The sequence below is a fragment of the Miscanthus floridulus genome, chromosome 5, assembly GCF_019320115.1.
Source record: "Miscanthus floridulus cultivar M001 chromosome 5, ASM1932011v1, whole genome shotgun sequence".
In the NCBI taxonomy this organism is placed as follows: domain Eukaryota; kingdom Viridiplantae; phylum Streptophyta; class Magnoliopsida; order Poales; family Poaceae; genus Miscanthus; species Miscanthus floridulus.
This window is the reverse complement of record NC_089584.1, coordinates 104420480-104491832: the sequence shown is the minus strand read 5'-3', so window position 1 is coordinate 104491832 and position 71353 is coordinate 104420480. Positions and strand designations below refer to the sequence as shown.

Below are 71353 nucleotides of genomic sequence, written 5' to 3'. Positions count from 1 at the left end.
TTGGTTCTTGTGCCCAAGCCGGCTGTAAGCTTACAGCCCATTTCTTCTCTCTCTCCTCCCCTCTCCTCTGCCTCAGTATTTAGTCGACTTATAGCCTGCTATTATACTTGCTCTAATATGCTCCGGCGTTTCTTCTCCTAGGCCTTGTTTAGATTGTAAATTTTTGCAATCTGGACACTGTAGCACGTTTCGTTTGTATTTGACAAACTTTGTCTGATCATGGACTAACTAGGCTTAAAAGATTCGTTTCGTGATTTACAACCAAACTGTGTAATTAATTATTTTTTTACCTACATTTAATGCTCTATGTATACATCTAAAAATTGATGTAATGAAGAGAATGAAAAAACTTAAAATTTGAAGGTGATCTAAATAAAGCCCAAGCCACAAACTGCACAGGTTGCGCTGTCCACGACATGCTTTTAAGCAGATTTGACCGGCACTGAATTCTTCATTGAGTGAGAGGTGGTTGCATTCATACCACCACAGGTCCAGGGGTCCACAGCATTCTCTACATCAATCGATCTTCGATTCTCCAACAGACCACAACCATGGCTTTCTCCTGCATCGGCATGGCGCTCTTCGGGCGTTGGGTGGTCGCTCCTAATTTTAGTCGTCCAATTGAATATTGGGCAAATATATTAAGTATTAAATATAGACTAATTATGAAATTAATTACATAGTTTACGACTAATTTACGAGACGAATCTTTTGAGGCTAATTAGTCTATGATTTGATAATGTTTTGCTATATTAAACATGTGCTAATAACGAATTACTTAAGCTTAAAAAATTTATCTTATAGAGTACTGACGAATTATGTAATTTATTTTTTTATTGATATCAAACACCCCGTACGTCATCCTTCACGCCTGCTAAATTTGAGTAGCTGGATCAAACACGCCTGCTTGTGCCGCTGCACTCACCCCACCACCTTCCAACGCCACGGACCTCGCTGCGCTGCTCGCCTTCAGAGCGCAGGTCAAGGACCCCCACGGCGTCCTGGTCGGCAACTGGACTGCCGCTGCGTCCTTCTGCTCGTGGGTCGGCGTCTCGTGCGACCACCGCGGGCGGCGCGTCACCGACCTCGAGTTCACCGACGTGCCACTCCAGGGCAGCATCGCCCAGCAGCTCGGCAACCTCTCCTTCCTCTCCAGCCTTGTCCTCAGCAACAACAGCCTCGTGGGCCCTGTGCCAGACGAGCTTGGCGGTCTGCCCCGGCTCCGAATCCTTGTCCTTTCAGACAACAGCTTGTCAGGTACCATCCCGTCCACCCTTGGCAACCTCGCTAGGTTGGAGACGTTCGAGCTTGACAGTAACAACTTGTTCGGGGGGATTCCACATGAGCTGCAAAATTTGCGCAGCCTTCAGACGTTAAATTTGGGAGGCAATGACCTGAGCGGGGCGCTAATGTCAGGCCTGTTCAACAACACGCCAGATTTGAGCGTGATACACCTTGGTTCAAATAAGCTAACAGGAGGAATTCCTGCAAGCATTGCCTCTCTGTCAAAGCTGGAGACGCTTGTCATGGAAGACAATCTTCTCTCCGGACCCATGACGCCTGCTATCTTCAACATGTCCCAGCTGCAAGAAATATATGTCTCCAGGAACAATCTCTCAGGTACGATTCCTGGAAATGAGAGCTTTCACCTCCCTATGTTGCAAGCGATCTCTCTTGATGAAAACCAGTTCGAGGGACCTATTCCCTTGGGTCTCTCTGCCTGCAAGAACCTCGAAACGCTCTCCCTTGCAGTAAACAACTTCACTGGTACTGTGCCATCATGCCTAGCAACACTGCCCAACCTCACTATAATATACTTGTCAACGAATGACATCACCGGGAAGATCCTGATTGAGCTGTGCAATCATACCAAGCTTGCTGGTTTGGACCTCAGCGAGAACAAGCTAGAAGGGAGGATTCCGGCAGAACTGGGACAGCTGACAAACCTCGTGTATTTAAGTTTTGCAAGTAACCAAATAACTGGTGATATCCCTGAATCCATAGGCAATCTGTCTGAACTTACCCAAATAGACTTATTTGGAAATGGGTTGACTGGATCAGTGCCAGTGTCATTTAAAAACTTGCTGAATCTCAGTAGAATGTATCTCCTCAAGAACCAACTCAGTGGGACGATCGCCCATTTCCTGGCTGCATTATCCACATGCAGGAGGCTGAATACCATTGACATTTCATACAATACATTTACAGGGAGTTTACCACCCTACATGGGAAACCTTAGCACAGTGCTTCAATATTTCATAGCAGATCACAATAGGATCACTGGAAGCATTCCTAGTACGGTGGCTAATCCGAGCAACCTATTGGTACTGACTCTCAGTGGAAACAACCTGAGTGAGAAGATCCCCACACCAGTCATTGCGATGAATAGTCTCCAACAACTCGACCTCTCCTACAACAGCTTGTCTGGCACTATCCCAGAAGAAATCAATGGATCAACAAGTTTGGTTAATTTGAATCTTCAAGGCAATAAACTAGCCGGTTCCATTCCAAGCAGTTTCGGTAGCCTAATTCAGCTGCAATATGTGGCATTATCCCAAAACTCATTTTGCTCAGAAATACCAACAAGTCTGTGGAACCTTCAGAAGCTTATTGGGCTAGATCTCTCACAGAACTCTTTGAGTGGTTCCTTACCTGCAGATGTCAGGAAACTGACAACAATCAGCGAGATGGATTTATCAGACAACCAACTGTCAGGTGACCTCCCAGTTTCCTTGGGTGAACTTAACATGATGATTTATTTGAATCTGTCCAGAAATTTATTCCAAGGATCAATACCAGATTCACTTGGCAAGTTACTCAATATTGAGGAATTAGACCTCTCCTACAATGTTCTTTCCGGTGTCATTCCGAAGGCTCTGGCCAACCTCTCTTACCTTGCCAGCTTGAACCTTTCTTTCAACAGACTTGATGGACAGATACCAGAAGGAGGTGTGTTCTCAAATATCACCCTGGAATCATTGATGGGAAACAACGCGCTCTGTGGCCTTCCCACCCTAGGAATAGCACCATCCAGAACAAAACTAATCACTCAAGATCAAAACAACAGCTGTTAAAAGTCATATTACCTGCAGTCCTGGCATTTTTCATTTCAGCCTCTTGCTTGTGCATGTTGGTGAGAATAAAGATAAGCAGGAAAGGAAATACGCCGCTAGCCTCAGGCACAGACTTGCTGAGCTACCAGTTGATCTCATACCATGAACTTGTTCGCGCAACCAGCAATTTCAGTGATGATAACTTGCTAGGGGCCGGAAGCTTTGGCAAAGTCTTCAAAGGCCAGCTAGATGACGAATCTGTCATCGCAGTAAAGGTACTCAATATGCAAGATGAATCAGCTTCCAAGAGCTTTGACACGGAGTGTCGTGTGCTGCGAATGGTTCGGCACCGAAACTTGCTGAGCATAATTAGCACTTGCTCTAATCTGGACTTCAAAGCATTAATTCTTGAGTACATGCCCAATGGTAGTCTGAATGATTGGTTGTACTCAGATGATGATGGGCGGCAACTCAGTTTCCTACAAAGGGTTGGCATCATGCTGGATGTTGCAACAGCAATGGAGTATCTACACAACCAGCTCCTAGAAGCTGTACTGCATTGTGATCTAAAACCAAGCAATATTTTGCTCGATGAAGAGATGACTGCACGTGTTTCCGACTTTGGCATTTCCATGTTGCTAGTTGGAGATGACAGCTCCATTGTATTAACAAGCATGCCCAGCACTGTAGGATACATGGCTCCAGGTAATTATGATTATTTTCCGACGTATGAAGCAACAAGTATCCTTAGTTCCTACTGTATTTGATAAGCTGACCGGTTTTCTTTTGACATGGAATGGACAGAGTTTGGATCAACAGGAAAAGCATCACGAGCCAGTGACATCTACAGCTACGGAATTATTCTCCTTGAAGTCTTCACAAGGAAAAAGCCAACTGATCCAATGTTCATCGATGAGTTGAGTCTCAGGCAATGGGTGAGCCAAGCATTCCCGTGTGACTTATCTCATGTTGTTGACTCTAGCCTACTGCAATACAAACAGGAGTGTTGTATCGAAGATGCAAGTAGGCCTCCTGAGGACTCCATCTTGAATACCTGCCTAGCATCCATAATTGATTTGGCTTTGCTTTGTTCAAGAGCTGCACCGGACGAAAGGATCCCGATGAGTGATGTGGTTGTGAAGTTAAACAAGATCAAGTCATACTACAATACCAGAGAAGATCCGAATTTTTGGCTTGGAGCCGGACCTGCAATGGCCTGGCAACGATGAAAAATAGGAAAATAAGAAATCTGAGAACGGATAGTACATGTCGATTGCGCGGTAATGGGGAGGGGAGGACATATTGTCATATTCCATGCAATCATGTTGTGTAAAAAGTTGGGGTGCAAATGGTACGAATATTTTCCAACCATGTTCGAGTTCGAATCTGTTTAGAAGAGTTTATGTTTGTCTGTATCTGAGCCTAGATATTCAATATTCGATACCGTGTATTTGTATCTGAATACTTAAATCGCATATTTATGATATCGATATCTATTCTGTATCCAAATCCTAACAGAAACATAAAAATAAATGTAATATTAGCGATATCCATCCATATCCGATCGTTTGCGTCCGAAGTAAAAAAGCAAGAGGTCTACTTATGGAAATAAATAAAAAAACTCTTATTCCATATCTACACCTAGTTTGTTTGGTTGGAGATCAAGATAGAATAGAACGATTTCATCCCTAGTTCAAGGATGTAATATGATTCTATATTGTTGTAGTTGTAGAGATGGAACAACTCTATTTTTATGTTTGGTCGAAGGAAGAGAATGATTTCGTATTGTTGTTTAGGGTCCGTTTGGCACAACTCCTCCTAAAGTGCTCCTCCTGAGGAGTCGGAGCACTTGAGGATGAGCCACTTTTATGTGACTTTGGTTTCTCACCCAAAAAAGAGGAGCCACTTTTATGTGACTTTGGCTTCTCACCCAAAAACGGTTCCGGTCGATCCGCTGAAAATGACTTCTTATCCTAAAGTGTTTAGTTTGGCTTCTCCACAGAAGGTGCAACGAAGCTTGAGTCATGTCAAACAAGTCCTTAGTTGGTGTAGAGATGGAACTCCTCCGCTAAGGGCTAGTGAAACACCTTTTCCTCTTCCTTGTCTCTCGCCATGCTTCTTGCCACGTGCTGTGCCGCCACTGTTCCCACACTGCCGGTTGTCGTTCACGTGCAACTTAGCCCCGTTGTCGCCGCCACTGCTACTGCTTGCGCCCGGTTGCTGCCGCTCCTCGTCGTCCTCGCACTGCTGACCACCGTTCACGTGCAGCTCGAGCGTCATTGTCGCCGTCGCTCACGCGCAGCCATGCCCATTGCTACTTGTGCTGTTGCTGCTGTCGTCGCTGCTCTCGTCCGTTGCATTTGTATTGCAAAATCAAAGGGTGGTTTTGGTGTGCTTGATTTTAAGACTGCAGTCCTGCTCAGGAATCTACACATATTCTTTAATAGAACGATATTCATTTGGTGCATTTCATCTGGGAAACATGTTACAGAAATGGTAAGTTGCCCAATCATGTTAAGGGCTCATTTGGATTGAGGATTGGCAAATGAATTTTGTAGGATTCAACTTCCTAATGATTTTTTTCTGTACTTCCCAATGGTTTATAGGAAAAGACAAGTAAGTATTCCATAGGATTGCAATCCTATAGCTAAATTTCACATGAAAAAAAAGCAAGAGCTCAAACCTCATAGAAACTTTCCTGGCGTGAAAAGTAATGACTCGCATGCTTCACTCGCATACTGTTTTTTTTTTTTCATGTTTGGCGCTAAAATACAGCCTTAGCGTTTTTTCTAAAAATGGAAGCATACACGGGCTGTTTGGTTTGACGTCTGAGAACTTGCCTGGTCCAGGCAAGGGATCCCAGGCGTTCACTTTCGTGTGCCTGTGGATTGGCTGTTCAGCTGCCTGGAAGCATCCAAACAGTCCTACAATTCTTTTGTTTTACCTGAGCTCCTACCAAAGACCCTCTCCTCTATTAGGGAATCATGGCATCTCAGTTCCTATATTTTTCTATTTCTATATTTTTTCTATGCTATGTTCCAAAAAGGGATCCTAAGGACTCATTTTAGTGGCACGACATTTTGAAACTTTCGGATTCCTTCGAAAGTATGTCAATGGTTAACCCGAGGGATGGATCTTCCTCTATTCTCTATGGATTCTGCAAGGTATCCCAATCCATCTACCCCCGGGAAAGTTTCAGACCCGACCCAGCCCCGCACCGCAAGGAGGGAGAAATTTTAATATTTAACCCCGAGTTCGCAAGCCTCTCAGTATCTGACATCGAATTCGCAAGCCTTTCAGTATTTAACCCTGCGCACGCTAATTGTTTTAATCCGAGGGATTTATGTGATTTCCTCTCTTTTTCTATTTCGAAATACCTCTTCTCACTCATCAAGACACCGAAAATGACCACAGTACCCTTGCCTCCTTATCCTATACTGGATCGGGCGTTCCTTTCTGATTCGAGTTTCTTCGTCGGGTTGTCGTGACCGCACGGAGCAGCCCAACCCCGCCCGTTGCCGGTGGCCGCCCGCCGCCCGCCCGCTCAGGCCCCTTCCGCCAGCCGCCCTTCCCTGGCCCGTCGGCCTAGGGTTTGGGGCGGCGTGCTCGTCCGTCGCCGGTCTCCCTGCCGGCGTCACGCCAACAGGTTGTCGTCCCCCTCCGTCTTGGTGGCTCCTCCTGAGTAAGCCCCCAATTCCAAATCTCTCTTATGAGTTTTGCAGTACCTGTTGGTTTTGGGGAGGGGCACAAAATTGATTTTGTGTCTCATTTATTTATTGTTGGTACACACGGTAGAGTCGATCTGGATGGCGCATTTAGGTTGTGTGTTCAGTTTTCTCAGTTCACTGCTAAGTTCAATGATGGTCACTCTGTTGATGTGCCACGAAAATGTGATGAATGGGTTGTGGATTGTCGATCTTATAATTTGGAGATGCTAGAAAATGACTTGAAAGCTAGGCTCAATTGGGGAAGCAGGCAGCAGCCTGTAATACATGAGTTTGACATGAGTGGTGGTGGAGAAAGAAAATTGCTAAATGATACAGAATTGTTCCTTGCATTTTCTGAAAGGATGGGTGACAAGAAGTTGTTCTTGTTTGTTAATGTTGAGGACAAACCCAAGAAGTGTTTTGTAGCTCTGTAATAGAGGCAGCAACAAGCAATGTGTGGCATGATAATGTCACATGACCAATAGATTCAAGCAAGGAGGCATTTGTTTCTTATGCAATCGACTGGGACAGTCTAGAGATTATTCCTCTTGGACAAGATCAAATTGGTGTCACACTTCCTGTGATGGATGGAGATACAATGCATGAGTTTGTTGGCCTCAGGGCAGAGGATAAGAGGGTTGTGCAAGCTAGGATGGTGGCTGAAATTAATCTTGTTGATGTGGACCTACAAGATGTAGAGTTGTTGGTTGATGATCGTATACCTAGTGAGGATTCTGTGTTATAAGACAGAGAAGACCCTCCAATGAAAGCTTGAACCATATATGTTAGCATGAATGAATTCAGGGCTGCAGTGCGGCAACATGCTATAAAGGGACAATTTGAACTTGCAACAGAGAAATCTTGCAAAGATTTGTTCAGAGGGCACTGCAAAGCTGAGGGTTGTTCATGGTCTATTGTAGCAAGGTTGATGCCTGATCAAGTCCAAGTCAGGGTACTAACACTTTTCATATATGCAGTATGCTAACTTAATGTATTATGTAGTATTAGTCCTCATGCATGTATGTTGCATTACTAACATGTTTGTTTCCATTTGACATGTTACATTAAATAAAGAAAAGCATTTTTGTCCATCTACTGGAAGAGTGAGGACCAAGATGGCATCATACCATTGGGTAGCAGAGAAGGTAGTCCCCTTACTAATGAAGGATCCAAACATGGATGCAAAGAAAATACAAGAAGAGCTAGAGGACAAATATCAAGTCAAAATTGGGTATGGTACTATGCATAAGGGTTTTGTTCTGGCAGGAGAACAAATTTATGGGACATGGGAAGAAAGTTTGGGATATTTGTTCAACTTCAAGGTAGAGATTGAGCTCAGGATGCCTGGAAGTGTTGTAGAGATAGACGTCGTGAATAAGGAGGAAGGTGTATTTTTCACATATTCTTTTGTTGTTTAAAACCAAGCATTGATGGTTTCTTAAATGGTTGTCGGCCATTTTTTAGTATTGACTCCATAGCTCTCAATGGTAGATGGAGTGGCCACTTACCTTCAACTACAACACTAGATGGGCACAACTAAATGTTTCCAGTTGCATTTGGGTTTTTTTATGGTAAGACTACTGATAATTGGACTTGGTTTCCATGGTTGAAAGCCAATCACAAGTTGAAGTGGATGAGGAGCAAATTTTTAGAGGCAATAAAGTGTGATCATATCACTAATAATGTGGCAGAGGTTTGGAACAATTGGGTGAAGGACATTAAGGACCTTCCCATAGCTGACACTTTTAGGTCAAAGTTCATGGAGCTTTATGCAAGAAAGAGGAGAATAGGTCAAAAATTTGAAGGACATGTAATGCTACCAATAGTTGTTCACCAACTATATGCAATGAGTCGGCAGTTGGGTCACTTGAAAATAAAAGAAGGTGGACGAGATGAAGCAGAGGTCACAGATTCCCAAAAGATCATAAGACATGTGGTTAATATTCAGAATCATACATGTATCTGTAGGGAGGGAAACCATGTGCACATTGAAAGGATCAAGATGCCCAAGAGGGGGGGGTGTGAATTGGGCTAATTCTAAATTTTCTTGCAATAATCAAATCCTACGGTTAGCCCAATTAACCCCTTGTGCCTATAAAAGTGTTTCTATTAATCTAACGCACAAAGGACTTACAACCTATGTTCCAAACTTACTCTAGCATGGCAATTCTAGGAATGTAAAAACAAGTATTGAATTGCTCAAAGTAAATGCTCAATGTAAATGCTCAAAGTAAATAGAGAGAGGAACACGGCGATGTTTTGCCAAGGTATCGGAGAGTCACCACTCCCCACTAGTCCTCATTGGAGCACCCGCGTAAGGGTGTAGCTCCCTCTTTATCCGCGTAAGGATCAAGTGCTCTCTACGGGTTGATTCTTCGACACTCCGTCGTGGTGAATCACCCAAAACCGCTCACAACTTGAGTTGGGTCACCCACAAGCTCCGTCGAGTGATCACCAAGCTCCCAATCACCACCAAGCCATCTAGGTGATGGCGATCACCAAGAGTAACAAGCACGAACTCTCACTTAACCACGCGAAGCCTAATGAGAATGGTGGATGCACACTTTGCTACTCTTAATTCACTAATGAGGCTACTCTCTTGGATTCTCAAATCTCAATCACCTCACTAGGACCTTGCTCTTCTTGGCACTCACAAACGTATTTCTCAGCTGTTGGAATGAGCAAAAGTGACTCCACACATGAGTGGAGCTTCTATTTATAAGGCAGCCTAAAAAACGAACCGTTATGTGCCTCTGCAGGGTGACTGGACGCTTCGGTCAAGTTGACTAGACGCTCCGGTCAGTTCAACCCACACACTAGTATTTAAGTGTTGACCGGATGCTGGCATGGTCCGATCACCACTGACCGGACGCGTCCGATCGCATTAAACCCTCACTGGAACCTTGCTGTACTTGACCGGATGCTGAACCCCCAGGGTCCGGTCAGTACTGACCGGACGCGTCCGGTCGTAGATATTCTCTTCTAAAACCTTATTGGAGTCGACCGGACGCTGGACCTCAGCGTCCGGTCACTTGACCACTCAGCGTCCGATCACGCTAGATGCTATCTCCTTGATCAAATGAACTGACCGGACCCTATGGCCAGCGTCCGATCGCACTGAAGCCAGCGTCCGATCAGCATTTGACCCTCCATTCACTTCCAACTCTTGATCATATGTGAATGAAGTTTGCTCCATTGGATCTTAGGCATATGTAGGAGCTACCTAGTGCTAGTTTTAACAAGTGTGCACCACACCTAACTTACTAGACTCATCTAGGTCAAGCTACCCGTCCATACCCCCCTTAATAGTATGGCCAAAGGAAAAACAAAGTCCTAAACTACTCTAAGTGTCTCTTCAACTCCAATCGACACTTAGAACTAGTCATCCTTAATCTTGTCGTCCATCCTTTGAAAACCGAAATGATTTCCATCATAGGGGCATGACCACCTTGATTGCCTAATTGATCTCCATTACCATGACCTAACTTAATTGCCTCTGCAAAACACACGTTAGTCATAGTAATCTTATATTGTCATTAATCACCGAAACCCAACTAGAGGCCTAGATGCTTTCAATCTCCCCCTTTTTGGTGATTGATGACAATACCACCTCGAGTATGTGAAAGAGTGAGGTTTTTGACATGCTTGGTTCATATAAGCTTTTGTCAATAAGAACAAAAGTGTTAGGCAAGCTTATATGACCCAAGCCAACACGATGTACTCAAAAGATATGAAATAAGCATGAGTACAAGTAATAAAGCTCATTTGCATCGGAGTAAAGCGCAGAAGCAAAAGCAAATGAGCATAACACAAGTGATATGACATATCAATGAATACAAAGTAGAGAGCACACATGTCATATATCACAATCACGTAGATATCACTATCACATAGATATAATAATATGCATGAAAGTAAATACACGAATGCATAATAGTAATAGTGTATCACACAAATAAAGCTCCAAATGTATATAATAGACTAATAGCTAACTAGGCTTCCCCTAAAAGATGCTTCCCCTGAGTCTACATACTTGAACCCTCTCTCCCTTTGGCGTCAAACACCAAAACCTAAGGGTCGATCGGTAGGGCTACAGCGGACGAGCCGGGCGCTGAGGTACGCGGAGCAAGCTGAAACTAGACGCCATCATCATCTGACCCTAAGCTTTGGACTGACTAACCTTCTGTGGCTAGAAGCGTCGCTGAAGCGGTCTGGGTCTAAGCTAGGGCAGGTGCTGCCTATGATGCTGCTGGTATATCTGTCGAAGGATCTGAAGATGCGATAGAAGAAGGGAGCCTCTGAGTAGTCACGGCGATGAGAGCTGCTGTAGAAGGACCTAGGGCATACAGATGTGGTGGTGTAGGCATCCCTATCAACTCACTGAAAGATGCTCCAAGACTCCTAGAGACTGACGTGTCAGGCACAAATAGCGAGGGTGACTGGTCCGGTGTGAAGCTCGTCTGATATGGTGTGAACTGCGGGGCTACCACTGGCGAGGATAACCACTGGGACACCTGTACTATGGGAGAAGCAAACGGAGTTGGAGGCTGTCCCTGACTCTGAAGCCCACTGGCCTGTACTGCTAGAGTCGTCGTAGTGGTGGTAGGCTGAGCAAGCTAGGGGAAGGTTGTAACTATGGAGCCCCAAGTGCTGTTACTACATGCTGCATAAATCCCATAAGCTACTACTGCATGAGTAACTACTACTGCTGCTGGAGGACCTGCTGCTGTCACTGGAACTCATCCTGACGAGCCTAAAACTGTGTAAAGTTGGTAGCGGTCTCCTGAGCCTGTCGTGCCTGATCCTGCTACATCCACTCAAGAATAGCAATTAAAATGGGGTCTGTCTACGGGGCAGGTGGAGCTGAGCTAGAGCTACTGGCCTCTACAATATGTCTACGTGGAGGCATCTGAGGAATAGGCAGGTAGTCGTCATCAGAACTATCACTAGACTCGGTCCTCTCCTCCTGAGCCTCAAGCTGCTCCTCCTTAGTAGCGGTTATGCCTCTAATAATCTTGTTCTGCTGAGCTACGGACTCTGGTACATCTGGACGATGGCGAGGCTGAGTGGGTGCATGTGGTGTGCTATGCCTGATCCTCTGTGCCATGTTGTAAGCTAGAAACTCTATGGTGGCACCTCTATACTTTGCAACCATCTCTGGTGTCCTAACATGCACAGCCTTGAGCATAAGGAATGTGATTCAATGTGCATATGGAAGCTGCCTGTGACCCTTGAAGCCCTCAGCTATTGTGTCCTCCATCTCAGGTAGAAGAAGATCCCAAATATCAAACACTATCTGCTACATTAGAGCATTGAGAAGCCAAAGCTGGAGGCGAGTCAAGCCATCTTAGATAGAAGAAGATCCCAAATATCGAACACTATCAGGAGGACACTACTCACCAAAGGGCTCCTTGAAGCAATGACACACAAGATCTGTAGGGGGCACCAAACCACCATGAGGATGCTTGGGAGGCTCTTGCTGTCTATAACATACCTCATGTAACCTGACAGACTACTCCTGTAACCTCAGTATCTCCCAGGCCCTATAACTCATCATCCTGTAGTCTCTGCCTCTGAATGCAAAGTGTATAAAGTTATGATGTGGGTCAATGTAGAGCGATGCATAGAACTACCGAACCTAAGATAGTACATACAATCCTGTTCAGCTAATCAGATCTATCAGCCCCGGCAGATTGCAAGGTAGGGGTGAATATGCTCTTCGGCTGCTGCGACTATAGCCTCAATGCTACAAACCCACTGAGATCTAAAAACTACCCCACTATTTAGATATGTATTGTAGAAGTCTTCCTGGAGCGGTGTGTAGAATCCCTCAGATGCTCTCTCATCCCTCCTCAGAGGAAACCATACATCAAACTCTACAAATCTCAGCTGCTGAACCTGCTTGGCCGTGGCAGCCCTCAAGTCAAGGTGGGTCATTGGAGGTGGACCCTATGGTCTGGGTGATGGACGTGATCCCCTCCGTTGTGTCGGCGGCCTCGGTGACACTGGAACCCAGGTACGACTAGAGCGGCGTAGCATTGGCTGGGGTGCCTGCTCGGTCTCCTCGGCCTGCTGGCCCTCCTCACCCTCCTGAGGCTGCTGTGACTGCTGTCCCTCCTGTGTCTCCTAAGCTGGCTGAGGCTCTACTGGTGGGGGCTGCTGCTATGACTCCTGCTGTGACTCCCCCTAAGGCTAAGGATCCACAATGGGAAGATGTCGTCCTGCCATCATGATAGTCCTAGATGGACTACCATGAAGACGCTCAATCTCCTTAAGTCTGCCTTGCGCGTCTGGTGCCAGATGATATGCAATGACAACTCCACTATGGGCACCTCCTCTCTCGGCACGCTCTGCGGCCTCAGCAACTGTTGTTGCTCTCACTGTCTCTACATCAGGGTACTTGTGCTTCTTTGATACAACCTGCTTCGTCGCCTTGCCTTTAGGTCCTATAGGCTAGCGAGGCGGAGGCCTCTGATCGTCATCTCCTGGACCACCACCAACATTCTTGGTGCAAGCCATCTGATCTGATAAGAGAAACTACCGCTGACAAGATCGACTGTCCACTAACACTTTTGAGGCTTGGCCTCAATCCGTACTCGCGAGCTTGGCTCCGAGTTGACTGTCAACTGCCACTGACACCTCAATGGCACCGACTCGCTGCACGATGGAATAGATGTATATACAAGTAAATACGATATATCTAATAGATGCGAAACCCTATGAGAGCAAACAATTTAGATGTGAAATAGAAACGACTGGCTTGCTACCTGACAAACCGGCGATTCGATGAAAAGAAGAGACGTCACGCGGGGAACCATGGAACCGGCTAGGGTTAGGGTTAGCGAAGCACGGCATGAATCGGCGAAATCGACGGTGAGGATTGTAGTGCAAGGTCACGGTGGTGCTAGGCTACTGGAGTACGAGCAGAGCGCAAGGGCACGAGCAGTGGATGCGCTGGCGTAGGGCTAGCACGGTGGTGCGGCTAGGTTGGCACGGTGGCACGGGGACTAGGGCACACGTAGCGGTACGGGGAGCGCAGCACGGCGATTGCGCCGTGGGGAGCTACGGTGGTGGCGTGGAAGACGGCGATGCCACGGCGGCACATGACGAGGGAGGTGCGACGATTAGGGTAAACGCGCGACAGGATTGAATAAATAAGGATCCCCCAACATGATAGAGAAGGAAACAAAGAAACCTGATGTCGCACGATATCTACTGACCGGACGCTCCGGTGCTAGCGACCGGACACTACCACCCAACGTCTGGTCGATTCCAGAGAGGTCCAATTCCTCTAGAATCATGACCGAACGGGTCTGGTGGTCCATAACCGGACATAGCCAGAGTCCGGTTAGTTGCCTTTAACACCATGTAGATCGACTGGATGCTAGAACCCTTTCTGACCGGACGCTCAAACGTAGAGTCCGGTCACTCCTTCAGCTTCTGCTCACCTCCTATGAACTGACCGGATGCTGGACAGCAGAGTCCAGTGCAGCGTCCGATCACTCTTTTCCAGCAAATCTTCAACGTTCCTCTGCGCTACCTATTCTCAATCAAGTCCCAACTCAAATAAGATCCAAATAAACACCAATTGTGACTGATGTGAGTGACCTCTCTCAAACCCTCAAGTTTTTCAAAGTATTTTGCCTTAGGCTATAATTCTTTTTATGGAAATAGGCAATAAAAGGGCAACTGGAACAAAACGATAAAACAACATTCATGCACATGCAGTACTTGTAAGTAAATCTAGTTGCTTGTCAAGTTTGATCCAAGGTTAAGCTTCTTCACACGCTTTTCAGCGATTATCTTAACCATGTTAGACAAGCCCTATATGCATTACCAAAAATTAAACATGTTGTATATTATAATGAATGCAAGGGACAACACAAGCTCATTTTTTAGTGAAGTTACTAAAATCAAGTACATTGAGCTCATTCCATAATCTACAAAATGTAGCATCATCTAGCGGTTTAGTGAAGATATCTGCTAATTGATCTTCGGTTCTTACACCTTCTAGTGATATATCATTTTTAGCAACATGATCTCTTAGAAAGTGATGGCGGATATCTATGTGCTTGGTGCGAGAGTGTTGAACCAGATTATTTGCAAGTTTTACCGCACTTTCATTGTCGCACAAAAGAGGTACCTTTTCTAGAACTACACCATAGTCTAGCAAAGTTTGTTTCATGTATAATATTTGTGCACAACAAGCACCCGCGATAATGTATTCCGCTTTGGTGGTGGACAAAGCCACACTATTTTGCTTCTTGGAGAACCAAGACACAAGTGATCTACCAAGCAAATGGCACCCTCCGGATATGCTTTTTCTATCAACTTTGCAACTGGCATAATCCGAATCAGAATAGCCAACTAATTCAAATATAGCTCCTTTGGGATACCAAAGGCCAATGCTTGGTGTGTGCTTAAGATATCTAAGAATTCTTTTTATGGCAATTAAATATGTTTCATTAGGATTAGCTTGAAATCTAGCACACATACACACACTAAACATGATATCGGACCTAGATGCGGTTAAATATAACAAGCTACCAATCATGAAACGGTAGAGAGTTTGATCAACTGGGTTACCTCCCTTATCTAGGTCGAGATATCCATTGGTAGGCATTGGTGTCTTGATTGGCTTATATTCATCCATCTTGAATCTCTTGAGAAGATCTTTTGTGTATTTCTCTTGAGAGATGAAGATGCCTTCTTTTATTTGCTTGACTTAAAAACCAAGAAAGAATATAAGCTCACCAATCATTGACATCTCGAACTCCTTTGACATCAATTCACCAAATTCTTTGCATAAGTCTTCATTTGATGATCCAAAGATGATATCATCAACATATACTTGACAAATGAAGATATGCCCATCAAGCTTCTTGGTGAATAGTGTGGTGTCAACCTTCCCAATGGTAGAGCCCTTCTCAATGAGGAAGTCCCGAAGGCGCTCACACCAAGCTCTTGGGGCTTGCTTAAGCCCATATAGTGCCTTGGACAACCTATAAATATGATTAGGATATCTAGGGTCTTCAAACCTAGGAGGTTGATCAACATAGACTAGTTCATTAATAAAGCCATTTAAAAAGGCACTTTTCACATCCATTTGATATAATTTCATTTCATGATGTGATGCATATGAAAGTAGGATATGGATGACTTCTAATCTTGCAACCGGTGTAAAGGTCTCTCCAAAATCCAAACCTTCAACTTGGGAGAACCCCTTTGCAACTAGTTTTGCCTTGTTCCTCACAACAACACCTTGATCATCTTGCTTGTTGCGGAACACCCACTTTGTTCCAATGGCTCTTGCACCTTTTGGTCGCTCTTCATGAGTCTAAACCTTATTGCGAGTGAAGTTGTTCAACTCTTCATGTATGGCATTGATCCAATCCGGATCTTTAAGAGCTTCTTCTACCTTGGTAGGCTCATAGCAAGAGACAAAAGAGTGATGAGCAATAAATAAAGTAAGTTTTTGAGATCGAGTCATTACACCCTTTGATGGACTCCCTATGATGAGATCTTGTGAATGATCTTGTAGGAGAGGTGTATTTCTTCTATTGACCACTTGAGGAGGTGGTTGTGGAGCATCAACATCTTTGTCTTCATTTTCTACTCTCCCATCTTTTTCACCATCTTGTGGTATACTTGATGAAGAAGGTTGATCAATGACTTGTATATCATCTTTATCATCTTTTGGCTTGATGTCTCTCACCAGAATATTCTTCATAGCCTCCCTCAATGGTTTATCGCCTATATCATCAAGATTCTCATATGCTCCTTGGGAGCCATTAGATTCATCAAATTCCACATCATATGTTTCTTCAACCAAGCTGGTGGCATGATTAAATACTCTATATGCTTTGGACTTTGATGAGTAACCAACAAGAAAACCAATATCACAATGTCTTTGGAACTTCCCTAGGTGTTGTCGCTTCTTGTAGATGTAGCATTTGTAACCAAACACCATAAAGGAGACGTCCGGCTTTTTCCCATTGAGCAACTCATAAGGTGTCTTGTCAAGGAACTTTTGAAGGAATAGGCGGTTTGATGCATAGTATGCGGTGTTGATTGCTTTCGCCCATAGAGCTTCGGGGGTGTTGTACTCATCTAGCATTGTCCTTGCAAGAGTGATCAAAGTCCAGTTCTTCCTCTCAACTACACCATTTTGTTGAGGAGTATAAGTTGCGGAGACTTCATGCTTGATCCCAACTTCATCACAATAAGCTTCAATATTTGTGTTGTCAAATTCTTTTCCATTGTCATTTCTTATCTTCTTGAGCTTCACTTCAAATTCATTTTAAGCTTTCTTGGCAAACTTCTTGAAACAAGATGCAACTTTGGATTTATCATGAAGGAAGAATACACATGTATACCTTGAATAGTCATCAACAATCACAAGATAATAGAGATTCTCTCCCAAACTCTTGTATGTTGTTGGTCCAAATAAATCCATGTGTAGAAGTTCTAGCACTCTTGTGGTTGACATAAAAGCTTTTGTTGGATGGGTATTTGCAACTTACTTGTTGGTTTGATATGCACTACAAAGCTTGTCCTTCTCAAACTTCACATCCTTCAACCCTCTCACCAAATCATTCTTCATTAGCTTCTTGAGTGAACTCATACCAATATGAGCAAGTCTTCTATGCCATAGCCACCCAAGTGTTGTTTTGGTGAATAGGTAAGTCTTCAAATTTGTATCTTTGGAGGTAAAGTCCACTAGATATAAGTTATTGTATCTAAATCCATTGAATATCACTTGATTATCATCTACCTTGGATACAACAACCTCCTTCTCGTTGAACAAGCATTGGAAGCTAAGATCACATAATTGTCCAACGGATAGCAAGTTGAAGCTCAATGAAGCAACATATAGCACATTTGAGATAGAATGATCATTTGATATTGCCACTTTGCCCAATCCTTTAATCTTGCCCTTTGAGTTATCTCTAAATGTTATTTTTTCTTATCCATCTACCTCTTCATCTAGTGAGGTGAACATACGAGGATCACCGTTCATGTGTTGAGTGCAACCACTATCAATAACCCAATAACTTCCACCAGTCTTATAGTTCACCTACACACAAGAGATTCAAGCTTTAGGAATCCAAACTTGTTGAGGGTCCTTCACCTTCTCAACAAGTGACTTAGCCACCCAAATCTTCTTAGGCCTATTCTTGTTAGGGGGTCCTAAGAACATGACTTTCATCTTTCCACTAGAATCCTTTCTAAGCATGTAGTGAGCATTGAAGGCAAAGGGTCTAGCATGCTTGGGCAAGGGTTGTGGCGGTAGAGTTTGGCACTCATGAGTAAAGTGGCCTTCTTGTTGAAAGGTCCTAATGGCTAGAGGGGGGGGTGAATAGCCTAATAAAAATTTCTACAACAATACTTAACCAAATGGTTAGACAATTATGAGGCGAAGCGAGTGTTGCACTAGCCTACTTAAAATGCAAGCCACCTACCATAATTCTAGTTTAGATAGTGTCTATTCACACAATAGCAAAGACACTATCCTATGTTAGTGTGCTCTCAAAGACTAACTAAAGAGCCACACCAACCAAGCAAGCAAGCTCTCATAACTAGCTACACTAAAGAGCTTGTCAACTAGTTTGCGGTAAAGTAAAGAGAGTGGTTAGGATAGTTATACCGCCGTGTAGATGAAGAACCAATCAATCACAAAGATGAATAACAATGAAGACCAATCACCTCGGAATCAATGATGAAGACAATGATTTTTTACCGAGGTTCACTTGCTTGCCGGCAAGCTAGTCCTTGTTGTGGCGATTCACTCACTTGGAGGTTCACGCGCTAATTGGCTTCACACGCCAAACCCTCAATAGGGTGCCGCACAACCAACACAAGATGAGGATCACACAAGCCACGAGCAATCCACTAGAGTACCTTTTGGCGCTCCACCGGGGAAAAGGTCAAGAACCCCTCACAATCACCACGATCGGAGCCAGAGACAATCACCACCTCCGCTCGACGATCCTCGCTGCTCCAAGCCGTCTAGGTGGCGGCAACCACCAAGAGTAACAAGCAAAATCCGCAGTGAAACACGATCACTAAGTGCCTCTAGATGCAATCACTCAAGCAATGCACTTGGATCACTCCCAATCTCACTATGATGATGAATCAATAATGTAGATGAGTGGGAGGGCTTTGGCTAAGCTCACAAAGTTGCTATGTCAATGAAAATGTGCAAGAGACTACCCTTGAGCCGGCCATGGGGCTATAAATAGAGCCCCCATCAAATAGAGCCGTTATACCCCTTCACTGGGCAAAACGCGCTCTGACCGGACACTTCGGTCAAACTGACCGGACGCTGGCCCTCAGCGTCCGGTCGCCCGATGGACGCCATGTGTCATCTCCTTCAAACGCTGTTTGTCAGATCCCAATGGTTATGACACTGACCGGACGCTCCGGTCAAAACTGACCGGACGCTGAAGCCCCAGCGTCCGGTCGTTTCCAGTAAGCTCCCCGAGGCATGTTTTTTCGACCGGACGCGTCCGGTCTACCTTGACCGGACGCAGCCAGCGTCCGGTGCTCAACCCTAGCCTACTGTGCCGTCTGACAGCTCGACCGGATGCAGCCTTTCAGCGTCCGGTCGCTGAGTGACCCAGCGTCCGGTCAGTAGACCGACGCCAGCATCATTTCGACCAACTCCATTTCAACTCTAACTTCTTCACCCTTGCTCAAATGTGCCAACCACCAAGAATTTTGCATCCGGCGCAATAAAAAATAGATATTTCATTTTTCTAAAAGCGCCTTGTGCACATGTGTTAGCATATTTTCATAAATATTTTCAAGGGTGTTAGCACTCCACTAGATCCTAAATGCATATGCAATGAGTTAGAGCATCTAGTGGCACTTTGATAACCGCATTCCGATACGAGTTTCACCCCTCTTAATAGTATGACTATCAAACCTAAATGTGATCACACTCTCTAAGTGTCTTGATCACCAAAACAAAATAGCTCCTATAGTTTATACCTTTGCCTTGAGCTTTTTGTTTTTCTCTTTCTTCATTTCAAGTTTAAGCCCTTGATCATCGCCATGCCATCATCATTGTCATGCTATGATCTTCATTAGCTTCTCTACTTGAAGTGTGCTACCTATGTCATGATCACTTGATAAACTAGGTTAGCACTTAGGGTTTCATCAATTTACCAAAACCAAACTAGAGCTTTCACTTGTTCATACTCAAAACATCTCTTTGGCTTTGGCTTTGGCTTTGATTGTTGTTGTTGAACTTGAGCCTTCTTCTTCTTCTCTACACTTGCCACATATCCAATGTCACTTCTATCCATCTTCATGACGGTGTTCATGAGTAGCTCACTTTGGAGATGCTTGCCTCTTGCAAACTTGCTCAATCCTATCTTGAGATGCTCTTTCTCCATCTTGAGCTTCTTGTTCTCTTCCTTAAGAACATCATTGTTCTACTCTTCCTTGAGCTTCTTGTTCTCTTCTTTGAGCTTCTTATTCTTAAGGATCAACTATTTATCATGATCAAGAGTTTCTAGCACAATGGTGTTGTGGTTTTTTATTTCTTCAAGATCTTTCATGAGCTTTTCGTTTGCATTCTTGAGCTTGACATATTCATCATAGTCATTGCACTCAACCACTTTCTTGCCTTTGCCACTAGATCCTTGCTCAATGCTCTCATCAAATAAATCATCACATGATATAGCTATATCAATCTTAGCAATATGGTTAGTAGCATCATATGGCTCATTTGGTAAAAATTCTTGAGCAATAACAAGAGTATCATAATTGATCTTTAGAGTTGTATATTCATCTTTTAGCTTGTTGTGGCTAGTGATGAGCTCATTGTGCACCCACTCAAGTTTATTATATTTATCTTTAAGCTCTTTCTTAGAAGATTTGAGCTCCTTGAGTTTGGATGATATAGCATCATTCGTTTCTTTGAGCTCAACATTAGCCTTTTTCCAATGTATCGTATTTTGCTAAGAGTGAATCATTTTTAGCATCAAGCTTTTCATTTTAGCTCTACTCTTTTCTAATGATCTTAGTGTATTTTTTAGTATTTTGACAAGATCATCATATGAAGGTGAATCATCATCATCATCGCTATCGCTATCATCATCACTAGCTTGCTCATCATCACTACTATCATCATTATTGGTTATCTTGTGTTCACCCTTGGCCATAAGGCATAGGTGTGTAGAGGATGATGGCGATAGTGGCGGTGAAGATGAAAGATCAATAGCAATGGCGGCCACTTTCTCATCTTCACTATCATCATCGGATGATCCACTAGATGAATCAATATCCGTAAGCCAATCACCGACGATGTAGGCCTTTCCACTCTTTTTCTTCTTGTAGAAGTCCCTCTTTTTGTCATCTCTCTTCTTATATGGCTTGTTCTTTTTCTTCTTATCTTCATCTTCATTGCTTGAGTCATCTTTCTTGCCCTTGTTCTTGTTCTTGAACTTGTCTTTCTTAGGCTTTGTGCATTGATGAGCTAGATGACCAAGTTCTCCACAATTGTAGCAATACATCTCGGAGATTGGCTTTCTTCTTAAGCTTGTGAAGAACTTCTTCTTGCCATCGAACTTGATGCCACTCTTGTTAAGCTTCTTTAGCATCTTGACGGTCTTCTTCACCATGAGAGCAAGATTTTCATCATCATCTTCTTCATCACTTGAGCTCTCATACTCAAGTCTTGCTTTGCCCTTATCTTGGCTAGCTTTGAATGCTAAGTCCTTCTCTTTCTTCTTGGTAGAGGATGAGCCATCTTGTGGCGTGATGTGCATGTACATCTCATGAGCATTGATTTTTCCCAAGATTTGTGTCGGTGTAGCAGCGGAAAGATCACCTTGATGTAGCACGGTCACAATATGCCCATATTTGTCAATGGAGAGGACACTCAAGATCTTTCTTACAACGTCGGATGGTGACATTTGAGTAAGTCCAAGCCCATTGACTTCCTCTACAAGAATATTTAAGCGTGAATACATCTCATTAGCACTTTCTTTGGGAAGCATCTCAAATGAATTTAGCTTTTTAATTATAAGATGATAGCGTTCCTCATGCTCACTCTTGGTTCCCTCATGGAGCGCACAAACATTCGACCACAGTGCATGGGCATCTTTGTGGTTCCTTACTCGGTTGAACACATCTTTGCAAAGGCCTCTAAAGATGGTGTTTCGAGCCTTTGCATTCCACTTTTCATAATTAACCTCATCGCCTTGTAAGTTAGTAGCATCCCGAGGTTTTGGAAAGCCTTATGAGGTGGCTCTAAGTATACCAACGTCTAGAGCTTCTAAGTACGCCTCCATGCGGATTTTCCAATATGAAAAGTTATCTCCCTCAAAGATAGGAGGAGGTCTATCCCCGTGAGACATCTTGCTCAAAGCGATTAAGCTTAAAAATATGAGCACGAGGCTCCGATACCAATTAAAAGGATCAAGATGCCCAAGAGGGGAGGAGGTGAATTGGGCTAATTCTAAATTTTCTTGCAATAATCAAATCCTACGGTTGACCCAATTAACCCTTTGTGCCTAGAAAAGTATTTCTATTAATCTAACGCACAAAGGACTTGCAACCTATGTTCCAAACTTACTATAGCATGGTAATTCTATGAATGTAAAAACAAGTATTGAATTGCTCAATGTAAATGCTCAAAGTAAATAAAGAGAGAGGAACGCGGCGATATTTTGCCGAGGTATCGGAGAGTCACCACTTTCCACTAGTCCTTGTTGGAGCACCCACGTAAGGGTGTAGCTCTCCCTTGATCCGTGCAAGGATCAAGTGCTCTATACGGGTTGATTCTTCGACACTTCATCGCGGTGAATCACCCAAAACCGCTCACAACTTGAGTTGGGTCACCCACAAGCTCAGCCAGGTGATCACCAAGCTCCCAATCACCACCAAGCCATCTAGGTGATGGCGATCACCAAGAGTAACAAGTATGAACTCTCACTTAACCACGTGACTGGACTGGAACCTTACTGGAGTCGACCGGACGCTAGACCTCAGCGTCCGGTCACTTGACCACTCAGCGCCCGGACGCGCCAGACGCTATCTCCTTGATCAAATAAACTGACCGGACCCTACGGCCAGCGTCCGATCGCACCGGAGCCAGCGTCCGGTCAACATTTGACCCTCTATTCACTTCCAACTCTCGATCATATGTAAATGAAGTTTGCTCCATTGGATCTTAGGCATATGTAGGAGCTATCTAGTGCTAGTTTTAACAAGTGTGCACCACACCTAACTCACTAGACTCATCTAGGTCAAGCTATCCGTCCATACCTCCCTTAATAGTACGGCCAAAGGAAAAACAAAGTCCTAAACTACTCTAAGTGTCTCTTCAACTCCAATCGACACTTAGAACTACTCATCCTTAACCTTGTCGTCCATCCTTTGAAAACCGAAACGATTTCCATCGTAGGGGCATAACCACCTTGATTGCCCAATTGATCTCCATTACCATGACCTAACTTAATTACCTCTGCAAAAACACACGTTAGTCATAGTAATCTTGTATTGTCATTAATCACCGAAACCCAACTAGGAGCCTAGATGCTTTCACACATGCTTTGCTTCTAATCACCACACATAGAAATCCTAAGATGGAAGATTACCTTGATCTGTACTATTCAGTGTACCATTTTAGACTAGCCTATGGTGGTGTGATCAAACCAGGGCAAGTGTGGATCCTGGATTTAAATTTCTACCACCACTCGATAAGAGAGAGGTTGAAAGACAAAGGAAACTCTAAATACCTAGCTGCACTGAGAACAAGGAAAGCAAACCCAGGGGCAAAGGCATGTGGCAAGTGCAGTGCAAAAAATTGCTTAGGTCATGGCCATAGGACAACATTCCCAAAGTGTCCTCTTAATGGAACAAAGAAGAGGTAAATGTGTCTGCCTTTTTCGACCTAACTCATATTTTCTTCATATTTTGAACTTATCTCAATTTTATATTTATAGGAAAAGTCAGGTCAAGAAAGGAAAGGCAGGTAGGCCTGCTGGTTCTACCAAAGGTAATGCGGCTCCTAGTCCATCTAGAAGGGAGAATGTTTATGTGCAAGAAAATTCAGTGAATAATAGTCCTGGACCTGTGTAAGAACTAAAAGGCACAAGAGAAATTAGCACTAGTCCCGGCCCTGTTACAAGAAGGTGAATTTCTATAAACTGAACATTGACTTGAAACTTGGAACATTATCTATTTTTTAGACTAAACATTTGTCTCATTTTTAGCCAAATGCAATTAACAATGGTGGAATTTGGAGGCACTAATCAGGTTACTGTAAACCCTAGAGCAGTGACTAGAAGGTAAAATGATTCATCTTGTTTAACATGTTTGTGCTTATCTTACTTCATATAATGAACCAGTCTATTTTCCTATGGTATTTAGTCAAACTGGAGAAGGGGCGAGTAATACTATGGCCACTCCAAGAAAGAGTCTAGGTCTAAAGAAAAAACTCACTCCAAAGAAGAAAAAGTAGATCGATGTTTGAATATTCCTAGAACAACGTCTGGAGACTTTTTGTATTATTCTAGATTCCCAGCCATTAGTATGTTTCTTTTGTCTATGCGAACCTATAATTTTAAATTGGCGGGATGATTCTATTGTCTCTATGTGAACTTGTACTCTTTAAATTGCCTACATGATTGTATTGTCCGACTTAGAACCTATTTACTAAATTGTATGGCTGGTTCTACTGTGTGTGCTGAAATTTGATTATATTTTATGCATTGTTTACGTTGATTTGGACTAAAATGTTAGATATGTGTAAAATTTAAGTTCTGGGGACTGAAAACTGTTGGGTGAATCGGAGGGAAGATGTCGGGGAGAAAAGTGTGCTAACCGAGAGAAGCGAGGTGCTAGACGAGAGTAGTATCGTCATTTTCTGTGACCTAAACAGTGTAAAGAGGTAGCTAAAATAAGAAATAAGACAAATCCTTCGTGTGTAGATTAAATACCGAGTGGCTTGCGATTTGAATGTGAAATATTGAGAGCTCGCGAATTCAGGTTAAATATTGAAATTTATCGGAAGGAGGCCCCCGACCCTAACTAACTAGGAGCCCAACGACGACCGAAGCGCCGTCTCCGCCTAGTCGCTCGCCGTGCCACCTCCTCAGACACCGGCGGCGGTCATGCCGCCTCCGCGTCCGCCGCACCCCCCACCTCCCCCTCCTCCGCCGCCCGGGCCGCCTCCTCTACGCGCTCATCGCCTCCCTCTCCCGCCCACCTGCCCGGCCCCCGCGTCTCTTCTCCTCGCGCCGCCCTCCTCCCCAGCCCGTGCCCTCGCGCTTCTCTTCCCCGACTCCTCCGCCCACCTCTTCCCCTCCCTACCCTCCGTCGCCACCTCGTCTTCGCCCGCTCACACCCCCGTCCCGTCACCACTCGCCGCCGCCGCCTGCTTCGCGCTCCTCCTCCCGTCCTCACACCTCCTCTTCCTCTCCGCGCATCCGTCCCCTTGCTCCTCCTCTGTCCACCTCCGCGCCTATTCCCTCGCGTCCGCGCCCGCTTTCCCGCGCTTTGCGCCCGCCTCGCTCTCCTTCAAGCGACATGCCTCAGCCGCAGGCCTGCCGCTCCAGGGCCTACCCTTCGGCCTCGGCGTCCGCCTGGCCGGCGGGGTCAACGCCGTCGCGCTGCTCTCCCTGTCCGCCGGCCAGATCTGGGTGCTCGCTCCGAAGCTGGCCGCGGACGGCCGGACGGTGGAGCTGCACAAGTGCGCGGTCGTCGAGCTCGAGCCGGCGCGGCCCGTGTACGCGATGGAAGTCGCAATGGGAAGGCTGCTGCTCGGGGAGGCTGGTGGCTTGCGCGTCTTCCCGCTGCGAGGTTTGATGAAGGGTGGAAAGGAGAGGGAGGGGAAGAAGGAAGTTTCTGTGGCAGTAGGAAGGAAGGGCTACCACAAGAAGAACGGGATGCTGAATGGCTTAGTTGTGCCAGTTAAGCGTGTTAGCTATGGGGGCAGTGGTGAAGGCGACGTTGTTTCCACTTGTGAGTACTTCACACCTTCTTGTTTTGATCTATTCTGTGATCCTTGGTATTATAATGTGAAATAAATAGACACTGCAGCACGGCAGGATTGGATTTCTGTTTGTAATGCGGGTTTGAAGGATCTAAGCTAGGCATAGATGTGCAGGGGTGCAACTTTTGGTTAAGCTAGGCATAAATGTGCTAACCTCTTTTTGAGTGTAAACAAGGGGCGCTACCTTGGGGGCGTACCCAGTGCAGAGAGCTCCCGCTTTGTGCAGGGTCTGGGGAAGGGTGTCAGTGGCAAGCCTTACCCTCGCCTGTGCAATGTGAGGAGACCGCGACTCGAACCCGGGACCTTCCGGTCACAGGCGGTAAGACTCTACCGCTTGCACCAGGCCCGCCCTTCCCCAGACCCCACTCTGCGCGGGGTCTGGGGAAGGGCGCTACCTTGCTTAGGACTTTTATATCGGTGGCCTACTACCCTAGCTGTTCGTGCGTATCAAACAGCAAATTGACAATAACTGATAGGTTCATGAAAGATAAAATACAAACTATGCAATGGTATTTTAGTATTTTACTTCTACATTTCTTGTGTTTGTAGTTACCTGAACATGTCTGTCTCATGCCTACTTATTAGAGATTTGAGTGGTAAGCAACCAGTTTTGTTGAGTTCGATGATAATTAGCATAGTCGGTGTATCCTATTGCAATATATTGCTGTCCATGCAGAGAAAGTGATCATATGTGTTTTGTCGAAGTTAGTTATATATTGATATTGCTATCCTCATAATGATAAGAGGAAATAGAGCAAGGCAAAGTTGTGTCCAGACCTCTTGGTGCTGTGTATGAAAAATAGGAATAAAATTATTGCAATGGACGAAGCATATCCAGCTTTCAATCTTCATTAGTGATATAAATAGACTCTAGCCTCTCAAAGGACTACATTCTTCAGGGAATGCTTTGTGTGGGATTGATCGCTGTGATCCAACCATGTCAACCGTACATGATTCTTTGATAAATTGTACAGGTTATATTGATACTAAAGTAGAGGTATATTACTACTGGATATAGGTGTGTCATAGAATCTACTCAGAAGTCAGAATCAACTAATCTGTGGTCCAAAATTATGCTTTTCAGGTAAGCTCACAACTCTGAGGGTAAAACAAAGTTCAGGAAGCTATTGCTCTTTTTTGTTGTCATTTCAAAATGATGATCACAAGTCAGAAGGCAGCATGGAATTGCTGAAATCAGTGAAAGCTGTTTCGATCCATCCTCTTTCCAAGAACAAGTTTTTGGTACTGGATTCATCTGGAGTGTTGCATGTCTTCAGTCTTTCAACAACAGAAATGGGCTCAGGAGCTGCCAGCAAGCAATATTCTGAAAATATCCATACATATCGCTTGGATTATCCCATGAAAGTGCAATTTTCTGCTGTCTTTTCAGTTACCTCTATAAGTGAGTTCTTGTTCTGAATTTGCTGTCTTATTTCACATTATGGTTTACTTCATTAATAAATATGTTCAGAGTGTTTGTGCAGAGACACAATTTTTTTGGGTTTCAGATGGCGGACATACTGTACATGTAATGTCAGCGGTTGAGACTGAGTCCCCCAACGGTGACAATGGAGACGTTCCCGGAGAAAGAGAGTTAGCAACTATCAAGCTTTCAGGTTGTGGCATTCGCCTAGTTCTTCAATCATACATCTTATCTTTCAAATATCTTATTCTTAGCTTAATCTGACCACAAATTATAAATTTACGTGATGTATAAGTGAAATTTGCCTTTTATTTCAAAAAAATAAGTGAAATTTGCCTGGCTGTGCATTGTTTTACTTTTCGTTTGGCTCATGCTAACCTGTTAAATAAAATCAACTGTCAGTTCACCGATGTTTTCCATTTGCTGTTGCTCTCATTTTTCAGGTTAATTTTAATTTTATAACATGTCCACCATAATGACCTTGCCTCAGTTGAACCTAATTATGTCTTGTGCAGCTATTGAAGCAATCTTTACAAGCGAAAGAGTTCAGGACATTGTATCTATCTCCAAGGATTCAGTCCTTATCCTTGGTCAAGGTGAGAGGAGTTCGTGACATATTCTAGACTGCCAGACATGTCGTGGTCATCTAGATATGCTTTCTTAGCTTTGTTTTGAAATTTTCCTAACTTGATATTATGTCCCAGGCAACATGTTTCTGTATGGAACTTCTTGAATTTGGTTGTTTATTATGTGTGGTAAGTATAATCAAATCACAATTTTTGCATGTTACTATTCTTACAATAATTGCTTCAGCATACACCCTCAGGTTTCATTTGATATCAGGTGGATACATCACTGTTCTTTAGGGCATGGTTCAAGAATTTGCAGCTTTGGATGGGGTTTTGGCTAAAGACAGGATGGGTTAGTTCATTAATAATCAACTGATTTAAATTTCTCTACTTCTGTTACCATTGCATTGTAATTTGTTGCCTTCTAATGCTTCCTCCATTACCTGAACTGAAGTTTTGGTGATTTTGAAGATGAACTTATCCACCTGTCCTTGAAGTCGTGAGCTTTACTATATTTATTAATCACAGTAAGCAGATGAAAAGCTCATGTCTTCCACAGAGGACAGCAAGAATCGGAAGGTGCATGATTCTCTACCTTGTATACTGGTTTACTACTACATATTTCTGCAACTTTGCAAACTTGCAGTGCCATATTTCTGCTCACCTCATGGAAACTTTTGAGCAGGCGATGCCAGATTATGGACAGACCATGCCGTAATGGCCCAATTGCTCTGCATGCGTATTTTACATGCAAAGACTGGCACAATTCTTGTTGATATGACTTGGAGAAGAGCAATGCTGCAAAATCTATTCCCAGACTCAGTTGCTGAGGAAAGTGGATCATGAGGCCGTTCAGCTATGGAATTATACATCTGGTGCTAGTGTAATTCAGAGACTGGACTTGCGGTGTCGTGGAGTTGAGGATTGGGCATGCTACTGTAGGGGACCTCGGAAAAGGAATAATGTAGTACTCCTGTAAGAGCTAAGATCAGGCTTTCGCTAGATGGAATGCTGGAAGGCGCGACCTTGAGTCATTCGTCTTATCATTTGTTTTTTTTTATTGCTGCTTGTGTGATTCCACTATACCGACATACCCAAATCATTCATGGTTAGATTGTCTCCAACGATAGGAACGCAAACACGAGACCTATTCCAGTATTTGAGTCACGTACAGGGAAAAGAGTCAGGCACACAAAACCTTCTTCTCCAACAGCGAACCCAAAAAAGACTATCGGTTTCCTCCGTCCGGTGCCCCGCTTGCTCCTCCGTCTTCGTCTTCCCTGCGGCCGGCCACCGAGCTGTGAGCTCTAGCGTGAGATCCGGCGAGAAGTAGGGCGTTATACCTTGTGGTTAGGGAGGATGGAAGGCGTCGGGGAGGCCATGAGGACGCGACGGTGGGGCGCCCGAGATGCGTCGGCAGCGACTGTGCAAGGGACAGGGGCGAGCGGCTGGCGGGGTCTTGGCCGGCGTTGAACAGGGCGTCGGGGAGCCTCTCGGGCGGCGATGGACAGGGCGGCGGGCGGGATTCGCCGGGGGAGGACGGAGCGGCGGGATCTGGATCTAGCGGAGGAAAGCGGCAGCCGCGGCGGAGCAAGCCCAGCACCGGCGGAGGACCTCCCGATTCGGCAGATGGGAGGTCCGGCGACGGGCCTGGGGCGGCGGTGGTGGTGGGGACGGAGGCCGGCGACCACGGGATGGGGGCGGACTGGAGGAAGCCTGCGGGAGAAAAACGAAGGGAGAGAAATGGAGGGAAGGCAGAGAGATGTGAGGGAGGAACGGAGGCAGGAGCGAGGGGAGGGGCCGCCGGTGGTGCCGAATGGGCGCGCCGCGCGAGCCGCCGGTGGTCCAGACATTTGCGTCGTCTCCCTCTCGAGACGTTTATTTGCGTATCGGATCGGCTTGAACGCAAAATACGTGCTGTGTTTGGGTCATCCGTTGGAGCGTCTTTCTGGTACAAAAAACACTGTAGACGACATATTTTGGGTTTGGGTTGCATCGTTGGAGACAATCTTAGACTGTCTCCAACAGCGCAACCCAAACGTAAAATAGGTGGTTCACAGTATTTGCATATATAAAAACATGCTCTAACAGAAGACCCAGACAAAGGACCCATTTTGCATCCGAGGCCAGCCAGAACGTAGAAAAGCGTCTCGAGGAGAGACGACGCAAAAATCTTACGCCCGTAGTGGTGGGCCTACGGACGAGATGCCAGCGAGGACCGTGGCGGGGCGCTACCGGCTCGGCGAGGCAAGCCCACGGCGGGGAGTAGCCGGCCTCGTGCCCCCGTCCAGCAGCCCTCACTCCCCCTCCCCCGCCTTCGCCTCATGGGCTGCGGGGCCCACCGTCGCCGTGCAGCTCGGCGACATCCTCGACCGGGCGGGGACGAGCTCCGCCTCCTCTACCTCCTCCGTCGCCTCGCGCTCTCCGTCGAGGCCCACGGCAGCGCGTTCCTCCCCATCCTCGGCAACCGCGAGGTCCTGAATGTCTCCGGCGGCTTCCGCTTGGCCATGCCGCAGGGCCTCCAGGAGTTCTCCGCCTGGGCCGGGTGGTACCGCGCGGGGCTAGTCCGATGCCGGCGGATGAACGAGCCACCATGGGCGGCCGACGCGTGCTCCACCCCCGGCGCCGTCTAGCTGCGTCGTGCGGGTGGCCTCCGCCTCCGGCCTCGTCGTGCGCCGCCGTGTGGGCGGACCGGCCCCGGTGAGATCCACCTGCGGCCTTGCTCCACCCGCAGTGCGTGGCCGAGCTCGCTGGCGCGGGGCAGCATGCGGTGGAGGACGTACGGGGCAGCGCGCGGCCAGGCTCGTCGCCGCAAGAGGCGTGGGGCTAGGCTCGCCGGCGGAGGGAGGAAATTTTGGGTTCACTGTTGGAGAACCCAGTGACTATGCGTGACCTAATCCTTAGAATGGGTCTTATGTTTGGATTTGGACTGTTGGTGATAGTCTTGGTTGTGCAATCCGGTAGTATCATTCTTTAATTCTTGTTGAGCCTGCTGCTTGCCACCTCGGGGTTTAGAGCATCTCTGGAAGTACTGACAATACTTCGTATTTATTGAACTGTCTCTCCATCGGTTCCTCAATAGCCTATGGGCTGTTTAGTTCCCAAAATTTTCTGCGTAGTATCCATCATATCGAATCTTGCGGCACATGCATGGAGTACTAAATATAGACGAAAAAAACCTAATTGCACAGTTGGATGAGAAATCGCGAGACGAAACTTTCGAACCTAACTAGTCCATAATTAGACATTAATTGTCAAATACAAACGAAAGTGCTACGGTAGCCGAAACTTAAAATTTTTTTGATATAAACGCGGGCTATATATCCGCTTTATTTTGTGGCCACAAATTACTTCTATCTTTCCAAAAATCAAGGTGGGAGTTCTATCTTCCCCTGTACCCTTTTTCTTGGCGTGTACACCGTTCTTTTCGCCCAACGTCGTTGCCCTCTTGCGCACCTCGCCTGGTGATGGTGTGCAGTGTGCTGCCCTGTAGGGACTAGGGAGCGAAGGAGGGAAGAAGAGGGAGGTGTCGTTTTGTCGCTGTGGCGAGATCCTCTAACGGTGACCCTTCGCCGAGATCGAACGGTGACCGGCTCCACCAGGCTTCCATGCGCTGGGCCTTAGCCCATCTCAGCCCAAGGCGCCACGATAGCTCACCATGGCGATTTAGTCCTTTGCCTCCGCCGCCGTCTTCCTCATTGCCGTGCCATCTAGCGCTGGAGAAGGAACGCCATCGCCATGGAAGAGGAGAAGAAGGCCTTTAGCCATCTCCAGTGACTGCAGCTCGTCGTCGTAGCTAGTACTTCCGCCACACCTGCTCTTTGGTTCGCCGCGCCCGCGCTTCCACATTCTGCACCCGCTCGTCGGGCCCGCGGCCTCGGCCCTCGCACCATGGAGCTCTCGCCTGCGACGTCCGCCCGTGCAGCTGCGATGGCTACCGCTGCCCCTATGCGCCACACCGGTCGCCTCCTGTGCGCCTAACCGCGGCCCCACGACGGCCACTCGCACGTGTTGCCGCGGGCCCGCAACGGCCGCCACACTCGCCGCCTCCGGCTGGGGCCGGCTGCAACGAGAACGACGGCGGCGAAGCCGCGAAGGCGAAGGACCGAGCGTGGCATTTTGGGCTGAGGATTGAGATGGGCCGGCTACTATGCTCGTGCCGCTCGTGCGTCCTAGAGTTTGGCGAAGTCACGGTTGGATGAAAAACGGAGCTCAAGGACGTCTTTGACCATTAGATGCAATTATGCCCAGTAGATGTAGCTCGTGTAATGCTGATTATCTTACAAATAATGATCATTTGGGTCGTTACAAACTCCAACGAGAAACCTATTGAAATATGAAATCAAAGAAATAGACATATGATGCATTGACCCGATCTAAAACATTTTTCTTGATTAGGGGCTCATGGCGGGAAATTACTGACGGCAGAAATGATGACCAAACAAATGGAAGCAGATGTGTTCGCTAACACTAGCAGCAAAACTCAATTATTAACTAATGTACACAGACAAATTGTTACAACAATGGTTAGAGTAAATTAGTCTAATGCCTGCTCCCAATGAAAGGAATGCAGCAGCTGTAATCTGACTTCCTCGTTGGAAAACAATGAAGATGGGGTAATTCCGACTTTCCTGTAAACAACCTTCTCCGTCCTTTTTATCTGCAAGGGCCAGACTCCCAGAACCACGACGACTACATATTGCCACAATAGTAAAGCTACTATAAAAGTTGGATGACTTCCGTTCCACTGGAGCAAAATCTCCAATCTCCAGGACACAAACAGGACCTCACGCCATACAATCACCTCGGTGGCTCCTGTCAACATCTCCCATTCTCCATGCGGAGTTGCTTATAACCAGTCATTGCAAAATAGTACACATCAGAGGGGCAGCAATCTTCATTGATGATCCGTCTGTTCTGCGCACTATTGTCTACGAAGATCTGTATGTGCATTGACCTTTCTTGCGTCTGATAGCTTCCACAACATTATATTCACATCTGGGTTGCACCAGGAAGAGAGGTGGTTGCATCCGCTGTTTGTAATGTAGCAGGCACAAACGTCATTGGTGCCTGCTGTGGTTCACTAAGAAAACCCAGAATGTTCAAAATCTGTCTGCAATTATGAGAAACACCAGACAAGGCACATCAGAAATAAAAACACAAAGAATGCAACAAGCCAACAACTATGATACTATTGATCACTTCATTGATGGAATACTGAGATGACTAAAAAACCGAGTAAAAGTTACATATCTGAATGAACATGACACGGTTTGAAACCATTAGGGCACACGATATGAAGTTGGCACTCACAGTACAACATGTGTAAAACTCGATGTGATCTTTGCTACCACTTTGAATTGTTTCTTGCAATGAAAATTAGGAGTTGATTTTATATTTGTGTGCTTAAACCAAAGAATGATATTTGCATAAAAAATAGAAGGCCATCATAGATTCCAGACCTTAGAAAGGAGATGAATCCTTGGATGCTAGTCCAAGCACAAATACTCACATCAAAGGATCTCTTTAAGGGTCTTGATTTATCATAAGCAGCCCCTGCCCCACCCCACCCCGACCCCGAATTTGCATTTTCAGCAATTTTACACAGCAAACCAATAAAAATAAAGAAACCGACAATAGTGTTGATGACTCAGTTTATAGCAACTTAACTGGAGGCTTAAGTATCTCAAGCCATCAAAAGGGTGGGTGTATGAAAATTTGAGAAGCTTGTAACACTAATACAAATATTGCGAAGGTACCTGGGCAAGGTGTTATGCATATTCCGCTGATTAACAAAGGAAGAAAGAGGTGTCCGAAGATTGGGATATTTATTCAACATAAACTCAAGTTGTGGTGAAGGTAGCTACATGTAGCAGCATGAATGGATATCAGTAAAACTGAATAATGGATATACATGAATGTTTCAGTTGCATAACAAGGTATACCTGTAATAAGACATCAAAAGAACGTGGCTGAGTTTGGAATGACAATTTTAAAAACCCAACCCATAGCTTTGGCATTTTCCATATCTGCAGCAAGAAAAATAAATCCAAAGGCTCAGAACTCAATTAGTCAAAACAGAAAACCTACTTAATGGCCTTCCTCCTCAGTTTCTTTGCGATCTTAAGTTACAAGAATAGTTTGTTTTGTGTGTGTACCCAAAAAGAATTTCAAACTACACGCTATATCAGCACGCATCAATGATAACAAATCTGCTAAACAAGGCACAATGGCTATATTAGGTTTCTAACAAGTTGCATATATAAAAAAGTGAACTACACACGAAATGAGGTAGAACACTCCAATGGTAGCGTATATATCTGTTAACCTAGCTGCTTTCGCTAGGTAAAAATATAGTGACAGAAACAACTTTATGAGATTTTGGTTAAGCTTTGTTACACCACATGAGTTAGAACAGTTGAATGGTATCGTATATAAATGTCAACCTAGCTTCTTTCACTAGGTAAGAATATAGCAACACAAACAACTTAAAGAATATACCTACAGAAACAACTTTATGGGACTTTTGTTAAGCTTTGATATAGCATGGATTATTGTTTGCCCAATCAATAACAGCATAGGAAATTAAACAGGTCCTAAAATAAAGTATGACTGCATGATACACTAGAAATTTTTAGACCTGTTTATTGACGAGCCTGGAGAGTATTCCCATGACAAAATCAACCTGAATAAGTAACAATGGTCAGATGAGCGAAAATCTAAAAAAACAATGTTAGTTTCTGAAACAAAACTATTGTCTTTGTAAACAATATAGAGGAAAAGGTTTATTACAATTATATGCATCTGATTAGCAAGTGTATATGTACAAATAGGTTGGTTGGCAAGTTACCGTTTAGATATAATAGTATATTTAAGAGTGTACACACTGATTACAAAAGGAATAGATGATCAAGCTTTTTACCAACAAATATGAACAGATAAAATTCGTTGTGTATAACTCAAAATAAAATCAGCATACCAAAGCAGGGAAAGCATCAAGCGCTTGAATAACTGTTCTCATAAAAAGAAGAGGAATTGGTATTCTGTCAACCTGCAAGACAGTTCAAATTATTAGGCAAGATGAAAAAAAAGACGCACAAAACTCCATTTGCAGTGGTAATGTAAGTACCAATTGATTGAGTGACTTCTCCAAAACCTGCTGAGTAAATACCGTACGTTGCTCAAAGCAAGCCGTGCAAGCATCCGTGACCTGAAATGAGTCTCCATCAGCAGCTGAAGAAATTCATGCAATAAAAAAAACACATGGCACACATTTAAACAAATCCATGAGGATGCATTTGGGTACAAAATCTGGAATTCAAAAAATGTTCCAAAAATATATATGTTTCTCTTGAGAACTCAATTATTTTGGGAGGCTAGTGCAACATACAAGGTACTCAGGGGCTATGTTAATTGTGTATAGCATGTCAGAATATTATGAACATGATATTAAAGACAACTATAGTAAATGACATTACCTTCTTTAGGGCAACTTTATCTTTTTCAGGGTTAATATCATGAATTGCAATCAGAACTTCAGCAGGAGTCAATGCTGGACCAGTATGAGCAGTTCCCTGTCCAATGTAAAAATAGAAAAGATTAGAGAAAAAACTTATCACTTGCTTAAAAAAATAGATTGTGTGTGCATCCTTTTACAACAAAACACGGGCATCATTGTGTCGACCATAAAAATAAATAGTCATGCTGAAAACATAAATAAGGTGCATCAGATCAGCACTGAAACAGAGAGTCTGCTCATACTTCAACGATTCGCCCCCATAAAATCTAAAGCTCAGACAGGTCTTTGTTCTGAGCTAAACGGGGGGGGGGGGGGGGTGGCGGGGGGTCATAATGCCTATCAACGGAGTGCAATAAGCACAGTAAAATCACCTGCAATATCCGAGCAAGTGCGTCTTGGAATCTCTCAAGCGGGAGATCAACTAGCCTAGGAAATATAGGCAATACCTGAGAGCCAGTATAATAAGAGAAAATGTTAAGTGCAATATAAGGACTTGTCAATTATACCATTATGCAAAAAAGATTGAAATCTATAGTAATGAGAACCGAAGAAAAAATGCATGATAAACATAAAATAATTGCATTTGTTAAGAACCACAGTTTGAAATATTCAACAAAGAAATTGCAATAAGATTAAGATCAGTAATGATTTCTCAAAATGGCCTGGAACATACTTTTATTTTATCATGTGCAGGTTAATTTGCCACTCAATACTGCCGTCTAACTTCTAAATAAATTTACATTTATCACAATTTAAATAACCCAAAGTCACTATCAAACAGGGAAGTGATCAATGCTGGAGAAATACTATTTGAAGCATGTACCTCCTCCTTTGGAAATGAAGGCAGTAAGGGGATGAGAATAGATGCATCCTGCCAGATAAAGTCAAAAGATTCAGCAAACACATTAAATAACAAATAGTAAACATGTTACAAGTGCAAGCAGGTAAATACGAAGCAGTACACAGCACAAGCAGAATTTATGCATACCTTCAGCTTGGTATTATATAATTGTTTAACAGCAGCAACTAGGTCAGATGAAGGATTTGAATCTTCGGTCAATGTTTGCAGTGTCTTTAAAATGAGAAAACAAGCAATAAGTTTATGGAACCTATTTGTACTTCCTCCATCCCAAATTAAATCAACTTCTAGAGGTGCTCTAAGTCACTATTTTAAATTTGACCAAATGAAAATAGCACCAATATTTATGACATCAAATTAATATCACTAGATACATCATGAAATAGTTAAGACTTAGGGTGATTCTAGGAATTGATTTATTTTGGGATGGAGGAATTAATAAAGAGAAGCCAGAAACCAAATGGTACCAAGGTAATAAGATGTTCACTGCCTTCAGGTGGATTATGAATTATGTTCAGCATCTCAGGACATGAGGGCCCCAGATTTCTTATAAGATTGGGCATATGCCAATGGATACACTGCATAAATTTGCACCATGATGAGCAGTCAGTAACGTATTAACTAGTCAATATTTAGAAACCTACAGTGCAAAAATAAAGGCAGCACCTGCTTGACAACTTTTGGAGACCTTCCATAAACATCGAACAGATGTTGAAGAAGACTAGGTCTCTGGAAGAAGAAAAAAATGCTTTTACCACCACTCAAAAGGAAGACAGAAAAGAGCAAAGGTACTATTTTTCATATGGATACCCTGGTGCAAAGTGCAAAGAACAAAGAAGTACGGCGTTTTGCCTCAGATACAGATACTGCTGACTGTTTTGGTGAAACCGATGATGTCTTGAATGGGTCATTTTCAGAAAACTCAGTATCTGGGATCTGGGAGCCACTAACTGAAGTTCCCTGACTGCCTACCTCAATCTGCTTTCATGAAAGACCATTCATCAGTGAAGAAAACAAAATACAGCAACTATTGTGAATAATCTACACTCTTAAGACACCATAAAGAATATTAGAACATTCTCCCTACACCATAAAGTAAAAGTCATAACACAACTACAGAAATTAGAGGAGAGCTGCAAATAATTAAGTTCTAAGAAACCCAACCCCTATTCTACACTGCTAGATGGCAAAACAAGTCAGGTACTGCCATCTAATGCAATAGATGCTCAGTAAACAATCAAGAGACTAGAGGTTCCATAACCAAGTGACAAGCTCAATGTCCCATCAATTAGTACAAGACTACAAGTTTCTTCTTAACCAAAAGTCCAAAACAACTAAAGTAAGCTGAACTTTCAACGATCCCATACATCAGTTTTATATACTCCTTGGTTTTAACCAAAAACCATGCTACAGAAAACGTGTATGATAGTTTCTCAAATTAAAATTCAAATACAAATGCATAAGAAAAGCGCTTCAGGTAGATTCACATCCATATTTCACTTTAAAGTGAAATACAACGTCAAAGGGAACATAAACTACAATTTCAAGAAGAAATTACAATACATTTGCTGAATTCTAATAAGGTATTTGAATAGTTAGGAATCTCTTTTTCATCCCCTAGCAGAAACTGACAAAGAAATGAGATCAACAGCAAAGAGTATCAAAGTAATTTAGAGTTACCTCAGCTGTAGATTCTTTCAAGGATTTCAAATTAATATCTGCGTCCACAGTATGCTCATTAGCAACTCCCACAAGACTCTCTATGGCAAACTGCTCTATTTTTTCTGTTGCATATTTTAGATCATAGAGCCTTTTTGCAACCTACAAATAGAATGCATGTATCAGCATTACATAGCGTAGTATTATATCAGGTCAAAACAATGAAAAGATAAGGCAATGCTGCTCCCATACCAATCTAACTGCCTTTCCCCTGACTTCATCTTGAGAGTGGGCAGCACACTGCAAATTCACAACAGAAGGTAAGTGCAGCACAGACCAATGTACCAGCCACATAAAAAGAATTTGTACCATCAATCTGAACTATGGTTGATATTCTCATAAACTGGAAATTATAGTACAACAAAATGTGAGCCATGCATCCCACATGCCTGCACTTGAGGTTCATGGACATATTTACACAACAGAGAAATGAAGATAACATAAGTAAACTCAAACATTGACAAGCAACTTAGAAAATTCTCTGATTATATTACTACCAGTGGAAAAGGAAACAAGCTAACCTTCAGAGCAATATCCAAGCAAACATGGCGAAGCGGAGGCCGACCCAAGATAAGGCTCCATACAGTTCCCAGGCCTTGGTTAACACGGTCCCCATCCCCATCCTTTAATTGTTGGCTGTTGTCTTCTGACATGCAAAGATCCTCCAGTAATCTAAACGAAGACTCAGGTAGATATGGTGCATCGCACAAAAGTTTGCTAAAAGACTTGTCTGAAGCAGGCAGTGAATCAATCAAGGACCTCGCCTAGAGATGAGAACAAAGGAGATGAAAAGATGTTTTGACTCTCAGAAAGAACATTAATAAGATATAGGGTTCTTGCCCCTTATTTTGAAGTGCAATTGTGATTTTGCCCCTGGTCTTTGTGAATTTGCCCCTGTTTTGACCGTTGACTAGGGGCAAAATCGCATTGACTTGCTCGTAGTGAAGGGCAAAATCACAAAGTTAGAAAAACGAGGGCAAAATCACAATTGCACATCAAAGTAGGGGCAAGAACACAAGAGCCCCTAAGATATAATACTATTATGAGCATGCTTACAAGTGATATAAAGAACTTCTCGTAATGTTTAGAAGTGGAGGTGCTTTCTGGTGAATTAGCAACACTGATACTCTGCAGCTGATACAACACATGCATTGCCAGTTCATACCCCTACAAAAACACATGTACCTCAGAAATATCTTAGGAGGGGTAAAGTTACCAGTCAACCAATATGCTTATATGATCATGATGGGACCCATGCAGATCTGGGCATTGACAATTGCAATTCACGTGACAAACAGAGCAAGTTCGAACAGCACAAACATAGCTGACACTTTGTATCTCCATTTCCCCGAGAGTGCCACTACCCAACATATTTAGTGGCACCCTAAATCACCCTCTACCTCAAATTTGAGTCACTCCCTCGTCCACCCTACCTTAAAAAAATAGGAGGTTGAGATTTAGGGGAACTGCTATGGGAGAAAACAATTTAGGACGGGCTTATGTTTAGAATGGACCCTATATGAGAAAATAGGAGATGTAATTTAAGTGAAGTCTTGGATATGATGTACGGCCTGTTTGTTTGAGTTGTAGTTTTTAGAAAAGCTGCCTTTTGTGGCTGCTGGTAAAAGCCAGCTTTTTCAAAAGCTGGAGAAGCTGTCTCTTGGATAAGTTTTTGAATGAATGAAATGTATATAATGTAATGCTCCTCAGAAAAGCATCCAACAGAAGACTGCAAAAGCTCCTCCAAAGTCCAAGCCAGCATTTGGCTTTTAGTACACACATAGCCTGTCTTTTAGACCTTTGGTTGAAGCTGTCTGTCTGTTTCAGCTTCTGGATTTTGGCCTACAGAAGCCAGCGAGGAGTTGAAACAACTGTGCCTTAGGAGCATTAACTCAACTTAATGAACGCAGAACGCAGAAACTAGCTCAAGGTCAGCAGAAAAGGGCGCATGGATAAAAAACAAAAAAGATCACTTCGACAAGTGAACCCTAGTCATGACAATTGCACATATGTATACGAAAAATAATTACCAACCTGTCTATGATGTATTCAAGTCATGTTCACTCCAATAAAAAATAATAACCTGGTACCAATTTTAACGTCTGAACTTACATCTCATGAAATAATATAATTTGTATGTGCATTAAATCCTAATAAACAATAACGAATTCAGACCCTCAACTCAGCCAAATGCAAATTCCTAGTAATTTGATTGAAAAGTTGGATGTATCTGCTGTGGTTACAGCAATGCTGGTAACACCAAACAGTGGATATAATTCATTATTAGTGAAGTACCTTCTGATCACGAGAGTGAAAGATAATGTGCCCCTGAATCAAATCCATAATGTTATCATCATCAGCACTCTGCGAAGACAAATTATGAGAAAAAACAGTGTTAGACAAAACTACTCAAGCAACATATAAAATATTTATAGCAAGTAAATAAAAGAGATTTCAAAAAATGGAGCTACTAAGCATTTGACTATAGAATATGTATACTAGACTAAATATTACAATACCAAAATGATACCTGCGCAATCAAATGGGCAAGCAAAGAAAATCTGGCATTGAGACTATTTTTCTTGTAATCTTCGAGTATCCGCCCAATGGCTAGTTTGTTAATTGAGATTTTCCCTTTTTCACTTAATTCCAACTGAGACGTAATAACTGGCAAGTCATGATTGGTGTCCTCTGGTGTTGATGCCTCCGGAGCTGGTAAAAAGGGGTCAACCTCTAAATCCATACTATCAGATTCGTCAAGGGAAATAACTTCTGAAGACATGGGTTTCACCATATCTTCATCAACATCAGAAGAATGAATCCAGACATCCAGTGGTGCCTCGACTTCAGATGTTGGCTCCGGTTCAGTGACAACATCCAGAAGCTCCAACTTATCATTGCCAATTGTTTGATTAGGTTGAGAAGCTGAGTGCTGTTCATCTTCGTTTTTTTGTAAATCTCCTGAATAGTCTGAATAGTTTTCAGCCTTCCCAGAATTGGAGTAGAGTGTGTTCGACAGATTATTTGTTTGATGCACACTATTGGTTTCCATCTTCACCTGTATCGAATTTACAGCAGAAGGTGAAACTATCTGCCGTGGATCGAGGCGACGAGGGTCCTGCAAGACATCAGCATCCTCAGAATAGGCATTTTCTGTTGACTTCATAAAACACAACCTCAACATCACCAAAAGATAGATCATACCCTTCTTGGATCACGCTTAGCATCATGAACGCTAGTCATAACAAAGGCATCAGATGGTGATATGCTGACTCCATCTGCTGTAGGTGTCGATTTTGCAGCGAACAGTGCAGAGTCTGAATTGGCTGGTAGGTTTTGTGTTAGGAGACCAGAGGAATATTTAAAATTCAGTTGCTGGACACCGTTATTTGTTGCCAAATGAAATGAAGCTTCCGGTAGATGTTTCATTGTTTCTATCACAATGTCAGCCATGACATCTGCCTCTACTGTTGAGACAAGAATACCCAAGGATTCAGCTCCTCTTTCTCCTTCAGCAAGTAAAGCACCAATCATTTCAATCATCTTCTCGACAGGCGACACGTCATTATTCAATATGGCTGGATCAGACGAATGACCCACACTGGAACCATTGTCAGCCTGCATATCAGAATATTCAGAGGATCCCAGAACTGGCAGATTTGAAGTGGCAGACATGTCAAATCTTGCTCTCTTAGCTATGCCATCAGACGTAGTAAGAATATCACTTGATCGGGCAGCAGGTTTCTTCCGATTAATATCTCCATAAGGCATCTCCCATGATGTAGACTCATCCTGCAGCATAAGGAAAAAAAACTACAATTCTTCAGAAGAGAAAAAACAATATATACTTATTGAGGAAGCATATTTTTCAAATGTATACATGTGCAATCCAATGAGCAAAACTGTATAAGCATGCAAATATATACCTTGATAGCACGAGAAGCACGCTCTATATTTCTAGACATCTTCTCTGCCTGCCTAATATTTTGTTCCATTGCCTCACCAGGGCTGAGAACACGCAGCCGCCTTACTAATATGTCTTTAGACTGTCAAGAGAAAAAAGTCTGGTTAGCTTGACAAGTAATATACATCAAAAAACAAATATGGATATGTAAATCCTACACACAATTAGGAAAAGCAATGCAGAACTGATGTAGAGTTTCTCAAAAGAAAACAAAATGTCTCCAAAAAAATAGCTCATAAACATATTAGTCACTTTATTAAGTTACAACAACAAACACAAGCAAGCAACCTGATCGAGAAGAAAAGGAAGGGAGGGGAGTAGGGATTGTCTCCACGGAAGTGACTCCCTGAAAGGAAACTGGACAGCTCAGACCAGATACTGTTGCCACACACTCTTGGTTTGAGCTTGGTGGAACGAGTCTACAAAAAACCAATGCCATACATTCAGATCCTATAGTGCATGATCCCATCTTTCTTATCATAACTCCGACTTTGTTAGTATCACCTATTTTTGCCACACGAATCCAGATTAAGATTGAGGAGTATCATCCTTGGTTGTAAAGATCTGCTTACAAAATCATCTTTTAAAGTTTTGACAAAGTTCACATAGATTTATCAATGTTTTTTAGTAGTCGCCTAGGCGACAAGGCGTGGTCGAGGGCCTGGGCGTCGGGGTCGCCACGACCTCACCGTGTATGGCGTCCGCCTCATAGGATTAGGCGTCGCCTAGGCGCGAATGGCGTCGGGCGGACGCCTACAACCGCGCCGCGGACGCCGGATGTCGGTCGTAGGGGAAGGGCGCCAAAAGGAGCGCGGCCCCGCGAGAAATCGACCACGCGCCCGCGGGAAAGGTAAGAGGCGCGGGAAATCGACCGCGCGTGCGCCCAGGTAGCCGCGCGAGTCATTTACCGCGAGTGCGGGCGAGGGGAGAGGAAGAGAGAAGGCGACGGACGGACCTCGACTTCCGCTGGGCTGCTACTCTGCTCGTGTCCACCGGCCAACCGCCCCTGCCACGGAGCCGCCCCTGCATCTCCACTTGGCCGTCCGCGGGCGAGGGGAGAGGAAAAGAGAAGGCGGCGGACGGACCTCGACCTCCGCTGGGCTACTACTCTGCTCGTGTCCACCGGCCGGCCGCCCCTGCCGCGGAGCCGGCCCTGCATCTCCGCTTGGCCATCCACCCCTGCCGTGGAGCCGCTCCAGCATCATCACACGTCGCTGCTACGGTCACCACCTGCTCATGTGACTCTGCCTCGAGTCTTCCTCCGTCAGCTCGCCTGTTGACTGCGACTTTGCGGGTCCCCTTCTGCCTGGTATGCCCCCCGCCTCCACTCTGCTATTCCGCCTGGTATGCCCCACTCTTAATTGTTTTGAGGGCTGTTGATGGTGATGAGAAGCCTGCAATACCAGAGGTCACAGCTCTAATGAATCATGCAAAAGATAGGATAAAGCTCAGCTTCAATATATCAACCAAGCAGGGCCTGCTCAAGCGTATCATGGACTTATTGAGAAGCGTTGGGTGAACCAAATGGAGCATCCATTGTATGGGGCTGCACTATATTTGAACCCAGGAAAATTTTATCCTCTTGTAAAAGCTAATGATGATGCCACTGTTGGGCAGCTAAGAGGTTGTTTTATTGAAGTGCTTGGAAGAATGATACCAGATGTGGAAACACAAATGAAGATCAATAGGCAGGCCATTTGAGTATGAAGAGCAACGTGGAGATGCCTTCTCAAACAAAATGGCAAAGGAAAGCTATGACAAAATGAGTCCTCGTAAGTGTTGTTAATCTCAGCTTGCAAATTTCAGCAACTTAATTGCATTCCAAACTCCTAATATGTGCTGTACTTTTCATCCAGTTGATTGGTGGCGTTCTTATGGTGGCCGAGCCATTGAACTACAAAGACTTGCTAAGCGTATAGTTAGTCTTTGTGCTTCATCATCTGGTTGTGAGATGCTGGAGTACCTTCAATTTTGTGAGTATCCTTGTGATTAACAATTTCTATTTAGATGCATACAATCTGATTTTTTGTTTTGCTTCCCATCTGATTTTTTGTTTGTAGATGCATACAAAGAAAAGGAATAGGCTGCTGCACAAGAGATTGAATGATATTGTTTTTGTTTCATACAATCGGAAGATTAGAACAAGGTTTCAGCTTATGCGTGAGAAGGCACGCAAGAAATATGACCCTTTGGTCATTGAGGAGTTTGATTGGGACAATGAATGGGCTGATTCATTGCATGTGCCCATTCCGGGTGCTCGAGGGTCTGATGCTGTCAATGAGCTCACATGGCAGCATGTTGATGAAGCCACCGGTGCATCACAAGCGCTGCAGGGTCGTAATCTTCCTAGGAGAGCTACTCTTACTCAACATTATAGTCGTTCAAGAAATGTTCCTGTTCCTGCTACTGAAGATGGAGAAGAGGAAGATGAAGTTGAAGACCCACATGATGATGCGGAAGTGAGCGAGTGTGAAGAAGATGGCAATGTTCCTGCTACTGAAGAAGACAAGGCTGCTGATCCTGACGAGTTTGATGATGGATTTTGAGTGCTGAAACAGAGATTTGCACTCCTGCTGATGGATTCTTTTGTGTCCTGCACCCTTGCTGTACTTTTGTGTTGTCCTGCACTCCTGTTGTATGGCTTTGGTGTAATTGACTTAATTAGTATGCTTTAGAGTTCAGTACTTCATTCTAAGTTTGTGGACTATTTGAGACAGACTATGATGTCATTTGTCATGCTCATGCATGCACTAATGCTTGCTAATTTGTTATCTTGCCTCTTGTGTATTGTTTCCTATTTAATTCTCAGCAACTGATAACCTGTTTGATTGCTGAATTCTGTAATTGTCATGCAGTTTCCTTCAAGGGGGATGGATGCTACATGGGAGAAGAGCTTTTGGAAAGGAAAGAAAGGAACATAGGCTCAAGAATTGGCAACAAACGAGGTATGTATGTGCTGCACTAGTATATAAAATTCTAGCTTACAACGCCTTACAATGTGTGTATGGCGTCGCCTAGGCGTCCGCCACAAACGCCTAGGCGTTGTGAAGAGGGTCGGGCGCCGCGCCTCGCCGCGGCGCCTCAAAAACATTGAGATTTATAATCCAAATATACTGGGCTGAATCATGTCCTCAATTCACATATGAGCTTCATGCATCAAGGCATATTTACTATCAACCATCATATTTGTACTACCGTTAGTTAATTGACCATAATCTGGTGTAAGAGAATATTAATAAGCTAGCCAAGTTATACTTCCTCACAAACAAATATCAACTATAGCAACAGTTTAAGAATCTTTGAGCTGTATCAAGGCATGAGGTATGTAAATTAAATCAGATAATTTATTAATGACAACTGAACCATAATCTACAAGTGTAACCAGTAGATGAGCTAACCTCAATCATTGCCTGGTGAGGACTCCGTAGAAACCCCAAAAAAGCTGCTCTTACGGCATACCGCAGGCTTGCTGAATGTGCCCCCTTTGCAGTCTCCAAGCCAGGGTCAAAATCAAGCAACACTGGCAACACGCGGTCATAGTAAATTGGTTGGATCTTTACAACTGCTGCAACACTGACAAATGCCATATATTATATTTCAGAATAACAAATAAATACATCTCAGACAGCTATGCAGTCTTGTAAGATAAACAGCACAAATGGATGCACAGTCTCAAGCTTCAAAGATACACTCCATCTGCATGCATAGCTGGGCTCACAGCAAGCAAGCAAGGAGCCAAACACACAAGCACACACAAAGGTCAAAATAATATGTCAGTAGATCACAGAGAGCCCAGGTTGTGTAACAAAAAGAGTAGGATACCAGTCAATCAGCTAAAGTAATTCAATTGCTCCATAATGCTTACCTATTCAATATTCAAGATAAACATGTGGATAGCTAGTAACTGATGTCATGCATTAAATAAATTCAGGTTCATCTTCAAACACAGAGGAAGCTAGTTCAAAGAGACGATGAAATGGCGGAATAGTGGGAGTGTAACGAATCACTTCTGCTCAACATATGTGATAAAGCTGGTAGATATTCTTACGAATTAATGGTGCCAACTAGGAAGGACCCTCGATGGGCATAAGCTGTTCGAAGAATATCCAAGAGGAGGAGGAGAGCTCTATGTGCATCAGCTTCCAAAACAGCAGGATCAAGGCTAGGATGAAATTGAGATAATCGCGAAGTATCAAATCTCCAGTTTTTTCCTGTATGGAAGGTGTACTTGTCAATGTGAAAGCCATTTTCCCTCAAAACATATTGCCCATGTACTTGTTACCGTTAATCTGGAAAATGGTACCTTCAGTTGGCTGTGTTTGGTCACTGTTGGCTTGAGGTGCGCAACACAAAATCCATGTTTCAACGAACTTTAGAGCAAGTAGTTTAGTTGCAATAGGGCCTGGCTGTTACATGTCACAAGCAATAGTGTCAGCCAGTAACAGTTAACAAAGAATATAGACCTAGAAATGACAGCACCAACCATTGCATCTGGTCACATATGTCATTTTAAAAAAAATGGTTATACTCTCAGGTAGCACTGCAGTAAAGTACAATAGTATCATCGAGGGACTTGAGATATTGCACAAAACGAAGGGGAATATAACAATAAAGACCTCACACTTGAAAAGTTTTAAGTAATTCCATGATGTGTCAACTTCTCACAACAGAACAACAGCAATTGCACATATTGTATGTATACAGCATAAACTACAATTAAACAAACCTCATGCATCACACCACAGACTGCATCTTTGAACTGCTTCATCCAAGCCCACATGTCTTCAAGCCAAGTTTCAAGTTTTCCGCACTTGTTAACCTAGATTTACAATTACAGTAGAAGAGTGAGTACCAGGAATGATTATAGTGAATTACAAATATTTTAAAGTTACCTCATAGGTAACATCAAATCAAAGCAGGACAAATATGCCAAGAAAAGCAATTGTTCAGATTTATACAATCCAGATCCCAGACAGTGCATCATATTTTCTAAAGAGAAGGGGACAATGCCATGAGTTTCATCTGAACCAAAGCCCAGTTTAAGGCATTGTCACATTAAGTCTTAACTTGTACAGTTCATCACAAATCATCCTTGTAAATTAGCCAAAACAAATAGCAAACAATCTAAACTACTGGTACTGTGTGCCTCAATTTGTTGATAAAATTTCAATGGTTCGTGATAGTTGGAATTCTAGACATTGCAAGGTAAGAAATCAGTTCAGTTTCAATTGGTAGCATGTAGTTTAAACTCAACAGCACAAAATGTAAATTTAGAGCTTGATGTGTAACTCATAGTCCAATGGGAAACACTTATCTACACAAGCTCAGAATCTCATTTCACAAAAAGAATATGTTGCTCATATACCACTACCAAATTCTGACAATCCTGTTATTGCATGGATATGATCATGTATACCACTGGGAAGCACCACTTTATAGCTAACTTGACAATAAGTTGAACATATAAGAATTTATGATACTCCTTCAAATATTTAACTCGATGAAGATGGATGTATTTCTTTTTCATGGCAATATGAATAGTACAAGGAAACTACAGTACATTTATTATCACTTTAATGCCAGTATAATTGTTTGAGATAGTTGAGTTAAGGCAAGAAGGTCACTTTTTTAATTGATTGACTTTTCTCAGATACTGAAAAAAAACATCAAATTGTCATGCAAGTCTCTGTCCCTACTATTCCAGCATTTTCTTGGATTAGGTCTGCTCTTGCCCCCAGTGTTTTTCATAAGACAATGTAGCAAATATATAAACAACTGGGCATAACAATGAGTGCCAGAATGAATGAATGGTGGAAGCAGAGTTCACAAGGATTTGGAGGTTTTGGTCATTGGGCATAAAGTCATTGCAAACAACTGAAATGATTGATCTTTTAATGGTAGCAAAGTAAGTTCTTTGACGATCACAAAAGATGCATGCACTCGACATGCCGAAAGTCGAGAACAGACAAAAGTGCTTTCATCAGCAGCACTTTATGATAGTCAATGTATGTTACTTTGCTGCAAGAACAAAGTAGAAACAGGTAAAAACAACAAAGTGCTGGATTTTACGCTGTCTTCAATAATAAGTCAACTAGAACATGCATTGCAGCAAAATGCTTGTCAATTGGAGCTTAAAAACTCTTTGTATGAAAACTAGGTTTTATGTTAGCAAATAGGCATTTCTTGTAGCGTAGTTTTTCAATCGGATGGAGTTTGTGAGATGCTCCCGACACAATTAAGATAAGCAAGCAACTTCGTCAAATGACCATAGCAACATCACAACGGTAGGTAGTTACAACAACAGTGGATTTATTCATTAATTAATGAATATCTTCTGTTTTACAAAGAACAACCTGTAGTGTCATCTCTTCCAATACAGCAGCAAATAAATTTGTCCCCCTAGCTATAGATTTCTTAACAACCGCAGAATCATCATGCTTCAAAAATGAGAGCAAATTTGGCATCAGCACAACCAAATCTTCTGTAACATTTGTGTCAAGCTCTCTCAGCAATCTGTCAGAAAGAAGCAGATACATGAGAACCACCACAATAATTTTCCCAAGCAGAAAGCAAGGAATACACAAATAAACACAATTTCTTTTTGTTAATTCACACTAGGCTAAACATCGTGTCCATTTTTTCATTCCAATGAATTTCAGCAAGTTATCACTGCAGATCAGTGCCACTTTAAAGAATACAAACTCGAATCAGAAGCCATCAAAACCAACATACAGATTTAAAGATATCCTTGAAAAATGTTATCAAATTGTCTAATCAATCCTAGTCACCATGGCACCGATCAGCTCGACTAATCGCGACTAATCCTAACTAATCATAGGGCATAGCTGATCACCATGGCACCGATCAGCCCGACTAATCGCGATTGTCGGACGACTTGATAACATTGCTTGAAACAGACTTTGCTTTGACCAAATAACAATATATATAATACCGTGAACCATGAAAACTTCAAATGTCTAAATATCCCACAAGCATGATTTTTTCCTCTCCATCATTCCAAAGCTCCATGCTTCGACAAATTAATGAAAACCGTATCAAAACAAAACTTTGACACCATTGTGTTGCCCTCCAACCAGATGGTATCGGCAAAGTCAAGCTAAATTAACTGAGCATTCCTCTGGCATATTGGTAGTTCATGAAAAAAACAACTAATCTCTCCATGTCTTTGCTGATATTAAGTTCCAACTTAGACAACCAAGTACCTAGAGACCCCTCAGAAGGCCAGCTGTACTACTAACAAAAATCACAATTTCGCCAAGCCCAAGCTCATAGAAATCTCACAAGTAGGCACACAGATGCAGAACGGAGCATGTCAGATCTACGAAGGTTACTAATATAACAATTTCAGCAACTTCAATCACGTCTACTCAAATAAAAAACAGTCACAAGCCCCAAAATTCATGAAGACAGTGGACCTAACCATATAAAACAATTTTGCCAGAACGCCTACGAATGGCATCACTCCATACGGATACGAAAGTCCATAAGGAAGCCCTGGAGCTCACCTTAGGGCACGAGACGAATCGAAGCGGGGCGAAGCAATCTCCCCGCGGTCTCCCGGCGGCGGCGGCGCTTCGGCGGCATCGCCTCGCGGCTGCGGCCACCGGGCGCCGTCTGCTTCGAATTCCATGGGCTTGGGGCCTAAACCCTAGCTCAGGGGTGCAGGGCCTCGCGGGCACGCGGAGGGATATCTAGGGCACGAGACCACGGCTGTGAGGAGTAAGTAGCAGCGACTGGTTTGGGATAGGGTTTGTGTTTGGCGGTGGCCGCAGGCCGCGAGGCAGGCGACGCGGCGGCGGGAGGAGCAGGGCAGGGCGCGGCCAGGCGGCCGCTCAGGCGACGTGGGGCAGGAGGGGAGGAGGGCCAGGCCAACGAGAGGACTGGCCACTGATGTGCAAAGCCTGTTACCGTGTGCCATTAAAAAAAAATAGAATTACACATAAATCATTAAAAAAAATTACCGCACACATGTGCCACCGTTTTAAACTTTTTAACCTTACATGTCATTCCGTCCAAATACAGTGGTAACTGTGGCTAACGGATGGAAAAAAGACAAGTATACCCTCAGAAAGAAGCGGCTATCTAATGGTGCTTTAGCGCCAATCTAATGGGCCTGTGACGCTAAAAACTCTCCGTAGATGAAATGGGGGAGACAGTGGCTCCTACAACACCATTGTCTCCTGTTCCTCTTCAGGCAGTGCCAACACTAGCTACTTATCGGTGTTTCGAGTAAACAACAACGAGTAAATTTGTTTATTGCGCGTCTGGTCCGGATATTGTGCTAAAAAGACACAAGGTTTATACTGGTTCGGGCATAATGTCCCTACGTCCGGTTCATGACTGCTGCTCATGTTATTAGCACTAAAAAGTTCATAGTAGGGGTTACAAACGGGCGAAAGAGGGACATGTCCTAAGTCCCTGATGAAAAGGTCGAATGGATATTGAGAGTTTGGTTGCTGCTCAGCTATATGTGATGTGATGCGTGGTGCCTTGAATCGATCGGTCCTCTTAGTAGGGTGCACTGCCTTCTCTTTTATAGACCAAGAGGAAGCGAAGATTACATATAGGAGAAAGAAGAGAAACCAAAGACAAAGAAAGCCCTTCAAAGATGCCGGGTCTTCCTTTTTCTCTGAGCGGGCCCCGCTGACACGACAGACGGTGCCAGGGATAGCTTCATGCTGGGTGCATGTCCGCTGATCCTGATAAGGCCGCGTTGGGTGTCTATCCGCTGATGATGCCATGTTCTGGCTTTATCAGCAAGTGATCACGTCCCATCCCGTCCCGACGGGCGGCGTGACGGACCAGGGTGTTGATCCACGACCCTACGGAGAGAAGACGGCGTAGTGACCGCACGTTAGATGATACGAGTTTCCTCCTAGACCATAGTGGTTGTCGTAGGCTTCTATCAGGATCCGTGCCCAAGAGAAAATGGCAGTGCCCACAACGTTGTAAGACAAATATCGACGTCTACAACACTGTTAGGGCTCTGACATGTCTGGAAGAGCTTAAAACGCCAGTCTTGTCATATCTTGATGGTACTTTTCTATAGGAGTGCAGGGTATGGTCCTCGGTATTGCAGCTGACTTGAGTGCGCTGCCTTATCTGCGCGCGTAGTTATGAAGGAGCAGCGTGTAGACATTGGACGAGGCGGAGCCAGCCCACGGTCCTTGGGGGTCGAACGAGACAAAGTCTGCCCTTAGACGTCGGGCGAGGTGGAGCCAGTCCTCGGGTGTTAGCTTGAGGCGGGGCCCATGGTCTCGATGGACGGACGAGGAGCGACCCGGCAAGCTATGTAGTCGCGCTCTTGATCGCGTGGATGAATCAACGTTGACGGTCATTTGCTGCTCCTCTTCAGATATCCTAATATTGGTCCCCGATAGTAGCCTCGAGCCTCCGGGCGATTCGAGTAGAATTGTCTGGGAGATTTTTTGACTTGCCAGTGGGTGTGCACGAGCACACCCGGTGGGTATAGCCCCTGAGCCTACGGAGGAGTAGGATACTCCTTTGGAGGTTTTTTCGAAAGAGAGCATTTTGAGAGCCCTGGCCCTCTATTGTTGCCCACAGCATGCCCTGAAGATGGTGATTTCTTCTTTGCCGAAGTCAGACCCTTCGTGGATATGGTCGTGAGATTTGGTGGTTGTTTAGCCGGATAGCTCAATTAGGATCCTGGTATATCATTCGCAGGGATCCGGCCAGGGTCAGCCCGATTGAGACTCGATCGTGGGCCAAGACTCCCGTGAAGCTCATACGCCTGAGTTTTGGCCGCTCGTGGGCCCATCCTTTGTCGTAAGGGTGCTTTGGGATGGCCGTCGAAATAATTGATGGGCCAACCCTTGAACTCTTGGGCCTAGGTGGGGCGGAGGAATGCTTTTTGACCTGTATCCCTTTTGCTAGTAAAGAGTCCTGGTCTGCCTAGGGAGACAAAACGTCCGGCGCACCTTCAAAGGGAAAGGATAAAGATTACGGGCGCATATCCCGCGACGTGACGTGGTGGCGGATCATGGCAGGTGCGGAGATCCAGGTGGACGGTTGCCTTCCTTGCATCCGTCGCCCCTATAAATCTAAGGGTTCGCCCCTAGGGTTTCGTACTTTGCCTCCTTGCCTTTGTATCTACAACCTCCGTCGCTAATCGCCTAAGCCTCCTACATCCGCGTCTCAGCCGTCATCGAATTTGCATCCACCCACTCCAATCCTCCAATGGAGTCGTGGTGCCGCTCCGATGTCACCCTCCAGCGTTTGGAGGGCCTCATTCGCCGCGGTCTTCTTTGTGCGCGGACCGTCGCCGAGGAGTGGCGGCTGCCCAGCGATGAGGACACACCGTCGCTGCCTGATGGCTAGGTCATGTCCTTTACTCACTTCCATGAGCAAGGATTTGCCGCCCCCGACCACAAGTTTCTTCAAGGATTGCTGCACTACTACAAGGTAGAGCTACAGCACCTTAATCCCAACGGAATCCAGCACATTGTGATGTTCGTTGCCCTATGTGAGGGATTCCTAGGGATTAGTCCCCACTTCAACCTACGGCGGAACTTCTTCGCTGTCACCCTCCTAAAGAAGCGGTAGAAGAAGTAGGAGCTGAACGTGCCGATGGGATACGCCGGCATTCAGCTCCACAACAACTGGGTCAACAAGTACCCGCTGATGCGTCTGTCGACCTCCAACAAGGGGTGACATTCGCATTGGTTCTATGTCAAGAACGACGTAGTCGCCCCCTTGCCAGAGTTCACCGAGCGCCTCATCAAAGAGGTCTCAAACTCGTGGAGGAAGTGGGGAGTCCTAGAAAATGACAAGAAGAGAATTCAGGACCATCTCACTACCATCAGAATCCTGAAGGAGATGAGAGTAAAGGGATCAGGGATTATTGGCGCCTACCACATGTGGAGGGTGGCACCGCTGATGAGGTGCGCGCTTCCCCTGCACACGATGGCGCCTAAGGCATCACTCGATGGGACGGTGCTCGCCGAGGGAGCGCTCTCCTCCTCCAAAGTGGTGCAGCGCATTAAGGAGGCGATGGAGCCTCTGCAGGACGATGCCAGCGCTGTCCTCGAGTTTGTGTATCTGGTGCAGGGGCACCCCCTAATGCAGCCAGAACTGGGTACATCATCTTCATAAGTTTTCTTTTCCCATACCTCCTTTTTAATTGAACTTTCAACCTCTTAATGCTGATATTGAGATAGGGGGACTAGCCGAAGAAACTCATCCTTACGGATCACCAAGCTCCACTGCCGAAGGACCCATCCATGATGGTGGCCAACCGTGCTGAGGCCAAGTGGTAGAGGAAGGCGAAGGAGAACAAGAGGAGGAAGAAATAGTAGAAGCTATGGGCACCGAAGCGAGAGGAGGACACGTACAGTGATGATGATGATGATGATGAGGAAGATGACGAGGTAGTTGTCGACACTAAGTGGGATGGCCTAGAGGGCGAGGATACGCTGACAGATATCCACTTGTCCTTGCAGGGACCCTTCCCGTTTCATGCGAGGGGAAGTGTGTCTGTGAGGCCAGTAGAGACGGGCCAAACCGTTGGCCTGTCCTCAGAACCAGTAGGGGCGGGCGGATCTGCCATCACGCCCGAGGTGCCGACAGAGGGGGGTGGCTCCACCGCTGCACCTCAAGAGTCAACAGGGACGGGTGGATCAACCACTGCGCCCGAGGTGTCTATGGAGGGGGCGGATCCGCCGCCGTGCCCCAAGAAACAACAGTAGTGAGCAGGCCTACCACCATGTCTGAGGTGCTAATGGAGGGGGTGGCTCCACCGCCGTGCCCCAAGATGCAAGGGAGGCGAGCCCCTCTGCCCGGGAGCAGGGGGTGGGCTCAATAAGGCCCTGCCTTAACAAGGTGGAGCAAGGACCTAGGGGTTCGTCGCCCAAATGTATCCTTCGCCCAACAGCGCCGATGTAAGTCATAAACTCCTTTATTTTTCTCTGTTTTTCTCTATTTTTAGTGTGACTTACACCTTTTGTTTCTTACAGCGTCCTAAGATGGGGCAACTTGTTGGCGCTGACACCCAAGAAGAGCATCGCCATTCAGGTGAGGCGGCAGTCGGCGGTCGATGTTGCACCTGTTTTAGGTGGGAGCGGCACCAGTGTTACTGCCTCGTCAGTCGATCAGGCATCGCCCTTGGTGGCTCCCGTGCCCTCAGCGAGACAAGCGGATGCGGGGGCTCGAAGGATGCCCTCGGAGGTTGCTGAAGAACCGATGTGGGAGGCGGTGCCGCTGTCGACGACGAGTCAGTCGAAACTTTTGACCGCGCTCGTGGCCCCAACCCCAGCAGGTGCGATATGGCCGAATGAGGCCCTACCGATGCAGGCGGAGGTGGTGGCGGCCATGATAGGTGGCCCGCATCCTGATGCCACCGTGGCGGCGCCCGAGGCAGCGACGCGACCCGCACCTCCGGTGACCCAAATGATGGCTCCTGACATGGGCTGGACGGAGGGAGACACGGCCGAGGGGTCCTCAATCATCATGGCGGTGGTGGAGAGGACCAGTGGGGGTTGCCCTTGGCCCTAGCATCAAGAGGCAGCCACTCGCCTACGCAAGGTGAGCCTCTGCTCTAGTGGGTAGATACGCGAGACCCCACATCGACACTCTTCTCGCTCGATGATGCTACTGAGAGCATAGAGTGGGAGAGTCTTAATGAGGGGATCTCGGCAGTGCTGGAACCTCTGAACCAGGCCAGGGGCGCCCTACGTGATGTCATCGTTGCCACTAGCTAGGTATTCACTTAATCTTGCTTTTCATCCTCTTCTTTTTATACTTTTGTGTTTTGACCATCATCTTTTCTTCAGTCCCTTATCACTCACAGCCGGGAGAAATCTTGGTTCCTTCGTGAGCAAAAGGAAAGCTAGGATCGCCTCATCGAAGAGGCCTGGATGCACAGGGATGTATCCACCTAGCTTGTTGCCGCCCAACAAAGGGTGACTGAGCTGACTCCCCTGGCCGAGGAGGCAGCCAATCTCCACCTACGGGAGGCCAAGGCCTGTCGGGACACAGAGGAGGCCGAGAAGGTGTTTGAGGAACTGTCGATGAGGGTGCGGTAGGACAAGGAGGAGGCTGCCAGAGTCTAGAAGGAGTGGGACGAGCTACTCTAGAGGGACGTCGAGACTCGCCAGTGGATCCTCGACCTCCTGGCCGAGGCAAAGAAGGAGTGGGAGCTCAAGCTAGGAGTTGAGGAGAGGTTCATAGCCCTATAGTAGAGGGCAAACCTAGATGTTGTGGCGGTTGCTCGGCTGCGCAAGGAGCGAGACGAGCTATGCCAGACCATGCAGAGGCTCCACTCGGAGCGTGGCGTAGCCCATGGGGAGCGCAACGAGGCGCAGTAGAGGATTGGCTCCCTCCAAGCCAAGCTCGGAACCATGGCAACCTGAAGACTAGAGGCCAAGAGCATCTCCGTCGGGCTGGCCACAGAGCTCGCCGAGGCGTAGAGGAGCCTTTAGGCGGAGAGCGACGAGCATGATCTCATGCATGCTGCACTCGGAGTGGTCTACGATGACCTAGAGGTGGCACGACTGGAGGAGACCAGCTTGCTTGTGGCCTGTGACGTAGATATCATGGTGCGGGTGCGTCAGCTCGAGAGGGAAGCTCTTCGCTCTGAGATCACCCAAGCCTTCGCCATCGCCTGCTCTCATTACGCGAACAACATTGACTTAGAGACAATGAGCCTTGGCTTCGTGCCTGGCTATGAAGCCTTCGAGCTGGATGAGATAGAGACGGCGGTGGCTCCTATCACGTAGAACCTGGCGGACAAAGTTGAAGACATAGTTATCCCCCAGACGGGGTAGTTAGTCATATAGGCCGGATGAACACTTATTGTAGTCTGTGAACAAGCGCCGACCTTTATGTATCGTAAAAACAATTTTGTAACTTCATTTTATTTGGTTGAACTTATTTTCTTCCCTTTTTATATGCGAAAGAAGGGCTCACGTATTCTGACCCGTCCATTCATTAAGACCGTAGGTCCTGAGGTGTAAGAGGAAAAACTTCGATCATGCTGGTGAGCAAAGACATCATAGCCACCGAGGCATAGGTTTTTGTAGTTCAACTAGGCATGCTTAGTTATTTGTTTCCGCCAACTTTGTCGCTAGGCTTTACGTGAGGAAGATGTCTGATGTGGTGACTATTTTAGAAAAAGGTGTATTTATACCCTTATTAGCCCCCAAGTGAGATCCAACCCTTTGTCATTGCTGGGGTCGGATGTCACTGAATATCGGGGAGAGGATAGCGAAACTTTAGGAGAATGCGTCTCTTGTCTTTACATGTACCCCCTCCCTAGGATCTTAGCTATCATTGTGCGATCGTGCATTAGGTCTCCTTGCCAGTCCACCCTTCCTTGAGCCCCCGCATATGGCTAGGATTCGGTCAACGGTCGGCTCATTTTTGTAACTGTTGCCCCGTCCATGGTTTTCGCAACTGGAGGGGTTGAGTTAACGTTACTTGCCTCGGTGGCTTGAGTGACGTGCTCAATGAGTGGGCATGTTCGAACAGAATCTGGTTCTGTCACTTGCGACGGGCTCGTCAAAGCCCTCGTATGGCATTCTATTGCTCCTTAACCCGCCTTCCAACAAATTCCCCCTCAATGGGGATTCTATGGGCTCGGTTAGAGGCTAGGATCGAACGAGAAGGTTGAGATGACCTTGTCTGCTTCTAAGCGGGACAGGTGGAAGGTCCTAATATGGCTAGAGGGGGTGAATAGCCTATTTAAAAATCTACAAATCAACTAGAGCAATTTGATTAGTATGACAAATAGCGAAATGTAAACTTGCTCTAGCTCTACAAGGGTTGCAAGCCACCTATCCAACAATTCTAGTTGCAATGATTACTAGGCACACAACTTGTAATGTTACTACTCACTAAGAGCTCTCAATCTTGCTACTCTAAAGAGCTCCACTAGATGAACTTAAAAAACAAAGCAAGCTCTCAATTCTAATTACACTAAAGAGCTTGCCACAACTAGTTTGCAAGAATATAAATGAGTGAGTAGGGTGATTATACCGCCGTGTAGAGGAGTGAACCAATCACAATATGAATACTAAATCAAACACTGGGAGAATACCAAAGGGTAAGAGACAACCAATTTTTCTTCTGAGGTTCACGTGCTTGCCAGCACGCTAGTCCCTGTTGTGTCGAGCAACACTTGGTGGTTCGGTGGCTAAGAGGTGTTGCACGAACCTCATCCACACAATTGGACACCGCAAGAACCTACCCACTAGTGAGGTAACTCAATGACATGAGCAATCCATTAGAGTTATCTTTTGGCTCTCCGTCGGGAAGGCACAAGACCCCTCACAATCACCACGATCAGAGCCGGAGACAATCACCAACCTCCGCTCAATGATCCTCACTGCTCCAAGCCATCTAGGTGGCGACAACCACCAAGAGTAACAAGTGAATCCCGTAGCAAAACACGAATGCCAAGTGCCTCTAGATGCAATCACTCAAGCAATGCACTTAGATTCTCTCCCAATCTTACAATGATAATGAAACAATGTTGGAGATGAGTGAGAGGGCTTTGGCTAAGCTCACAAGGTTGCTATGTAAATGCAAATATCCAAGAGAGTGAGCTTGAGTCGGCCATGGGGCTTAAATGGAAGCCCCCACGAAATAGAGCCGTTGTACCCCTTTAATGGGCACAACATGGGGTGACTGGATGCTTCAGTCAGTTCGACCGAACGCAGGACCCCAGCGTCTGGTCGCCCGATGCTTGCCACGTGTCGCTTCAAACACCGATCGCCTGATCTCAATGGTCAAGTGGTGACCGAATGCGTCAGTTAGAAAGTGATCAGACGCAGGACCCCAGCGTCTGGTCATTTCTAGTAAGGTTCCAAACACAAAATTTCATGACCGGACGCATCCGGTCATGCTCGACCGGACTCACCCGATGTCCAGTCACTCAATGTTTCCTCTATGCGCCTCACGTCAGCATATGTCAGCACTGACCGGATGCACCCTGCCAGCGTCCGGTCACTCTTTGAGCCAGCGTCCGGTCACAAGACCGAGACGCATGTTCACTGCTGCTACTGACCGGACTTAGCACCCCAGGTTCGGTCGCTGCACCACCAGCGTCCGGCCACTCTATGAACCCCTGTCTTTTCTGTATAGGGCACTGGTGGCACCATCGGACTGTTCGCACTCTATGGGCGGACACTTCGCCGGTGAAGTTTCTAACCCTTGCTCAAATATGCCAACCACCAAGTGTATCACCTTGTGCATATGTGTTAGCATATTTTCACAAGCATTTTCAAGGGTGTTAGCACTCCATTAGATCCTAAATGCATATGCAATGAGTTAGAGCATCTAGTGGCACTTTAATAACCGTATTTCAATATGAGTTTCATCCCTCTTAATAGAATGGCTATCTAACCTAAATGTGATCACACTCGCTAAGTGTCTTGATCATGGAAACAAAATAGCTTCTACTATTTATACCTTTGCCTTGAGCCTTTTGTTTTTCTATTTCTGCTTTTCCAAGTTCAAGCATTTGATCATCACCATGCCATCACCACCGTCATAATCTTCTCCATTGCTTCATCACTTATAGTAGTGCTACCTATCTCATAATTACTTTGATAAACTAGGTTAGCACTTAGGGTTTCATCAATTAACCAAAACCAAACTAGAGCTTTCAATCTCCCCCTTTTTGGTAATTGATGACAATCCTTTCACAAAGATATGAATTGAGATTTAATTGAATCCACGTTGCTTGCCCAAGCATATTTACCACGTGTAAAAGAATATGGACAAGTTTCATGAACTCCAAATGATAGCAATTGCTCCCCCTACATATGTGCTAAGAGTTTGGATTGTAGCTTGCACATATGCTTAGATAGGAAATATAGGAGATAATTTCTACCGTATGATGCTAAGGTATAAGAGATGGACCTTTGAAGCATGATACCAATCGGAGTGCACCAATATACCATCCTTAGCACCATTAGTAAATATATATACACAAAAACTAGAATACCCTATGAAATCAACATTACAAGCAAGGGTCTAGTTTCCATAAAATGAACATAAGTCTAGTTACTTTAGCCTATGCATGCTAGTTTTTCATTTCACCATTCAAGCATATAACTAGCATACACCACACAAGCATAAATATTGAAATTTAGAACTTGTGCTATGCAAGCAAATATATAAAATGCACATTCAAATACAACATACAAGTCTATGAGCTTGCTCCCCCTACTTATGTGCATTTTTATTGATCCCCTTACCATGTCATTTTATTTGTTTTCATTTGTTTGCTTCTCCTATCTTACTATCTTTGTGAATTTTTCTCCCCCTTTGTCAACAATTAGCACAAAAGGTGAGCTCAAATTATAGATAGATTGAGGTGAAACCATGTAAAATGAGGATCATTTTTTCCAACTTGGTTCAATCTAGATCACTTGCAAAAGATATTTAACTCAGTTTGATCCAAGGATAAGCTTCTTCACACCTCTAAATAAGGGTTATCTTGTACCATGTTGAGTTAAACACTTATAGCTTATTTTCTAGATCAAATACTAGGTTTACAAGCCCACAAATATGTCATATGTTACCACTAGATAATTTCAAACATACAAGCAATAGTGGTACCATACAAGCATCAAATTCATTTGATTTTAATGAATGAGCCTAGGATATGATAGGAATGACTAGATGCACTAAATAAGTCCTTAGCAATGGATGGATGACATGTCAATCAACTTTACCTTGCTTTGCTCGAAGAAGAGGCATGTTATATAATGGGGGGTGCATCAACACATATTTGAGAAATCAAGTATGTTCAATTTATTCCTTAGCTTGTAAAACCTCTTCTCATCAAGTGGCTTGGTGAAGATATCAGCAAGTTGATCTTTGGTGCCCGCACTCTCGATGCAAATGTCCCCTTTTTATTGATGATCTCTTATGAAATAATGGCAAACATCAATATGCTTTGTTCTTGAATGTTGAACCGGGTTGTTGGTGAGCTTTACGACACTTTCATTATCACATAGCAATGGCACTTGCTTGAATTTGATTCCAAAATCACTCAAAGTAGCCTTCATCCAAAGTAATTGAGCACAACAACTACCGACCGAAATGTACTTCGCTTTGGCGGTCGAAAGTGCCATACTATTTTGCTTCTTTGATGACCAAGACACAAGTGATCTTCCCAATAGTTGATATGTGCCCGATGTGCTCTTTCTCTCAACTTTGCATCCCGCATAATCAGAGTCTGAATATCCAATCAACTCAAATCTTGCTCCTTTGGAATATCACAATCCAACATTTTATGTATGCTTCAAGTACCTCAATATTCTCTTTGTTGCTTTCGAATGACTTTCTCTTGGTGAGGCTTGGAATCTAGCACACATGCATACACTAAACATCACATCTAGCATTGATGCGGTCACATTGAGTAGGCTTACAATCATAGACGGATACATCTTTTGATCCACCATGTTGTTACTAGCATCACTATCCAAGCTTACATTTGTCCCCATTGGTGTACTTATAGCTTTACTATCATCCATTCCAAACTTTTTGAGCATGTCCTTGATATACTTGCCTTGACTCACAAATGTGCTATTCTTCATTTGCTTGATTTGAAGACCAAGGGAGTAGCTAAGCTCTCCAATCATGGATAACTCAAACTCACTTGCCATCATCTTGCCAAACTCCTCACAAAAATCTTGATTTATTGACCCAAAAATAATATCATCAACATAGATTTGCATTACAAACAAGTCATTTCCAAGCTTCTTGGTGAAGAGAGTGGTGTCAACCTTTCCCATCTTGAATCCCTTAGAGAGTAGGAAATCTCTCAATCTCTCATACCATGCTCTAGGTGCTTGTTTTAATCCATACAAAGTCTTTCTCAACTTGTAAACATGGTTGGGTTTCTTCTCATCTTCAAAACCGGGAGGTTGCTCAACATACACAAGCTCATTGATATACCTATTGAGAAATGCACTCTTCATATCCATTTGGTATAACTTGATGTTGTGGGCACAAGCATAGGCTAACAAGATCCTAATTGCTTCCAATCTTACAACCAGGGCATATGTTTCTCCAAAGTCAAGACCTTCAACTTAAGTGTAGCCTTGAGCCACTAATCTTGCTTTGTTCCTTATTACTATCCTATCTTTATCTTGGTTGTTCCGAAAGACCCACTTGGTTCCAATCACATTATGATCCTTAGGCCTCTCAACTAACTCCCATACTTGGTTTCTTGTAAAGTTGTTCGGCTCTTCATGCATAGCATTGACCCAATCAACATCCTTCAAAGCTTCATCTATCTTCTTAGGTTCAATGGATGACACAAATGAGAAATGCTCACAAAATGAAGCCAATCTTGATCTAGTTTATACACCTCTTGAAATATCACCAATGATAGTGTCCAAGGGATGATCTCTTGCAATATTGATTGGTTGAAGCACTTGCACTTGATTGCTTGCATTTGATAGATCACTTGGTTGAGATGATGAACTAACCACTTGTTGATCTTGCACTTTGTCATCAATAGTTCTTGCTTGAACTTGATCATGAGAACCACTAGCTTGCACATTTGAGTTAGAGAGCACTTGATTCTTGTCATCTTCAACATCAATCACCTCTCTAGGCCTTATATTACCAATGTCCATGTTCTTCATTGCATTGACCAAATGAGTGCCTCTTACATCATCTAGATTCTCATCTTCCTCTTGGGAACCATTTGTTTTATCAAACTCCACATCATGAACCTCCTCAAGAGTACAACTAGCCAAATTCCAAAATCTATAAGCCTTGCTAGTAGTGGAGTAACCAAGCAAGAAACCTTCATCATATTTCTTTTTAAACTTGCTCAATCTAGTGCCTTTTTTCAATATGTAGCATTTACAACCAAAAACCCAAAAGTATGCTATGTTGGGCTTTCTTCCATTCAAAAGCTCATAAGGCGTTTTCTCCATCATGGGGTGACAATAGAGTCAGTTGCTATAATAGCAAGCCATGTTGATTGCTTTGGCCCAAAATGAATGACTCATATTGTACTCACTCAACATTGATCTTGCCATGTCAATCAAAGTTCTATTCTTCCTTTCAACTAAGCCAGTTAATTGAGGAGTGTACTTGGCCGAGAATTGATGTCTAATTCCAAATTAATCATACAACTCATCAATTCTAGTGTTCTTGAATTCACTACCATTGTCACTTCTAACTTTCTTGATGGTTGTTTCAAACTCATTGTGAATGCCCTTGACAAATGATTTGAATGTTGTAAACACATCACTCTTGTCAACAAGAAAGAATACCCATGTGTATCTAGTGAAATCATCCACAATCATAAATCCATATTTGTTTCCACCAATGCTTGTGTATGTGGTTGGTCCAAACAAGTCCATGTGCATCAACTCAAATGCCTTAGATGTGCTCATTATGCTCTTCTTAGGATGTGTGTTACCAACTTGTTTTTCGGCTTGACATGCACTACATAGCTTATCCTTCTCAAATGTGACATATTTCAAACCTCTAACTAAGTCATGCTTAATCAACTTATTCAATTGTTTCATTCCAACATGACCTAGCCTTCTATGCTATAACCAACCCATGCTAGACTTAGTGATCAAACATATTGTCAATTGAGCTTCTCTAGCATTGAAATCAACCAAGTATAGATTTTCATATCTAAATCCTTTGAATATCAAGTTAGAGCCATCAACACTTATAATCTCTACATCATCCATACCAAATATGCACTTGAAACCAAGATCACACAATTGAGCTACCAACAAAAGGTTGAAGTTTAAACTTTCTACTAGTAGCATATTGGAAATGCTCAAGTCATTGGATATTACAATCTTACCAAGCCCTTTGACCTTGCCTTTGCCATTGTCACCAAATATAATACTATCAATCCCATTGCTCTTATTTTTATTGATTGAATTGAACATTCTTGGATCACCGGTCATGTGTTGTGTGCACCCACTATCAAGCACCCAATGCCTTCCTCCGGCTTTATAATTGACCTACAAAAGAAGATCAATTCTTTTTAGGTACCCAAACTTGCTTGGGTCCTTGAAGGTTAGTTAAGCCTTCAATCAAACGGTGACCACGGCTCTGATACCACTTGAAAGGTCCTAATATGGCTAGAGGGGGTGAATAGCCTATTTAAAAATCTACAAATCAACTAGAGTAATTTGATTAGTATGACAAATAGCGAAATGCAAACTTGCTCTAGCTCTACAAGGGTTGCAAGCCACCTATCCAACAATTCTAGTTGCAATGATTACTAGGCACACAGCTTGCAATGTTACTACTCACTAAAAGCTCTCAATCTTGCTACTCTAAAGAGCTCCACTAGATGAACTTAAAAAACAAAGCAAGCTCTCAATTCTAATTACACTAAAGAGCTTGCCACAACTAGTTTGCAAGAATATAAATGAGTGAGTAGGGTGATTATACCGCCGTGTAGAGGAGTGAACCAATCATAAGATGAATACTAAATCAAACACTGGGAGAATACCAAAGGGCAAGAGACAACTAATTTTTCTTCAGAGGTTCACGTGCTTGCCAGCACTCTAGTCCCTATTGTGTCGACCAACACTTGGTGGTTCGGTGGCTAAGAGGTGTTGTACGAATCTCGTCCACACAATTGGACACCGCAAGAACCTACCCACTAGTGAGGTAACTCAATGACATGAGCAATTCACTAGAGTTACCTTTTGGCTCTCCGCTAGGGAAGGCACAAGACCCCTCACAATCACCATGATCGGAGCCGGAGACAATCACCAACCTCCGCTCAACGATCCTCGCTGCTCTAAGCCGTTTAGGTGACGGCAACCACAAAGAGTAACAAGTGAATCCCGCATCGAAACACGAATGCCAAGTGCCTCTAGATGCAATCACTCAAGCAATGCACTTGGATTCTCTCCTAATCTCACAATGATGATGAAACAATGTTGGAGATGAGTGGGAGGGCTTTGGCTAAGCTCACAAGGTTGCTATGAAAATGCAAATATCCAAGAGAGTGAGCTTGAGCTAGCCATGGGGCTTAAATAGAAGCCCCCATGAAATAGAGCCATTGTACCCCTTCACTGGGCACAACATGGGGTGACCGGACGCTCCGGACAGTTTGACCAGATGTAGGACCCCAGCGTTTGGTCACCCGATGCTTGCCACATGTCATCGGCTTCAAACGTCGATCGCCCAATCTCATGGTCAAGTGATGACCGGACGCGTTAGTTAGAAAATGACTGGACATAGGACCCCAGCATCCGATCGTTCCCAGTAAGGTTTCAAACACGAAATTTCACGATCGGACGTGTCCGGTCATGCTCGACCGGACTCACCTGACGTCCGGTCACTCAATGTTTCCTCTGTGCGCCTCATGTCAGCGTACGTCAGCACTAACCAGATGCACCCTGCCTGTATCCGGTCACTCTTTGAGCCAGTGTTCGGTCACAAGACCGAGATGCATGTTCACTGTTGCTACTGACCGAACTCAGCACCCTAGCATTCGGTCACTGCACCACTAGCGTCCGGTCACTCTGTGAACCCCTATCTTTTCTGTATAGGGCGCCGGTGGCACCGTCGGACTGTCCGCACTCTATGGGCGGACACTCCACCAGTGAAGTTTCTAACCCTTGATCAAATGTGCCAACCACCAAGTGTATCACCTTGTGCACATGTGTTAGCATATTTTCACAAGCATTTTCAAGGGTGTTAGCACTCCACTAGATCCTAAATGCATATGTAATGAGTTAGAGCATCTAGTGATAATTTGATAACCGTATTTCAATACGAGTTTCACACCTCTTAATAGAACGGCTATCTAACCTAAATGTGATCACACTCGCTAAGTGTCTTTATCATGAAAACAAAATGGCTCCTAGTATTTATACCTTGTCTTGAGCCTTTTGTTTTTCTATTTATGCTTTTCCAAGTTCAAGCATTTGATCATCACCATGCCATCACCATCGTCATGATCTTCGCCATTGCTTTATCACTTGGAGTAGTGCTACCTATCTCATAATTACTGTAATAAACAAGGTTAGCACTTAGGGTTTCATCAATTAACTAAAACCAAACTAGAGCTTTCAACAGGCACGGGTTGCTGTGGCTCATCTATGTTTTCCCCCTGCATCTTTGTTTGACACGAGGCGGCCTCAGGACCTCTGTGAGCCAGCCTTCGAACCATGGTCTTTTGATCTAGGATTAGGCAGCTCAAGTCCTCGAGCCCTGTGGGGTTTGATAGGGGTCGCCCGTGATTCATGTGTCACCCCATCCTCGGTTTTTGCAACCAGAGGGGCTGAGCTAATGACACTTGCCTCGATGGCTTGAGTGTCATGCTCGGCGAGCTCACTAACGGGCATGTTCGAGTGGAATCTAGGTTCGTCATCTGCTGACAAGGTCGGTAGAGCCCTCATATGGCATTCCACTACTTCTTAACCTGCCTCTTGGCAGATGCCCGAGCCATTCGATAGGTTTGGGTGGCCCATTGGCCTCTCCTCGATGCAGATTCTGTGGGCTTGGCTCGAGGTTAAAATCAAATGAGAAAGGTTGAGATGTCTCTGTCTGCTCCTGAGCGGGGTCGGGCAAGGCCACTGGGGCCCATCTCGGTTTTTCTCCCCTAACTCTATTTGACACGAGGTGGCCTTGAGCCCTTCGCGGGCTAGCCTTCGAACCTCGATCAATCGCTGTTCATATCGAATTAGACGACTACCACTTCATGACACAACGCGAAGCGTTGTGATGCGGCAATCACATGTGCAATGTTTAGACGTACGGGATGATTGAATGGATGAATGTATGAATGATCATAGTTTAAGAAAAAATAGGGGTTGGTAATGTTACCTTGATGGTACGAGTGATGGGTTCTAGGAGCTCTTTTCCAGATATGTCCATGTGGGGTTCAGGTCCGATGTTTGTGATGGGGCCGACGTAACCTACATGAGTCTCCCATTCTTCCATAACTGTCTCTAGGCAGCGGCCTAAGCCATTCGATCGGTTTGGGTGACCTGACAGCCTCTCCTCGATGGAGATTTTGTAGGTAGGCCCCTCCAAATCCCTCTTGAGAAGGTGGAGGTTAAGGTTTGGAGTGCAGAGATAAAGACTCTAATCATGCTAGTGGACAAAAACGCCATAGCCGCTAGGGCGTAGGGTCCTAGCGGTTCGACCAGGCTTACTCATAGTTTGTGCCTACACACCGTGCCTCTAGTTTTTTAAATGTAAGGAGGGGACAGGCAAAGAGAATGTCTAGTGAATAGACACCCTTGCTAGCCCTCGAGCAATTCCTAACCCTCTACCATTGCTGGGGTTGAAGGCTCAGTAATGAAATTAATGCGTAAAGTAAGTGAGGATGCTTATCTTTCGGCAGTGGTCTTGAACCATCCGATCGACCTGGGCACCGGTTTTACCTCAATGGTAAGAGTGATGGGTTTGGAAAGCCTCCCCCAGATATGAGCGTGATCCTGCTTGCTCCTTATCCATTTCTCGTTAGTGGCCAAGCCATCCGATCGACTCGCGTTACCTATCGAGACAAGATTTCCCTACGGAAATAGAGGATGAGAACATTCCATGCAAGAATTTAGTTAGGCAGATAAGCCAAGCATTGAATTTGTGCAAAATGGATGAGCTCTTTGTTATAGCAAACAACCTTTTAGCTCTTCTCCCTCTTTTTATAACAAAGGTTTAGTGCATTCCGATCCTTCCCATAGTTAAGGTCATAAAAGCTCGGAGTGCGGGTGAGCTAGCTCTGATCATGCCGGTGAGCAAAGGCATCATAGCCGCTAGGGCGTAGGTGTCTCGTAGTCCGCTCAATTTTACTCAGAGCTTGTTCCTGAAAACCTAGCTCCTAGGACTTAATGTGAGAAAAGAAGGCAGTCATAGAGAATGTTTGCAGGATAAATGTACTCATATCAGCCCCTAAGTGAGGCCCGACCCCCTGCCATTTGCTAGGGTCGGATGTCACAAAGGATTGGGGAGTATTGATAATGAAACTGATAAGTAAAAAGTGTGTATTTATTAGGGGTGAAAGCGACGTAGCTGCTTGATATTTTAGGCATTGGTGAAGACCTCACCGTCGATGGTTTTCAGCTTGTAGGCACCTGGCCAAAGTACCTCCACGATGATGTACGGTCCCTCCCACGACGGGGAGAGCTTATGGTAGTCCTTGTTGCTCTAGACGAGGCAGAGGACTAGGTCCCCAACGTTGAAGGCCTGACCCCACTCATCGGCTGTGGTATCATCACAACGCCTGCTGGTACTTGGCCAAGCGGAAGTGGGTGACGTCGTGAGCTTTGTCTAGCTTGTACATGGCTTCCTTGAGGGATGCCTTGGCTCCCTGTTCGTCGTATGCCCTGATCCTTAGTGTTCCATAGTCGATGTTGGTTGGGAGGACGACCTTAGAACTATAGACCATGAAGAAGGGTGTATAGCTGGTGGCTTGATTGGGGGTTGTCCTTAGGCTCTAGAGTACTAAAGGAAGCTCGGTGACCCATCATGCGCCAAACTTGTTCAACCGGTTAAAGATTCTGGACTTAAGGCCCTGTAGAACCATGCTGTTTGTGTGCTCAACCTGTCTATTCGTTCGGGGATGCACGATGGCGGCCCAATCAACCCGAATGTGGTATTCATCGCATAATCAAAGGAACTGCTTTCTGGTGAATTGTGTGCCGTTGTCCATGATGATGGAGTTTGGGACTACAAAGTGATGGGCGATGTCGAGGAAGAACAGCATGGCCTGCTCAGATTTGATCATGGAGATCAGACAAGCCTCTATCCTTGGTAAATTTGTCTATGGTGACAAGTAAGTTGGTGTAGCCCCTGGGCGCTTTTTTGAGAGGTCCAACCAGATTAAGCCCCTAGATGGCGAACGGCTAGGTGATGGGGATCATCTGGATCGCTTGGGCTGGTAGGTGAGTCTGCCGAGCATATTACTGGCACCTTTTCATAGGTGCGTACGATCTGCTCGATGTCCTCTACAGTGGTGGGCCAGTAGAGCCCTGTTAGAACATGTTTCTGACCATGGTTCTAGGCGTGGCATGGTGACCATAGATCCCACCATGGATATTGTTCAGTAAATGTATCCCCTATTCGATGGGGATGCAACGCTGTAGGATCCTAGTGTGGCTTCACTTATAGAGTTCGCCCTCCACAAGAACAAAGCACTTGGCACAACGTGCGAGCCATTGAGCCTTTGTCTTGTCCGTCGGTAGTGCATCATGGAGGAGGTAGTTGAGGTAGAGCATCCTCCAGTCGACCAGAGGGTCGGGCTCTATCGCTGGGTCCTCTTTGAGCTCCATGACTTCGGGACCAAATGGAGCCGATGGTTGGTCATCCCCTGGGCCTAGATTAGTCAGACCATCGCTACCCTATTCCGACTCCTTGTAGCAAACCGAGGGCTTGTGTGGGTCACTGGCGAAGATGCCCGTTGGCATAGGCTCTTGGCCGAATGCTACTTTCGCAAGCGCGTCAGCCACCTTGTTGAGACGCATCGGGATGTGGTTGAGCTCGAGGCCATCGAACTTGTCCTCCAACCGACGGACTTCTCAATAGTACGTGGCCATCTTGACGTCATGGTAGTTTGACTCCATCATGACCTGGTTGATGACCAACTAGGAATCTCCTCGAACATTGAGGCGTCAGACGCCCAACTCAATGGCAATGTGTAGGCCATTAATGAGCGCCTCATATTTAGCCACATTGTTGGAGGAGGGAAAATGGAGATGGACCATGTACCTCATGTGTACCCCAAGGGGCGATAAGAAGACCAACCCCACGTCGGCGCCCTTCTTCATCAGCAATCCATCGAAGTACATTGTCTAGTACTCTTAGTCAATGACCGCCGGTGGCATTTGGACCTCGGTCCATTCCATGATGAAATCAGCCAACACCTAGGACTTGATGGCTGTCTAGGAGGCATACACAATGCCCTGACCCATTAGCTCAAGCGCCCATTTCGTGGTTCTTCCTGTGGCATCCTGGTTTTGGATGACCTCATCGAGGGGGAAGGACGTCATGACCATCACTGGATGTGACTCGAAGTAGTGGCGTAGCTTTTTCCTAGTGATGAGGATAGCATACAGAAGCTTCTAGATTTGGGGGTAGTGGGTCTTCGAGTTGGATAGGACCTTGTTGATGAAGTACACAGGGTGCTGTACTTTAAGGACGTGCCCCTCTTCTTCCCGCTCCACTACCAGGGCGGCGCTAACCACTTATGTGGTGGTCGCAATGTAGAGCAGAAGGGGTTTTTCCTCGGTAGGAGGAACTAGGATTGGGGCCTTCGTTAGGAGCTACTTAACCATGTCAAGTGCTTATTGGGCCTTGGATGTCCATTCAAAGTGATCAGCCTTCTTCAGAAGTTGATAAAGGGGGAGACCTCGTTCGCCGAGGTGTGAGATGAAGCGACTGAGCGCGGTGAGGCACCCCATAACCCATTTTACCCTCTTTATGTTCTAAATCAGGCCCATCCTTATGATGGCTGAGATCTTCTCCTGGTTGGCTTTGATGCCATGCTCGAAGACGATGAAACCAAGCAGCATGCCCATCGGGACCCCAAAAACACACTTCTCGGGATTGAGTTTGATGCCATTCGCTTAGAGTTTTACAAGGGTCTGCTCAAGATCGTCTATGAGGTGGTCAGCCTATTTGGATTTGACCACGATGTCATCAATGTAGGCCTCAACGGTCCACCCAATGAGGTCCCTGAAGCACTTGTGCATATAGCGTTGGTATGTAGCCCCAGCGTTCTTCAGACAGAACGACATTGTGATGTAGCAGAACAATCTAAAGGGGGTGATGAAGATGTCATGAGCTGGTCGAACTCTTTCATCGTAATTTGATGGTACCCGGAGTACGCATCAAGAAAGCAGAGGGTTTCGCACCCCGAGGTAGAGTTGACTATTTGGTCTATGCGCGGCAAAGGAAATAGATCCTTTGGGCATGCTTTATTGAGACCCGTATAGTCAACACACATCCTCCATTTCCCACTCTTCTTTCATACAGGAATGGGATTGACTAACCACTCTAGGTGGTACACTTCCTTGATGAATCCGACCACCAAAAGCTTTGCAATCTCCTCGCCAATGGTCCTATGTTTCCCATCGTCAAAGCGACGTAGGCATTGTTTCACTGGCTTGGAGCCTAGGCGGATCTTCAAGGCATGCTTGGCAACTTCCCTTGGAAGGCCTGGTATGTCTAAGGGTTTCTACATGAAGATGTCTTTGTTGGCGCGGAGGAAGCCGACGAGCACGCTTTCCTATTCGTAGGAAAGCGTGGTACCAATGCGCACCATTTTTCTCTCGGTGCTCCTAGGGTCTATGAGGACTTCCTTAGAGCCTTCCGCTGGCTCGAAGGCCATGGTCAACCTTTCGGGGTCAGGTGCTTCTTTGGTGACCTATTTTCTGATGTCCGCATGCTCTCCAGAGGCTATGATCGCTACGGCATGATCGCAGCACTTGACTTCACACTCGTAGGCGCGCTGAAAGGATGTGCCAATGGTGATGACCCCGCCTAGCATTTTTAGCTTGAGGTACGTGTAGTTGGAGATGGACATGAACTTCGCGTAGCATGGTCACCCTAGGATGGCGTGGTAAGTTCCATGGAACACCACCACTTCAAAAGTGAGAGTCTCTGTCCTATAGTTGGATGGACCCCCGAAGGTGATGGGTAGATTGATCTGCCTAAGCAGCATGGCCTGCTTTCCAGGCATGATGCCATGAAAGGGTGCTTTGGTTGGCCAAATGCGTGCTCGGCCAATGCCCATAACATCAAGCATCTTGACATACATGATGTTAAGGCCACTGCCTCCATCCATCAGTACTTTAGTGAGCCACTTCAAACTGATGATTGGGTCGACCATGAGCGGGTATCTCCCTGGCTGTGGGATGCTCTCTAGATGATTGGTTCGATCGAAGGTTATAGCAGACTCTAACCACTAGAGGAAGGTAGGCGTGGCTAGTTCAGTCGCATAGACCTCGTGGCACGTGATCTTCTGGCGACGCTTGGATTCGTAAGCCTCTGATCCTCCAAAGATCATGAGGCAGCCATCCGGTATTGGAAAGCCATCATCCTTCCCCTTGGCGTCATCCATGGTAGGGTCAGGGTCCTTCCCATGCTCCCCTTTGTTGGAGCCTCCAGACAAGAACCGCTTCATGAGGGCATAGTCCTTGTATAGATGCTTGATGGGCATGGCATGGTTTGGGCATGGCCCCTCGAGTAGTTTTTTGAAGTGGTTCAGTGTGCTCTCCGTGGGCTTCCGACCACCCCTATGGTCAGTGGCAGCCATGAGAGAGCCCTCGCATTGCTGCTTCTTGTTCTTCTTTTTGGCAGGATAGTTTGAGGTGCCTTCGCCAGCGTCCTTGTCCCGCCTCACCTTGCCATTGAGGGACCGCTTCTTCACTCAAGGCATGGCTGGTGGCAATGTCAAGGAGTTCCTTGGTGGTTCATGGACCCTTGCATCCTAGCTTATGACCAGAGATTCACAGGTGATCCTGGATAAGAAAGCGTCTATAACATCAGCATCAGCAACATTAGGTAGCTCATTGCACTACTAGGAGAAATGC

General features: G+C 45.0%; 3 protein-coding genes and 1 pseudogene across 10 annotated transcripts; 3 read left to right on the top strand and 1 right to left on the bottom strand.

Moving 5' to 3' along the window:
- The first annotated feature begins 900 nt into the window (after positions 1–900).
- On the top strand, positions 901–4556 carry LOC136452861 (receptor kinase-like protein Xa21; annotated as a pseudogene).
- Positions 4557–24810: 20254 nt separating this feature from the next.
- On the top strand, positions 24811–28804 carry LOC136452860 (uncharacterized). Of its 4 annotated transcripts, none has more exons than XM_066453448.1 (8): positions 24811–25738; positions 26854–27171; positions 27278–27385; positions 27708–27788; positions 27897–27947; positions 28036–28113; positions 28216–28340; positions 28447–28804. In XM_066453448.1, the coding sequence occupies exons 1-5, from the start codon at positions 24889–24891 to the stop codon at positions 27923–27925; spliced, it is 1386 nt and encodes a 461-aa protein (XP_066309545.1). In that variant the 5' UTR covers positions 24811–24888; the 3' UTR covers positions 27926–27947; positions 28036–28113; positions 28216–28340; positions 28447–28804. The 4 variants fall into 4 exon arrangements, with proteins under 4 accessions (XP_066309545.1, XP_066309546.1, XP_066309543.1 ...); XM_066453446.1 differs by having other exon boundaries at positions 24816–25738; positions 27254–27385; positions 28233–28340; XM_066453445.1 differs by having other exon boundaries at positions 24816–25738; positions 27254–27385.
- Positions 28805–31960: 3156 nt separating this feature from the next.
- On the bottom strand, positions 31961–49722 carry LOC136450376 (uncharacterized). 5 transcript variants are annotated; one of them, XR_010758317.1, is made up of 28 exons: positions 49349–49722; positions 48176–48335; positions 46549–46641; positions 46126–46228; positions 45871–46033; positions 45221–45395; positions 41785–41904; positions 41063–41650; positions 40389–40976; positions 40154–40222; positions 38915–39025; positions 38380–38622; positions 38051–38098; positions 37820–37960; positions 36950–37117; positions 36806–36868; positions 36607–36717; positions 36269–36352; positions 36104–36151; positions 35652–35726; positions 35240–35335; positions 34891–34971; positions 34741–34812; positions 34402–34446; positions 33707–33790; positions 33521–33624; positions 33224–33317; positions 31961–32874 (listed from the first exon to the last, which is right to left on the bottom strand). XR_010758317.1 is itself a non-coding variant. In XM_066450775.1 (27 exons), the coding sequence occupies exons 1-27, from the start codon at positions 49471–49473 to the stop codon at positions 32754–32756; spliced, it is 3879 nt and encodes a 1292-aa protein (XP_066306872.1). In that variant the 5' UTR covers positions 49474–49722; the 3' UTR covers positions 31961–32753. The 5 variants fall into 5 exon arrangements, 2 of the variants coding, with proteins under 2 accessions (XP_066306872.1, XP_066306873.1); XR_010758318.1 differs by having other exon boundaries at positions 32759–32870; XR_010758319.1 differs by lacking the exon at positions 31961–32874 and adding an exon at positions 32898–33127.
- A 3044-nt stretch (positions 49723–52766) lies between these two features.
- Positions 52767–54353, top strand: LOC136455055 (uncharacterized). Its single transcript, XM_066455238.1, has 2 exons — positions 52767–52891; positions 53816–54353. Exons 1-2 carry the CDS (start codon positions 52767–52769, stop codon positions 54351–54353), a joined length of 663 nt encoding a protein of 220 aa, XP_066311335.1.
- The last annotated feature ends 17000 nt before the right edge of the window (positions 54354–71353 follow it).

Bases quoted from the DNA above. Each gene is read 5' to 3' on its own strand.
- LOC136450376 (XM_066450775.1), bottom strand. From the start codon at position 49,473: ATGGAATTCGAAGCAGACGGCGCCCGGTGGCCGCAGCCGCGAGGCGAT. The intron at 37,961-38,050 runs GTATGGGAGCAG...TTCTATTTGTAG, and splicing joins GGGGAAAGGCAGTTAGATTG to GTTGCAAAAAGGCTCTATGA. The intron at 36,353-36,606 runs GTACCATTTGGT...CTCATTTTAAAG, and splicing joins GTGAACATCTTATTACCTTG to ACACTGCAAACATTGACCGA.
- LOC136452860 (XM_066453446.1), top strand. From the start codon at position 24,889: ATGCCGCCTCCGCGTCCGCCGCACCCCCCACCTCCCCCTCCTCCGCCG. The intron at 27,172-27,253 runs GTGAGTTCTTGT...GTGTTTGTGCAG, and splicing joins CTTTTCAGTTACCTCTATAA to AGACACAATTTTTTTGGGTT. The intron at 27,386-27,707 runs GTTGTGGCATTC...TGTCTTGTGCAG, and splicing joins AGCAACTATCAAGCTTTCAG to CTATTGAAGCAATCTTTACA.
- LOC136455055 (XM_066455238.1), top strand. From the start codon at position 52,767: ATGGCGCCTAAGGCATCACTCGATGGGACGGTGCTCGCCGAGGGAGCG. The intron at 52,892-53,815 runs GTTTGTGTATCT...TGTTTCTTACAG, and splicing joins GATGCCAGCGCTGTCCTCGA to CGTCCTAAGATGGGGCAACT.